This window comes from Panicum virgatum, chromosome 6N (genome assembly GCF_016808335.1).
Source record: "Panicum virgatum strain AP13 chromosome 6N, P.virgatum_v5, whole genome shotgun sequence".
In the NCBI taxonomy this organism is placed as follows: Eukaryota; Viridiplantae; Streptophyta; class Magnoliopsida; order Poales; family Poaceae; genus Panicum; species Panicum virgatum.
This window is the reverse complement of record NC_053150.1, coordinates 7,075,346-7,146,568: the sequence shown is the minus strand read 5'-3', so window position 1 is coordinate 7,146,568 and position 71,223 is coordinate 7,075,346. Positions and strand designations below refer to the sequence as shown.

General features: G+C 47.7%; 3 protein-coding genes, 1 long non-coding RNA gene and 4 pseudogenes across 6 annotated transcripts; 7 read left to right on the top strand and 1 right to left on the bottom strand.

Annotated features, from left to right (window-relative positions):
• Nucleotides 1-11,297: 11,297 nt before the first annotated feature.
• Nucleotides 11,298-14,374, top strand: LOC120679531 (zinc finger CCCH domain-containing protein 56-like). 2 transcript variants are annotated; one of them, XM_039961137.1, is made up of 3 exons: nucleotides 11,298-11,609; nucleotides 11,932-12,886; nucleotides 13,799-14,374. In XM_039961137.1, the coding sequence occupies exons 2-3, from the start codon at nucleotides 12,079-12,081 to the stop codon at nucleotides 14,077-14,079; spliced, it is 1,089 nt and encodes a 362-aa protein (XP_039817071.1). In that variant the 5' UTR covers nucleotides 11,298-11,609; nucleotides 11,932-12,078; the 3' UTR covers nucleotides 14,080-14,374. The 2 variants fall into 2 exon arrangements, with proteins under 2 accessions (XP_039817071.1, XP_039817070.1); XM_039961136.1 differs by having other exon boundaries at nucleotides 11,299-11,609; nucleotides 12,016-12,886.
• A 17,832-nt stretch (nucleotides 14,375-32,206) lies between these two features.
• LOC120677865 lies at nucleotides 32,207-32,831 on the top strand (annotated as a pseudogene).
• Nucleotides 32,832-39,001: 6,170 nt separating this feature from the next.
• LOC120680279 (AT-hook motif nuclear-localized protein 23-like) lies at nucleotides 39,002-40,652 on the top strand. 2 transcript variants are annotated; one of them, XM_039961898.1, is made up of 2 exons: nucleotides 39,002-39,504; nucleotides 39,596-40,652. In XM_039961898.1, the coding sequence occupies exon 2, from the start codon at nucleotides 39,596-39,598 to the stop codon at nucleotides 40,457-40,459; it is 864 nt and encodes a 287-aa protein (XP_039817832.1). In that variant the 5' UTR covers nucleotides 39,002-39,504; the 3' UTR covers nucleotides 40,460-40,652. The 2 variants fall into 2 exon arrangements, with proteins under 2 accessions (XP_039817832.1, XP_039817831.1); XM_039961897.1 differs by having other exon boundaries at nucleotides 39,592-40,652.
• A 4,599-nt stretch (nucleotides 40,653-45,251) lies between these two features.
• LOC120677766 lies at nucleotides 45,252-46,273 on the top strand (annotated as a pseudogene).
• A 692-nt stretch (nucleotides 46,274-46,965) lies between these two features.
• On the top strand, nucleotides 46,966-47,925 carry LOC120677863 (annotated as a pseudogene).
• Nucleotides 47,926-48,541: 616 nt separating this feature from the next.
• Nucleotides 48,542-49,371, top strand: LOC120677290 (annotated as a pseudogene).
• A 10,837-nt stretch (nucleotides 49,372-60,208) lies between these two features.
• On the top strand, nucleotides 60,209-61,070 carry LOC120679632. Its single transcript, XR_005677276.1, has 3 exons — nucleotides 60,209-60,418; nucleotides 60,521-60,643; nucleotides 60,929-61,070. It is a non-coding gene; the product is annotated as an uncharacterized LOC120679632 (long non-coding RNA).
• Nucleotides 60,729-61,293, bottom strand: LOC120679631. The gene is made up of 2 exons (XM_039961268.1): nucleotides 61,137-61,293; nucleotides 60,729-61,046 (listed from the first exon to the last, which is right to left on the bottom strand). The coding sequence occupies exons 1-2, from the start codon at nucleotides 61,263-61,265 to the stop codon at nucleotides 60,846-60,848; spliced, it is 330 nt and encodes a 109-aa protein (XP_039817202.1). The 5' UTR covers nucleotides 61,266-61,293; the 3' UTR covers nucleotides 60,729-60,845.
• Between the last annotated feature and the right edge of the window lie 9,930 nt (nucleotides 61,294-71,223).

Below are 71,223 nucleotides of genomic sequence, written 5' to 3'. Positions count from 1 at the left end.
TAGGGTTCGAGTTGCTGATCCCCGGCAACGGCGCCAGAAAAGCTTGTTGACGTTCACTAACACCTCCGATTTGTATACCGCAAGCGCACGGTTCGTGGTAGCTTTTCCCTTAGAGTATTCCCCCAAGGTTTATCAATACGTGGATCGACAATGAACTTACTAGGGTTTTCCATCTAATCTAGCGGATCTATCCTAACATGAAGCATTAATTGCATATAAAATGTGAACCTTTGATAGATATGAGTGATGTACGAAGGTTGATCTCATCCATGAACATCGGTAAGGATAAAGCATGACCGAATGCATGACTAAACCTATCACACGCATTCTAGTTGTAGTTCTAGCTAAACGAGTAAGCTCAACATGCATCTCATCCAAAGCCTCTTTAAATCAAAACCTCCAATCCGATCCCTCGATACCCAACCTACTCTATGGAGACGGCCTGTCACGACGCCCCCCTTTTCAACGGGATACCCTGAAGCAAGTCGAACCCCCTTTGGGTAGATCCGGTATGAACTCCTAGCCACCATAGCTACAAGAACACCCCATGCAATCTATCTCGAGAATAGATCTAGGAATAAGCACACCCAAAGCAAGAACGAAATCGAAAGAGGAGAGACATGATCGCTAAATAGATCGGATGACATGAAGACATTACTCACATAATAGATTTGTTTGGATCGCCACCACCGCGTATACACCATTGACGACTCCAACTAGCTCATGAACTCCACCATGACACAACCACGCAGGGAGGCCATGGCGGCTAGGGATGGCCTAAGCCATCTCCTAAACAACTTCGAAGACTTGCGGCGGCCGTCGTCTCCCTCCGGTCTTGGCCCTAGGTTTTCGTCGAGTTCTGGTTGGATGGATGCTTCGAGTTGAATAAGGTGCGAGCTATTTATAAGCCGAGGAAGCCACCGGTCGAAGGGGAAAGCAAACCGCCTCAGAAAAGGGCTGGGCCGGCCGGCCCCATGGGCCTAGGCCAGCCGGCCTACCCCTTTTCGGTCTCGCCTCAGTCTCATTTTTGGCGTGTGGACTCCTCGCATCTTCTAGAGTTTTTGTCCTTCACGATTGCACCCCTTTGGACATTGTTATCTTGGAGATATCTTCGAGGAAAGGATAGGATAGGGAATCCTTCCTTAAATCTTCATTTGCTTTGCTTAATCCCGAAGTATCTTGATCTCATCTTCGTGGGTTCGGTCCTTTGGGCTCTCTTGGAGGATGGATGTGCATGAATGTGCTTCGAATCAACATGGGCTTTGGTCCTTCCTTTGGGCTTTGGCCTTCGTCTTTCTCCGTGTTAGCGCTCGATCACGGGCCTCGTCATTTCATGCTCTAAAATAGGCCAAAAACCTACAAAAATGAAGTTCCTCCAAAATATATGTGCAAACGTGAAAATGACCAATAATTAGGCCGGGGTTAGGACGGTTAGTGATTTTGATATTGAATTCATGCCATTATCAAGGATAAACAAGGGATAAAACGGGTACTTAAGGAGCGCCAACACACGTGTTCTGTTTCGGGTACCCTCAAACACCTTCTTAATTGAGAGACATGGAACACTGGGTTTATGTCTGACATTCCTTCTGGTAGTTGGAGTCGGTAGTCTACTTTTCCGACTTTCTTTAGCACTTGGTACGGTCCAATGTACCGAGGGGCTAACTTTCCGTGTACTTGAAACCTTCGGGTCCCTCGAATAGGTGAAACCTTAAGATAGACGAAGTCTCCTGGATTGAAACTTATTTCTCGTCTCTTCTTATCCGCGTAGCTCTTTTGTCTGGACTGGGCTGCTTTCAACTTTTCGCGGATTTCTGCTACTCTTTCTTCTGCTTCCTTTATGAGGGCTGGTCCGACTACTGAACGCTCTCCTACTTCTGACCACATCAGAGAGGTTCTGCACTTTCTCCCATAGAGAGCCTCAAACGGTGACATACCTAAACTTTCTTGATAACTGTTGTTGTATGATAACTCCGCATAGGGCAAACTCTGCTCCCAATTTTTACCATAGGTAAGGACACATGCCCTTAATATATCCTCCATAAGTTGGTTTACCCTTTCAGTCTGACCATCAGTCTGCGGGTGATAGGCCGAACTAAAATCCAATTTAGTCCCTATGGCCTTATGCAAACTTTTCCAAAACTTGGAGGTGAACTGGGTCCCTCGATCTGAAACGATTCTACTAGGTACACCGTGCAGCTTTACTATATTATCCACATAGAGATGGGCTAGCTTTTCTCCTCCATAGTTGGTCCGTATGGGTAGGAAGTGAGCGACCTTGGTGAGCCGGTCCACTATTACCCAAATGAAGTCATACCCTTTCTGGGTCTTGGGCAATCCTACCACAAAATCCATTCCTATCTCATCCCATTTCCAAACTGGGATAGGCAGGGGTTGTAGTAATCTTGCTGGATTTTGGTGCTTAGCCTTGATCCTTTGGCATGTATCGTAATGGGCAACGAACTGGGCAATGTCCGACTTCATTCCATTCCACCAATACTTTTGTTTTAAATCCAAATATATTTTGGTGGACACTGGGTGAATGGAATATGCCGAGTTATGAGCCTCGTCCATGATCATTCGCCGGAAGTCCCCTTCTTTGGGCACACAAATCCTATCTTCATACCACAAGGTTCCCTTATCGTCCACTCGAAAATCCGGTGCTTTGTTTTCTCCAGTATGTTTGCGAATTTTCATTAAATCCTTATCCGAATCTTGGGCCTTTCTGATTCTGTCCTCTAGTGTGGGTTGGACATCCAGCGTGTGACCGGAGCCTCGAGGGACAATGTGCACATTCAACCGTGCCATCTCCTCATGCAGATGGGCATCCTTGGGTCCATAAGATTTCTGGCTTAAGGCATCGGCTACCACATTAGCTTTGTCAGGGTGGTAGTGAATTTCCACATTATAATCCTTGACTAACTCTAACCATCTCCTTTGCCTGAGGTTTAGATCCAGTTGGGTAAAGATATACTTCAGGCTCTTATGATCCGTGTATATCTCACATTTGTTTCCAATCAGGTAGTGCCTCCAAATCTTGAGGGCATGCACCACAGCTGCAAACTCCAAATCATGTGTTGGATAATTCTGCTCATGAGGCCTGAGCTGTCGGAAAGCATATGCAACTACTCTCCCATCTTGCATAAGGACACACCCTAAACCTTGTTGGGATGCATCACAATAGATGACAAAGTCCCGATGAATATCCGTAGGGTCAGCACTGGGGCTGTCGTCAATCTACACTTCAATTCTTGAAAACTTCTTTCACATGACTCTGCCCAGGAGAATTTCTTATCCTTCTTGAGCAGTTTTGTCATGGGCCGGGCTATCTTGGAAAATCCCTCAAAAAATCTTTGATAATACCCGGCTAACCTAAGAAAGCTTCTGATTTCACTAACATTGGTCGGTTGCTGCCAGTTGTAGACTATTTCGACCTTCTCAGGGTCCACTACTACTCCTTCTGCGGTCAGAATATGACCAAAGAAAGCTACTTTCTCAAGCCAGAATTCACACTTGCTAAATTTGACATATAGCTTATGTGCTCTCAGCTATTCCAACACTACCCGCAGATGTTGCTCGTGTTCCTGGACACTCTTGGAGTAAATAAGTATGTCGTCGATAAAGACTACGACAAACTTATCTAACTCGTCCATAAACACCTTGTTCATGAGGTTCATGAAATAAGCAGGTGCATTAGTGAGTCCAAAAGACATCACAGTGAACTCAAACTGTCCGTAACGGGTGACAAAAGCTATCTTTGGGATGTCACTTTCCTTAATCTTGAGCTGATAATATCCTGACCTCAGATCAATCTTGGAGAAGTACTTGTCTCCTTTTAGCTGATCAAAAAGATCATCAATCCTGGGGAGGGGGTACTTATTCTTGATGGTAACCTCATTCAGTGCACGGTAATCTACACACAACCTCATACTCCCATCCTTCTTTTTGACAAATAGGACTGGGGCTCCCCAAGGCGATGAGCTTGGTCTAATGAAGCCACTCTGTTGTAACTCTTCCAGTTGCTTCTTCAATTCCGCCAATTCGGAGGCTGCCGTCCTATAGGGTCTCTTAGCTATAGGAGAGGTTTCAGGGACAAGGTCGATGACAAACTCTATATCCCTATCTGGTGGCATTCCAGGAAGTTCTTCAGGGAAAACATCTGGGTACTCATTTACTACTGGAACTTCTTCCAAGGACTTAGCTTCCATGCTAAAAACCATTGGGTTTGGTCCACTTCCCCGGGTATGGCAAGTCACTCGTACTCCTTCTGGGTTCGTTAGGTGTAGCACCTTGTCAGTACAACCTATGAGACCATTGTGTAGGCTTAACCAGTCTATTCCAAGGATCACGTCTATTCCCTTAGACTTAAGTACTATTAGGTCTGCTAGGAATTCTACCCCACTTAAATTGATCCTTACCCGTAAACAACCCAGTTGACACTTGATGTCACCTCCAGGCATCCGGGTTAATAGGGGTGTTTTTAGTAGTACCATAGGTATTTTATTCTTATCCACGAAGCTTGACGATATGAATGAGTGTGATGCTCCAGAATCAAATAATACTATTGCCAGAGTTGAGCTGACTAGGAACTCACCAAGTACCACTCCTTGTGCACCTTGGGCCTCCTGCGCGTTGATGTAGTTGACGCGGGCTCGTCCATAAGGCTGCTGGCTGTTGTTGTTGCCCTTATTGTTGTTGCCGACGGGGACACGGTTGGCGCCGGATACCGGTGGCCTATGTCCATTCACCGAGTTGGAGAAGGCTGATGCAGCAGGCTTGTTTTTGGCATATGGGCAGTTGGCAATGTAATGCCCTGTCTCACGGCAGTTGAAACAGGACCTAGCATTGTTGTTGTTGGTGGTGATTTGGCTGGCGTTGCTCTGCGGGGCTTTCATGGTGTTCTGGCTCCTGAACTGTGTGTTAGGGGCCTGGGAGCCTGTCACTTGTGACTGGGTCCTATACTGCATTGGGGCCTGAGATCTTGGTGTAGTATAGCAGGAGCTCCATGGTTTCTGGAAGCGGTCCTGCTGGCGGGCCTTGCTTTCCAGGAACCTACGCTTATTTTCCCGCCTTTCTTCAGCTTTGGCCCTTTCTGTGAGGATGGCCATGTTCATCAGAGTATTGAAATCCGGGTATATCTGAGGGGTAAGCAAGGTCCGGAGTTCTGGACTCAATCCCTTCTTGAACATGTCCTGCTTCTTTTCATCCTTATCCACTTCTTCTGGTGCATAGCGGGCGAGCTCCATGAACTGGTAGGTGTACTCTTCCACAGACATGCTCCCTTGCGGCGGTCACTCGCCATGGCTGGATGTCGGGGTAGAGGTCACTTTTGGCGATGACCAGGATCACCCTGCAGTGGAGGGTACCATGGTGCTCGTACTCCCTGCTGTAGTACCTTGGGCGTTCTGTAATACCAAGGCTCTCCAGGGCATTGATCAAAAGGCTGGGGAAGCCAGGTGCAGCTTGGCAAATGCCCTGAGTCCATCCTTCCTCAGCCATCTGGAAAACAAAGATAGGGTGAACAAGCTTTGCACAAATGCTTGGGTACAAAGGGGATAGATGGTCCTAATGTGCAAAGGCTTCGAAAAAAAGGTCTCGATCCTAGGGGTCATGTCCTACGGCCAACCTACGGCTCTGATACCACCTGAAGCATCCCCTCATAAGAGAAAACTTAAATGTGATACAAATATCAGTCCCAGGAGGCTGATAACACATTTATTACATCAGATGGTACATCACCATACAACTCTGCGCGGTAATAGACAGTGAAGCGCCACTATCGCGAGGATAACAACTAAAACCCACACAACAATATTAACTATGAAGAGGTCATCAGAGTCTTGCGCCATACGGAGCTCCTGCAGGTGACCCTATCCACAGGAAAGGTTGGGTGCAGAACGGAACCTCTACTCAACGTCCTCAGGAACAAAGTTTGGATATTCCTCTGTAATAATTAGGAAAGGGGTGAGTACAAACGTACTCAGCAAGTCCAACCACACCCACGGAGGGGGTATAAACATAATATAATGCACATGATAGATCAAGGATAAGGATAGGGTTTAATTTTGCGGAATGCCAATTTTATGCATGGGTTTATTTGAAAAAGATTTTTCTTAAAGCAATTCTTTTGTAACCGAGTGGGGTTGATCCACACATGATCCAAGTTTTAAATAGCTACCGGACTCCTCATCCGCCGTAGCACACGGCACAGCTGCCGGACACTTTTCTAAAATAACTCACGCCAGCCCATCCATTCCCAGAAGAAACACTAGTTGTGTGACCAAACCATAACTCGCCAAATATTGTGGGCACGGCTATTCGAATAGATTTTATACTCTGCAGACGTGTGCAACTTTACCCACAAGCGGGGTATCACAGCACGATCACCTTAGTGTCAGTGCAGATCCCAACAAAGCCATTACACACCTTAGCTAGACCTGACTAGCCACCACGGGATCCACCAAGGGGCCATTGACCTATCACCGAGGTTTAACCGGGGAATAAGTCACACAGAGCTTATCCCTTCTTCTTGGTCACCCATTGCTCTCAGCTCTCCTGATGGCTATCAGACTAACTAGTGAGGTTTGTGCTAAGCCGTTGCCACATACAACAGTCGAGTGGTTTGCACGATAGTTGAGTTAGGCAAGATGACACATCAACTCGGTCCTTAATTGTGACAAGATGGATATCTCCCAACCCTGCTTAACCACACTAGTACGAGCACACCTTTTGGCAATTCACACAGAAGTGCCATCCATCTCGTCCTTCTTTTGGTTTCCAAAAATTTCCACATTTTCCCTTCCCACACACTCACACATTTTCCTTTTATAAAACAAGTTGTACCACGTTCAAGGGTCCTAAGCGTTCTAGTAGCGATTAACATCCAAATAGAACATATCATATTTAGACATTAATATAGGTGGTCAAGGAATGGTCGTAACAAATAAAGGGGTGACTATCCAACCGGGTTTTAGCAGCAAAACAACATGCAGTTTTGAAAATAGGCCAATAGGTTGTGTTTATAAAACTGGAGCAAAACATGCATCAAAGGATGGGATTGAACTTGCCGTTCTCAAAGCCTTCTGGGAAGTCCTGATCGAGGTACTGTCCTTCGGGTTCGGGGTCGCGGTACTGGTCCTCGCACACTTGCTCGCGGTACTGCTCGTCGACGGGTTCTCCCTCGTTCACACCGTGATCTACGACGCACACAAACAAGCACACAATGAAGAAAAAAGAAATAAAGGTTTTATCGTTGAGCTCGAATCGGAAACAATTAAGATATGGAGATAGGAGTAATATTTTTGGGTAGTTTTCTAATGGCATGGCCGAAATTATGTTAGAAGTGGCGTGGTAAAGTTTCAGGCCAATTCGGGGAATGTTTGACGCATGAAATGATAGGTTAAAGAGAGGTTTAGGGGCTGAACGGGGGTTCAAGGGCCTTTTTGTAAATATTGTCGAGAGTGAAAGGACTTGAATAGAATTTTGGAAAATATTTGGGCTACTCTGGAAAGAGGCAGGGATATATTTATAAATATGTTTATATGGTGGAAGGGTTGGTTTTGGAAAAAGAATAACAAAAGGGGTTTCTTTTGGAAATAAACATAGAGAGGAGGGGCTCTTAATGGAAAAGGGAAAAAGGCAGGGGGGTATGGGCAAAATTGCCCTCTCTTCTTCCTCCTCCCGACCGAAAAATAGGGGGGCGCAGGGCGCCGGCGGCGCTTGGGCCGGCGGCCCTGGGCACGACGGCGGCCGAAGGGAGGGGGAAAAGGGAGAGGGGAGCCCGGGGGTTCAATTCCCACATCTAATTTGGGCGGAGGCGGCCTGTGGAGGCGTGGCCACGGTAGCGGGCTGCGGCGGCGGCCGTGGTGGCGGCGCTGCAAGGTTCGGCGGCGGCTGGGGCTAGGGGAAAAAGGGAGAGGGAGGCAGGCGGCAATGGTGGTGGCGGCAGCGCTAGGGAGCTGGAGAGGGGGCTAGCGGCGGCGGTGAGGTTTGTGGTGGTGGAGAGCTCGGAGGAGGGGGTTAGTTATAGGCCTAGAGAGGCGTTGGAGCGGTGGTGGACGGTGAGCTCGGCCGGACGGCTTTAATGGCGCTCGGTGTCGTGGCGCGGCAGCGCAGGCGGCAAGGCCGGCACAGGACGGCAAGATGGCTCGGGCAGCGGCGAGCGGTGCGCCGGGCACTGCAGGCGCGTGGAGCGCGTGGGTGCAGACTTGCAGTGCGCGCGTGCAGCGCGTGCGAGCACAGGAGCGGCCGGCGTCGGAGGCGGGGTGCCATACTTGGCTCTGTTCCTGGCGGCGCGAGTGCACGAGCATCGAGGAGGGCAAGAGGGGCACGGCGGTGCCGGCGGGATGGGACGGGGCGAGTAGAGAGCGGCCGCGAGCGGGGGAGGTGCGCCCAGGGGAGGCTCGGAGCTAGCGCCGAGCTGCTCTGCGAACGGCCGAGCGCGGCAGTGAGGGAGAGGGAGGAAGAAAGGAGAAGGAGGGAAAAAAGAAAAGGGAAAAGGAAAAAGAAAGAGAGAGAGAGGGAGGGAGATCGCGCCGGCGGAATTCGCGGCGGCGATCGCAGGGCTGGACGAGCACGCGCGCTGGTCGGGCGACATGCAGCGTGTTGTGTGGAACGAGGAAGAACAGGGAGACGGGATGATAATTGGTACTGGTGTCGGGATGGTGGATCGCCGGGAAAGGTTTCTGGGGATTCGGGACAATTTGAGCTAAGCGACGAAACAAACTTTACAATAATTTTGAAATTCATTTTTAGCGAGTAATTTCTTTGGGTGAATTTTCGGGATGTTACAGGATTCGGGGTCGCGGTACTGGTCCTCGCACACCTGCTCGCTGTACTGCTCGTTGACGGGTTCTTCCTCGTTCACTCCGTGATCTACGGCACACACAAACAAGCACACAGTAAAGAAAAATAAATAAAGGTTTTATTGTTGAGCTCGAATCAGGGAAAATTAGGATATGGACATGGGAAGAATATTTTCGGGAGATTCTCTAATGGCACGACCGAAATTATATTAGAAATGGCGTGGTAAAAGTTTCGGGGCAAATAGAGGATTTTTGGCGCACGAAATGATGAGTTAAAGAGGGGTTTAGGGGCTAAATATGGATATAGGGGCTTCTTTGTAATTATTTTTAGGATGGCAAGGGCTCGATTATAATTTCCGAGAATATTAGGTTCACTTTAAGAAATAGGCAGGGGTCCATTCATAAATATTTTGTATAGTGGAGCGGTCTATTTGGAAGAATTAAAGATGGAGGGGGTTTCTTCTAAAAGGAACTAGAGAGAGTGGGAGGGCTCTTAAATAAAAAGGAAAGAGGGGAGGGGGTTCCGGGCAAAGTTGCCATCTTCTTCTTCCTCCCGTCGGCAGAACAGGGGAGGGGCGCAGGGGGGCGCCGGCGGCCTTGGGGTCGGCGGCCCTGGGCGCGATGACTGCCGTGGGGAGGGGGAAAAGGGAGAGGAGGCCGCGGTGGATCGATTCCCCCACTTACTTTGGGCGGAGGTGGCCTGTGGAGGGAGGCCCACGGTGACGGGCGGCGGCGGGCAGAGAAGCTTGGGATGGCGGCGTTGTGGGCAAGGGGGGCGGCTAGTGCTGGCGAGGGCGGTCGTGGTGATGGTGAGCGGCACAGGGGCCTATTTATAGGCCGGGCCGAGGTGGGAGGAGGGGGCCGCGATGGCCGGCCGGCCGGCAAGCTTGCCGCTCGCCTTCAATGGCGTGGGGCCGGAGCGGCGTCATGGAGGGGCGCGGAGGTGATGGCGAGGTGACCGCGGCGCAAAGGAAGGACGCGCAAGTGGGGGCGGCGCAAGGGGGTACGATGGCGTTGGAGCTCGGCTCGGCGTGCTCCGAGCTCGCGTGGCCGGTGGTGCTGTGCTGCTCGTGTGCCGAGGCGAGCAGGGGGGCGGTGGCGCGTAGCGGCGGTAGCAGTGGCCGGTGGGGGTGGGGCAGCACAAATGGGAGGTGGGGGGCCGGCGTCGAGCTCTGCTTGGCGTCGTGCTGCGCGTGGGAAGGAGAGAGGGAGTGAGAAGGAAGAAAGGAGCAGGGGAAAAAAGAGAAAAAGGAAAAGAGAAAAAGAGGAAAGGGAAGAGAAAAAATGGAGGAAGAGGGAAAGAGAAAGAGAGAGGGCGCCAGCGAAATTCGCAGCATCGACTGCAGGGCCAGTCGAGCATGCGCGGCGGCTTTGGTGGTAAGCGAAGCACACGGAACAAGGAAAAGAGAGAGGCGTCGGCGGGATTCCTGGCGACGGTCGCGAGCGGCTCCGGCTGGGAGTGATGCGTACACATGATGAGGAAAAGGAAAACAAGGACGAGGATTGAATTCGAGTGTCGAAACGGCGGATCGCCAGAAAAGATTTCGGGGGATCGAGAGCTCGGGCAGGAAAAGGATTTGAAATAGTTCGAGCTCAGCGACGAAAAGATTTTGAAATAATTTTTAGCGCGTGGTTTAATTGGATGAATTTTTACGGATGTTACAGGCGGCGTCTACCTCTAGCCGACGCCGTCGTCCTCAGGCCGCTCTCCTCGACGAGACCACGAGCGGCAGGAAGAGTTTGCGAGCCGCGGAGGAAGGCGGGGTGCGGCAGTGCGCGAACACGGGGACTCGGGGGGTAGGGTTTCACCCGGCGCGGATGGACGATGGAGGCGGATGGCGGAACCTGGAGCTCGCTAGTTAGAGGCGGAGGGCGGACGCCGTCGCGGCGCTGCTCCGTTTCCTTCCCGTCGCGGCGCTGCTCCGTTTCCTTCCCGTCGCGGCGCTCGCGGGGAAGCCGCGCCCGGAGCCGGGAGGTGGGGAACGACGATCCCGGGGAAAATGGTGGGGTTGGGTCGGGCTGCCCCCGCGGGTGGGCTTCCAAACACTGGGGAAAGTTGGCCCGGGAGTGATTTCCCCGTGGGCTGCCAACCCAGGAAAAGACCGGAAAAACGCCGGGATTTGCTACTTCCAAACTAGCCCTTACAGTGCCAGCAACTGCAATCCTGAGGATGTGACCGGGCCCATCATTCATAGCCCGGGCTGCTGGCAGCGGAAATGGGCTGATTTCTTCGGCTGTGAGCAACCAAACCCAAACCGCCACACGGGAGGGTTCGGGTTACTTGCAAGCCGCGGCTTAGGAAATCCATGATGAAATTGGAACTACCCCAAAATTTGGCTAAAAAAGTTTGGAATTCCAAAAAGTTTTTAGTACATAGAATAGAATTTGTAGCCCAAGTGGAAGAAGTGGCCCAACAAGCGAACCCTAGGCCCAGTTCCGGCTCCTAGGAGATCTCGCCTGCCCCCCACGGCCACCCCCTCCGGCGACCGACCCTGACGGCAGCGCCTGGCTCCTGCCCGCCTCTCCCCGACGGCCGCACGGCTCCGCCCTCCGCCCGTCGCCCGCGCTCGCCGCCGCCTTGCGCACCGCTCCCCCCCCCCCCCCCCCCCGCCGGCCGCCGCCCTGCCGCCCCTTCGCGCAGCGTGCCTGCGCCTTGCGCGGCCGGCAGCTCCACCCGCAGCGCGGCTACGGTTTGCGGCCTCCGGGCGCGTCTGTTCGCTTGGCCCAGCCTGCGCCTTGCTGCGGCCGCCCGTCACCTCCCGCCGTCGTCGCCCACTGCAGCCCTCCGCCCATCGCTACTGATCGGTACTGCTACTCTTTCTCTTTGCTCCAACTGCAATCAGCAGACTAGGGAATTAGTAATCATTTGGTGAGTTGTTGTGTGCTACGTGAAAATTTAGTTATGAGCGTTTCCGGAATCATGAAGCCAAGGCAAAGAAGACCTTTTTAGTTATTTTATTTATTGAATTGAACTCTGTTTTAATAATTTTAATCATGAAGAACGGAAACATTCCTCTGTTACCAAACTAATAATATGTTGAATTGGACATATTGTGAGACCTTTTCAATCATCTTATTGCAAATTTGATTATTATGTACTTGATTGTGCTTTTAAATTTTTGGCTAGGCCTACCCTAGTTTCAACTCCTGGGTCCGCCATCCTCCATTGATCTGTGGTCCGACTAAGTTCTTCTTTGCCCTCTCCGAGCAGGCGTGCACGAGTTGAAGGGTAGGCTTTGGGCCCCCAAAGTTTGGAGGGACGACAACTGCTGGGATGGACTACACCAACGCCATCCACATCATCCCGGACGCTGCCGGCCCCGACGCCTGGGCCAACGCGGCACCGTCGGTTGGCGGAGACTCCGCCATCTGGGCCACCGAGGACGACTACCGCCAATGGAGCAATGACCCCGGCTACGGCGACCGGAACCCCTCCTCGCGGGCAGGGAGCGAGCAGCCGCCGCCGGGCAAGAAGTCGCGTGGTGGGGCTGGGGGCGGTGACGGAGGAGGAGGCGGCGGCGATGGTGGGGGCAGCAACAGCACGAGCAAGTCCCGCGCCATCGGCAAGATGTTCTTCAAGACCAAGCTCTGCTGCAAGTTCCGGGCCGGGACCTGCCCCTACATCACCAACTGCAACTTCGCGCACGGCATGGAGGAGCTGCGCAAGCCGCCACCCAACTGGCAGGAGATAGTAGCCGCGCATGAGGAGGCCACGGAGCAGCGGGAGGAGCACCAGATCCCCATCATGACCTCCAGCAGCGTCGTGGCTGGGGACGGTGGTGGAGGTGGCTCACAGGGGGGCAGGGCGTACAAGGGCCGCCACTGCAAGAAGTTCTACACCGAGGAGGGCTGCCCCTACGGCGACGCTTGCACATTCGTGCATGATGAGCAGTCCAAGGCGCGGGAGAGTGTGGCCATCAGTCTCTCGCCCACAGTTGGCAGTGGGGGATACAATGCTACCTCGGCCACCGGGGCAATGGTGCAGAAGCCATCCAATTGGAAGACGAGGATCTGTAACAAGTGGGAGATGACTGGATACTGCCCGTTCGGGAGCAAGTGCCACTTTGCTCATGGAGCAGCTGGTGAGTCTCGTGTTTCATATGCGCCTTTAATAGTTTGTTACACTTCCTGCTTCATCCATATAGAGTCTAATGTATTCAGTTATGATTCAACCTGTGCCAAAACTGAATATGCCCACTCTTTGTATCTTTCAAGCAGTTTGTGAATGATGCATCGTTATATACTTATATTATTACTTCTAGTTGGAATTTGAAACATTGGAGTCTATAATGTTAGCCATCTCCATTTCATCCATAACCCTGTTTAGGATCCTAGGTTTGATAGGTTGCAATATTGATGGTGTTTCATGATTAGCAACAATATACAGTAGCACAACTTTGAAATTTGTTTTATCGGAATATTTTTCTGTCTTGTGTAATGTGTCATGGGAAGTTCATGGTTTGGTTTTCAATACAATTGTAAATTACTAGAAGAAATCTTTTGGTGTTATAAGATGTTTATAGTTTATGAAGTAAACGATGCTGGCACATGTGTTTTTTATAGATCATACTCTGATTTGAACTGTTTTTCAGCCATTTATGATTGGAACATGGAAATGTAGCTACGCTTTTCATATGCCAGTGTTGTTCAGAGAATGTCACGTGCCCGCATACCTCTGTTTTTGATGGTTTGTGTTTGTGCTGCCTGAGGAACAGCTACAGACATCTGAATTTCTGTTGCAGTCTTTATCTTGCACTACCTTATGATCAGCTATGGATATCTGATATTTCTGTTGCAGTCATTATCTTGCATAACATTTCGATTTAATGTATATGGCTGAGGTGACCATTTGTTAGAAAGAGACTATTGTTTATTGCAATACTGAAATTACAGTCAGGTGCCTGACTGGTGCTTGGATCATGTGCTTACTCTTATTTGTATACCCCAAGTTCTTGATGTAATTTTCTTTTAACATGTTGCGTCTATAATTGCAGAACTTCACAAGTATGGTGGGGGAATTGTCGACATAGACAGCAGGGATGCCGCGTCCACTCCCGACTCAAAGCAAGCTGGTGCTTCTGCAAAAGCTCCTGCAGATTCTGCTGCTGCATCCACCGCGATGCCTCACGCAGACATGTACCATCTAGGCATCCAGTCGCAGCGTTCCACCATCGTCAGCCAGAGGTCTGGGCACGTGCAAAGGCCCATTCAGAAGTGGAAGGGTCCTGACAAGATCAGCAGGATCTATGGTGATTGGATAGATGAGAATGAGTAGGAAGGCAAGCCCTCGCTTGGTACCTGGCTGCCTTCACCTCGGCTGGTGCAAGCCGCTTACAAGTTGTAGATGCCTAGATGTCACTGCAAAACCTGGTCCCAGAAGGATGTGCGGTGTTGGTATGAATGTTATGTTGCTGCAGGTCCTGTTGTCTGTTGTATGCATGCTTAAGAGAAGATCAACTCTAAGACCGATATTGGGAAGGAAAACTGCAAGAACATAGCGTGGTTACTGGTTGTGTTGTTTTCTTAGTTGAACTCAGAAGTCATATGCTTGTGCAATCTGTGTGCTGGAAGTCATAGACTCATGGATGGTGCATCCTGGAAGCTATGGGGGCTCCTATATGTCTACCGGAAGATAGATAAACAATTTATCTATAAAGCCCACTAAAGTCCAATTGATGATCCATTTAACATTTTACTGAAAAAAAATTTTGAATCAACATCTCAAAAATGTTGAACCCGCATCTCAAAAATGTTGAACTAGCATCTCAAAAATGTTGAACCAATTTTTAAAATGTTGAACAAATATTCTTTCTTCCCTCTTCTTCTCCGGTGCCGGGGGTGCGGGCGGCGCGCGTGGTCGGCGGGGGCGCGTGGCCCACGGCGGCGCGCGTGGCCTGCAGGGTGCGTGGCACACCCAGCGGCTTGCGGGGGTGTGTGAAGCACGCGGCGGCCGGTGGGGGCGTGCGATAGCGCGCGGGGCCTACGTGGCGGCAGGATACGGCAGCCGGCGGGGGGCGTCAGCGCGCGGGGGCGGGCGGTGCGCGAGGCCCGCGTGGCGGCAGGGCGTGGATGCCGGCGGTGCGCGGGAGGAGATAGGGAGAGAGGAAGGAGGGAGAGAGAGGAAGTTAGAATTTGGTTGGATCCAAAGGCTATACTCCCTCCTTCCTCATTTATAAGGCACACATGCATATCAAGATTCAAACATTTCTATCTTTGACTAATAATTTGACTATCAATTTTTTATTTTTATAATGTAAATTTTATATGATTGGATTCGTAATCAAATATAGTTTATAGTGATTATAAATTTATAATTATAAGTGATATACTATATGATAAATAAATGGTCAAAGTATCGTTTTGAAGACTGTCATGTTCCACTATGCCTTATAAACGAGGAAGGAGAGAGTAGTTGTTTGCACGAATCTCGAACACTGGAAGGTGGATATGAAAAAATCTTGTGGAAGATGTATAGGATTCATGGGAAGCTATTGGTTCATATTATTGGGCTGCCAAATAGCCCAGCCTAACTCTTTGGGCTATTGGGCTGAGTTTCAAGATCCAGCAGCACATCCAGGTTTTGCTGCAAGATGACTTGGATGCTGGCTGATGCTTCATGATAAACCCAAGATACTTTCCTAAAAAGATGTATCATAAACTAGAGATAATCTTTTTGTACGTATGTCGTCTTACTTAAGTGTTGCCCATATCTACAAAACATAATCGATGATCTGTTCGGTCGGAGGAATCTTGCTAATATTTTTCCTTTGCATATTGGAATCTTTGGCGTGCTTGCATCAGTAAGCACTATGCGCCTGCTGATTAATAGAGCTTGAAACGAACTTTTTAACAACCTGCTTGGAACTAGAGAAACAAATGTATCAAACATGTACCAGTAGATAGACTGCTTCGAATCATCTTATCGGATAAACAAAGGTGCACGCCAGTTTGTGACATTGCACTAAAGAAATGGCGAAAAGAGCGCATTTGTCCCGGACACTCTCCATTGGAGAAAACAGAAAACAATCCAAAGTGCCGGATTGAAAGATTGTTAAGTACTAGTCCATGTACCCTGTGTTCCCAATGAGATAGAATATTACATGCAAATAAAGATAATAAAAACTGCATCTTGCTCAGGAATAATAAAAAAAGCCATAAGCCAATCATAGGATTGCATTTTATTCTATCATGTCGAGTAAACTACAAGACAAAATCTACTGAGAAGAGAAAGTAACTGATTTTTTCTCGAGGATAAAGAATGACCAGGAGAGGAGAAAAAGCTGTCTAACCAAACTAAACCAGGTCCTAGGATTTCATTAGCTACTGGGAGCAGGATAGAAATTAAGTAAATGAATTTTTTACGCGGGTAAAGATCGATCGACTGACCAGGAGATGAGAGGTGAGGAAAGTACGTACTCTGATGATGCATGCGAGGAATTAACCAAACCAAACCACCCAGGTCCTGAAAAGGGTAAATTCGATGAGCCGGTTCCTTTCCTTTTTTTTCCATCATCTTTTGCTTGCAGAGAGAGCGACCCGTTTCGTAGGCGCCACGTAGGAGTCGATCGTGAAATGTGCAGAACAGGAACAGTATTGTATGTGGACGATGGCGTCGTCTGAATGGACTATTATTTGATTATTTGCGATGATGGAATGGAGCAAGCTGGGTGACGAGACCACCACCGCTGCTGCGATCCGACGTGGCGAGTGATGACCTCGAGGAAATTCAGACGCTTCTGGGCACCTAGCTGCATCCGTTCCCGTGAAGCATGCAGCTGATGGTTCAGCAACCTCAGCTATCCCGTCGTCGATGCTAACTACGCTGACCACCGCTGGTGCCAGCATACATGCATCGATCTAAACCTTTCCCTTTGGTCAGTCAAAGCCGCCCTCTGACCGTTGGATGAGATTCATTAAATCAATAGAGAACGCCATTTCTCAAACTGCTAATCGCTCTGTTCAACTGACTCGTTAGCCAGCCAACTAGTAGTATTTTTCTCTCACACCAAATCAGCATCAGCCAGACAACAGTATTTTTCTCTTACAATAAATCAGCACCAGCTACCAGCAGCACAGCCAGCCGAACAGAGCGAATGATCCCGTCATCATATATACTCCCTCTATTCTGTAGTATTATTAGTTGTTTTAGTTTTTCTAGAATCATAAATTTTACTACTTATTTACTACATATGATGTATTATAAATAAAATGACCTCAGTCCAGCTCCAATATTAATCTGCAGCCTCCCGCTCGGATGCTCTCCGAAATTTCAATTCCATCGTCGTCGAGTTTCTAGCCTCTGTGTGTATAGAACCTAAACGAGAGAGCCTCGTGCACAGCGTGAGCAACACGCAGAGCGAGCGGCTCGGTGGCCGGCGACGAGCATCTCATCAGCTGCTACTGCTAGCTAGCCCAGCAACCGACGGCGGCGGTGAGACACGAGAGCTTGCTGGGCGGAGTGGTCCGGTCAAACAGGGGGACGGACAGCCCACGTGGGCTCCGCGGCGACGTGGCACGCGATGGTTGGCCGCCGGGGCAGGACAGATCGGATCTTGGGAGACGCGCCAGAGCCGGGATTAACTAAGTTAATCATCATTAGCTTTAACTAATCTTTGATTACCATCGCATACATGAATATGCATGTGCGGCACGCTTAATTGTTGTCAGCAACACTAGTGAAGGACCGCGAGCACTCTCCCAAGTTCTTCCCTTCTTTTTTTTCGCCTTTTTTTCTCTTGGAGTTTCTCAGCATTTTTTTGGAGGGGAAAGTTTCTCATCAGCATTTTGATCTGCTCACGGTCTGTTCTTTTGTCCAGTCGTCTCAATCTTTTATTATTTTTGTACAAAGTTAAAATACCAATGGTTATTATTTTTGTACAATAAAACTAGAACCGGAGAATTCAGTAGGCGCGCGCTTCTCCATAAAAAAGAAAGAAAAACTTCTCCAAATAGATAAGCTGGCCAGATAGGATAAATATAAACAAAAAACGTCCCGGAATAATGCAATCTTGCTCGGAGCATATATGGATTCTTATGCAAGCACTAATGCTTGCCTTGTTGTCATGTCCAGTAGTGGCGCATATCTAGGTCGTATTCCACACCGCCTTTCCCCGCAAAGTGCATGCATGCATGCATGCAGAGTTCTTTCCAGGTTTTGATTTGAGGTTGAAGTGCGTGATCTAAAAATCTACTCGTATTCTACTACTCACTCAATCACAATTCACAAGCAAGCAATAAACGATCGTTGCACACCCGTTCCATTCCGGAAAAAAAGAAAAAGGCATGGCTGCTCGATTTGGTATGGAGGAGATTGACGGCGACTGCAAGGTGAGCAAGCAGCTGCTGCAGACTGGAACAGTAGAAAGCAAGCATGACTGCCGGTCGGCCCAGGTGGCAAGAGGCCGGAGTGCGGCGTGTGCGTCGGAGACGACGACGGCGCGCGGCGGAGGAAAGGGTTGAGTTGAAGGGGAGCGCACGCACATGGGCCCGCGCGGCGCGCGCACGAAGCACGACGGCATGGCGGCCGTGGGTGGTGCCTGCATGGTTAGCCTACCTGCCGCATTCGGCTTGACCGCACCGCCGCACATGCATGTCCGCACGGCATCGGCATGGGCGACGGAGCTGCCCGCGAATACAGGCAGGCGCACGCACGCACGCGCGCGCGGCCATGCCGTTGCCGGCCACGGCCAGCGGAGCCTGCTTGACCGGTGGCGATTGAACGGGTGGGCCTGGGTGGCGCCCGGGATCTGCGGGGGGCTTGCGAGATCATTGCAGGAGGCGGCCTGGCCTGCTGCGCTAGCTGCACAGCCACAGGGAGCTGAGCTGAGAGAGAGGCGAGTCCCGAGGAGGAGAGGAGAGTGATGGGCACCCTCGTGGCCGACACCCTGCAGGCCTACGTGCCCCCGATCTCCCGCGCGCACGCACGCACACCCACATGCACAGGTGCATGCCACACGTATATGCCGGCCGGATTGCAGAAGCGCCCACCCGCACGCCCGCCCGCCCGGCCCGGGACTGCCTGTCAGCCTGTCTTAATCATGCATGCGTCCCAAAAGTTTACAGAAAATCATTCCTATAATATTTTGATTATTATGAGGAAACTAATAATACTATTCTGAATCATTATTGGATAGTGCATGCTTAGATATGGACGGATGATAGATAAACTGTGAAGCCTCTGCACATGCAGATGACAGTGTCATCAGCAGGAACCGTTGAAATAAAAGGCGTCCGCAATGCACTCACACTTGGCCTAAACAATGCAATCTTGCACCTCCATGTACACATACATGCCTAATTGGGTGAGGCACGACACAGAGCCATCAACAAAGATGCAGGAACCGTTGACACAACAACAATAATGTATACATAGTTTTGCTTGTGCAATAATTAATAAATAACTTAGAGGACACATACGCCTGGCATGGCAATTCAGAAACTTTTCTATCTGTCACCGGCCTCCAATGCAAAACACGCCTGACCAGTTCCCATGATTTTGTTGATCGTCTATATATATATATATATATATATATATATATATATATATATATATATATATATATATATATATATATATATATATATATATATATATAGGAAAAAAACTTAATTTTATTCTTTCAAACTTATCTTAATTTTAAATTTGTCATCTACTTCACTACGGGAGACCCCCCCTTTGCCGTGTGCCAGGGGCACACGGTAAAGCCCCTAAAGCCCACGGCAAACCCTTTGCCGTGTGCTGCACACAGCAAAGCGCACACGGATCGGCAAAGCCGGCCTTTGCCGTGTGCTATATATCGGGCACACGGCAAAGGGTTTGCCGTGTGCAACTATCGACCCACGGCAAAAAAAAATCGCCACCCAGGAACGATGACGTGGCCAGGCCTTTGCCGTGTGCCTGTAGACGTGGCACACGGCAAAGTTCAAATGTTTGTCGTGTGCCTTGGCTTTGGCACACGGTAAACATTGGTTTCTTTGCCGTGTGCCATGGTTTTTGCACACGGCAAAGGTCCCTGATCCTGTATTTTCTTTTTTTTATTACGTATATGGTACCCCAGATAATACAAACAGTTGACATATATCATAATAATCATCGCATGCAATCCAAATAAGCATCGGATGCATTAAATATTATCCATAAATGCACAAATACAAATAAACTCTAGTATCGTTCATCGGCAACCACAAGTTTAAGTCAAATCCATACAAGTCCATACAAGTTCAAGTGCAAAGCTTGTCTCTAGAAATGAAGTCCATACACTTCACGGGGCCGACGGCGGCGGCGGCGGTGGCGGGTGCTGCGGCCACGGCGGGGGCGGCCATGTAGGCGTTTGCGACCAACCTGGCTGCTGCTGCTGCTGAATCCAAGCCACCCATTGAGGCGGTGGCCACACAAACTGCTGAGGCTGCTGAGTCTGCTGCACCGGAGGCGAGAAGTCAGGATTCACTGGCCCATCATTGGATGCCGCCGACTAATTCTGCACATAAGCGAATATATATTGAGTTACATAAGAATGAAACTACAAGCATTAGCCTAAGTTCTAAGTCATTGTAGATGTATCATAAGATATTATTTTTAAGTAAATCTAGGTTAATGCTAAGTCACTAAGACATTCCGAAACTCGATAGGAGTCAAAACCACTTACGGTAGGAGGAGTTTCTGCACGACGAACAAGTGGGGCCGGAGGGAATTATGGAGGCGAAACACCCATCGCCGAGCCCAGGCTTTGCATAAATGTTAGAGCTTGATCCAATTTTTGCTGGATGTCGTCCCGCTCGGCCCTCCACCTCTCCTCTGCCGCCTCCTGCCGTGCTTGGAAGGCTGCTTCCATCTGGGCCTAAAGGATTTGATCCCAGGGTTAGAATTCAAAGCGAACAATGTAAAAACGGAGGAACGACGGATGAAACAGAAATAACCTTGATAGCCTCAATCTGAGTCTGTGTAGTGTCTGGCCGTGGGCGTATGGCAGGGCTTGAGCTGGTACTCCTGGCTCGAATCTGCGAGAGAGTGGGAGTAGTCGCCGTGTCGACTAAGCTGTCACCAAACCAGTACCGTCCATGCTTCTTGCCTCCTCCCACCCTCATGACGACTTCTCCATCAATGGGCTCATTGATCGCATCAAACTCTGGCCCATGAACTTCTTGTGCCATCGAGGTGTACCCACTGAGGCGGCTGTGGACGCTTGCGTTGCTGTACACTTCAGGCGGATCCTGCGGGTTGAAGGTGACATCGGACGTCGCTTTTCCTTTGTGGGCCAAATAGTATGCCTGGACTTGGGTGCAAGGCACACCACCATGTGACTCCAACTGCGAAAAAAAGAATATGATTAGAAATTATGCAGAATTGAGCGTTAGAATAAAGAAATTAATTAACATACATATCTAGCCGCGTACGCCTTGAGGTTACGGTTGCCCTGATGGTGCGATGCACCTGGCATCAGCAAACGCCGCTGCCTGGCAGCCTCGTGCATCTCCACTGATGAGGACATGACCAATACGCATATGACCAAGGCCCAAGCGAAAATAGAGTTCAAAGCCCAATCCACATTGAAGTCCGATTTATTCGCGAGTCCGGTTCGGACTGCAGGAGCAGGCCTCACGAAAACGGACGCCCAGGCCACATACGGGCTCCGTTTTGGGTGTTCTATATATCGTTGGAAAGCTAAGGAGATAAGCTTTCCAACCCAACTGATCCCATATCAAAATACGCTCGGAGTTGATGGGAATCGTCGAAACAACATGACGACCAGAATCTGCCTGGATGCAGCGACGCCAGTTTTTGGGCCCGAAGGCCTTGTACTCCCTAGGGTTGCCCGGCCACCCCCTTGGCCGCCCCCTAGCCTCTCTCTTCTATATACACAGCAGCCGTCATTAGGTTACTTGAGTTTTGCTTAGATTCAATCTGTCAAGAACAGTTGTCGCCGTTCATCGGTTTGTGAAACCCCAACTTGTGAGATTAATCATTCATCTGCAGAGTCACTTTATTAGAGCTGCGTTTCTTTCGAGTTCTTGCTTGTGTTCTTCGTTGCGCTTGCAGGGATTAGCCTTCTTGGCGAGGTCAACCGGGTTGTGACACGGTTGATAACCAGAGGAGTTGTGGTGCTAAGATTGCTGGATTCGGGTCTTAGGATCTGAAGCCGGATCGGTGTGTCTCGCTCCGCCTACAACGAGAGTTATCCAGAACCTGACGGAAGATCGGGAACCCACATCCCCATTATTTGGTATTCAGAGACTCAGGTTTATTGTCAAGTTTCACATCTATCTTTAGTTTCATCAATTTCGCCATTGTCCCACAGTCGACCAAAAAGCCCTAGAAAATTTTGTGTTGGTGATGTTTTCGCATCCCATTAGCCCTTTTAAGCTATCATATTTTGATATCGGAGTCCGCATCATTGAGTTTGTGTCCATAGTCGTGGTCTTGTTGCTGGTTTAGATCGAGTTCTTAAATTGGTTTGAGTTTTGCATCGTGTCACCGTGTCCTTTTCCATCCCGTCATCACGTCCGGTTCGGACTTGTCTCTGTCCAGTTCGGTATTTTTTTGATATCTCTCGCATACGAACTCGGTTTTTTGTGTTCTAGTACTTTATGGAAAGCTTGTGAAATTATCTACAACTTTATCAATTGTGAGAATTCCAGAAAACGTAGTTATCTGCGCCTAATCTGTATTGGAAGTCAATCTGTTGGTGACCCAGAAATTTCTGAGTAGTCTGTATTTTGGGGTCAATATCTTCTACTTCCTTTATCCAAAAGAGACTTTCCATATATTGAAAAGAAAGAGAAAAGGAGGATCTACAACTTTCGTGTTGTAAGTTTTCGTGTTTGGGGTCTCTAAATTTGTCAAACAGCCTGTATAAGTTTGTGTAGCAAATCTGTAATTTACAGATAATAATTTTGTGATAGTGTGGAGTTGTCTCTTGCTCTTGTGGCACTTTTGAATAGAAAAAGAAAGAAAGAAAAAGGCAAGTGCATAAAAAAGAGCCGCACAAAAAAAAAGAAAAAAAAATCAGAAGTGCTTGCATCCTTTTGTGTCCTTTGTGCTTGGTATATGTCGCTTGCTTGCTTGAACTAGTTCTAGGAACACGTTTAGGCCAGCAACATTGATAAGTACTTTGGATATTTATTCAATTTTTGCTATCTGATTTTCAATTGTGCTAATCCTTGCTACTAAATAATGCCCCCCGAAGCTCCACATATTACTTCAGATCAGTACACCCAGAGGATCTTGCAATCTTGGTACCACTTCCTCACAGGTATCACGAACCAGCCACCGGTTGTACCATCCTCTGCTTTGCATTGGTAAGAACACTTGTAAAAGCTTGGTAAGACGTGCGAGATTGTGTTTCCACCATCCACATCCACATATAGTAGTTGATAGGGATAACCTTTTGTGTTTTCTCTTGTCTACTTACTAACAATGTCAGGAAACACTGAGATTGCTCAACGAGTGTTGAGTTCTCAAATGGAGAAAGTGGAGCAAAATCAATTCAACAATTTGTTCCAGACTTTCTTTGCCGTGATGGAACGACGTTGCCGAGTCATCATTGATGGTGAGACTTGCAACAACCTTGCAAGCTTAGAGCTGGTCGAGAAGCTTGGTCTGACCACAAAACCACATCCACATCCATACTACATGCAATGGGTAAATTCTTACGATAAGATTAAGGTAACTGAAATTGCACATATTGAATTTAGCATTGGTTTTTACAAGAGTAGTGCTGATTTTGATATAGTACCCATGCAAGCATGTCAATTATTGCTAGGAACGCCATGGATTAATATAAATGATGTGGTACATAAAAAGGTTGCTAATAGATATTCTTTCAACTACAATGGAAGAAAAATTACACTTAAATCTATGACCGCAACTGAAATTTTAGAAGCCGATCTTGAAAGAGCAGAGAGAAGAAAGAATGAGCCTTTTAGAAAAGAATGGATTATTTCAGATGTTACAGTGCCTTCCTTTAAATCTGATTTTGTACAAATTAAAGATATCGCTTTGTCTTCTGTTGGACCTAATATTTTGCAGCATGTATCTAAAACAGAAGACAAGGTGATAGAGAAGGAACATGTAATTGTCTCAGGTAAGAGCTCTCTTGATGTGCTGAAATTGTCCACCACTCATGCTATAATAGAGCAACATTTAGTGGACACCAAATATGAATTGACTTTGTCACATGATAAATATTCTACTAAATTTTGTGATAAAGAAGAGTTGTGTGATAGTTCTATGTTTATCCCTGTGCCACAACTTGTGAAGGAAACTGATCCTTTTATTTTGGAACCAAAGACTTATGCTAAAAATAAACATTTGATTCCAATTGCTACAGAAAAGGATGAAAGGACATTGTTGTCTTCTTTAAATACTTTGGGTTATATAGAGTTTGATACTTTGTGTGCACTTAGTAGGTTGGAGGAGAAATTTAAATGTGTTGGATTGCCATGGTTATCTCGATGTACATATCACTTTATTGGCAATTATAATTGTAAAGGAGAGTACATGGTGCATCGTGTTTATATATGTTCAAATCTGAAATCTCCTTTTGCTGTGCAACAATTTGATGAAAAAGTGGGCTATTTTAAGATTAATCCTATCACGCAGAGTTCCTCTTGTTCTTCTTTGTTTATTTTGTCACAACAGGTTCAATTTCAAGAAGGGGAGCAACGCAGGATCATGTCAAGAATGGGAACAACTACTTCCGCAAGCATCAACGACTTTGAGTCGAGGACGACTCAAAACCAAGAAGGGGAGAATGATGAGGACATGACCAATACGCATATGACCAAGGCCCAAGCGAAAATAGAGTTCAAAGCCCAATCCACATTGAAGTCCGATTTATTCGCGAGTCCGGTTCGGACTGCAGGAGCAGGCCTCACGAAAACGGACGCCCAGGTCACATACGGGCTCCGTTTTGGGTGTTCTATATATCGTTGGAAAGCTAAGGAGATAAGCTTTCCAACCCAACTGATCCCATATCAAAATACGCTCGGAGTTGATGGGAATCGTCGAAACAACATGACGACCAGAATCTGCCTGGATGCAGCGACGCCAGTTTTTAGGCCCGAAGGCCTTGTACTCCCTAGGGTTGCCCGGCCACCCCCTTGGCCGCCCCCTAGCCTCTCTCTTCTATATACACAGCAGCCGTCATTAGGTTACTTGGGTTTTGCTTAGATTCAATCTGTCAAGAACAGTTGTCGCCGTTCATCGGTTTGTGAAACCCTAACTTGTGAGATTAATCATTCATCTGCAGAGTCACTTTATTAGAGCTGCGTTTCTTTCGAGTTCTTGCTTGTGTTCTTCGTTGCGCTTGCAGGGATTAGCCTTCTTGGCGAGGTCAACCGGGTTGTGACACGGTTGATAACCAGAGGAGTTGTGGTGCTAAGATTGCTGGATTCGGGTCTTAGGATCTGAAGCCGGATCGGTGTGTCTCGCTCCGCCTACAACGAGAGTTATCCAGAACCTGACGGAAGATCAGGAACCCACATCCCCATTATCCACCCACTCTTGCGAGCACCACCGGTCCACTATCATTTCCCAGCACGGATAATCATTGGCAATCTACCACGGAGGCACCTGCACATCATCAATATCTAATACATTTAGGAAGAACAAATGGAGCATAGTTGATAACTCCTTAAGATTGAATCTTTACCCGCAAGTATTGTTCCCGGGTAAGTCTGATGTCTCTCGCAGGTCCTTTGTAGATCCTCACTTTTTCGATCCTGGCCTTGTAGTCGATGACGGCATGGATGCGCGCCTCGTAAAGCATATCCGCCACCAGCTTGTAACAAGCTCTGCTAGCCACCTGCATCGCCCTGGGCATCATTCCCTCCTCGCATCTGTAGAAATCCTGCACAAAAACATGAACAAAGTCATTATTACCAAACCCGGTGCAATGAATATGATGTATTCGTAAATGTAGTTCCATGAAGACTTACCCATAATTCGTTCAACACCCGGTGCGCCTTGTTGTCAAATGCCCTGCCTTCCTCATCTGGTCCATCCGGTGCGGCGATGTAGTGCTCCCACGAACAGGCTGGCTAACGTACCCCAGCAATATCCATGGTGCCTGGGTAGTGTCACTTGCAGAGGAGGCCCAGGATGCCATTGGCCATGCGGTTGTGAGCAACACTTGGAACAACTATGTCAAAGTTCCTGCTCAAGTTATTGAGAGATAGTATTAGTGTCAATTGTGATTTTGAATATATCAAAAAGAAACGTATTGAAATCTTATAAACTTACTTACCTTTTCCCATCAGGTCGGAGGACCGGTCGGTGCTCTAGAGGTATCGGACGATCCGGGAGCCTCGAGGGGCCTCGCTGCCAGACGGCAGGTACGCCCAAGTTCTCCTCCTCCTCGTCCGCTCCATCCTCCTCCTCCTCCTCCTTGTCCCTCCTCCTCCTCCTCCTCCTCCTCCTCCTCCTCCTCCTCCTCCTCGTGCTCGTGCTCGTGCTCGTGCTCCTCAGCACCGGGATCCTCCTCCTCCTCCTCCTCCTCCTCCTCCTCCTCCTCCTCCTCCTCCTCCTCCTCCATAAGAGGAGCACCTCTCCTGCGCCTGCTCCTCCTCCCAGCCCTCCCTCCTGAAGCCGTGCCGGAGCCCTCAGCGGCGTCGCGCATCGACGAACCAGCTCCACTCCTCCGACTTCTCCTGCCTGTCCGTCGAGTCCCCTGGGAGGACTCACCTGCCTGGGTAGATCTGCCGCCTAATAGGTATGTGAGTGACCTGATCAGGCCTCTGCCGCGCCCCGCCATCGCTGAACAATCTCCTGAAATTAAAATGAGTTAATCAATCAGTAGATGTCATTAAAAATAGTACAATTAGTATATAAAGTAAGTACAATGACTAAAATAAACAAAAATAGTACAGAAAATTAAGTAGTACGGTTCTTACATGTATTAAAAATAGTCATCATGATCCGGATTAGCCGGATCATATGTCTCATCATCGCTATCACGTGTGTCGATATAATCACCATCGATCTCCATAGGAGGAACACTGTCATCATCACTGTCATTGTCTAAGCGTAATCGCTCTAGTAATTCTAAGTCCTTGACATTGTGAACCTCATCCCCTCATCATCGTTATCAATTCTTTCATTGTCCTGTTCCATTCCCATCGCTTCGGTTAAGTCTATCTGAAAAGTCCCATCTAGCCCATCTTCTTGAAAGAACTCACCGGCATATGTGTTTGGGCCTATGTTGTAATCTTCATTGTTCGGGACAGGTAATTTACCATGTGGCGATACCTTGTACACAACATCCCAACCCTTGAGATGATTGTCGGTTTGGCACGGATATGAGAGATAATAAACTTGCGTGGCTTGTTGAGCCACAATATAGACATCATCTCCTGGATACACGGACGCTTATTGAACTTCAACTAGCCCAAGATTAGGAGTCCGTCTCACAGCATGAGGACCAAACCAATGGCATTTGAATATGACAGGTTTCAGAGGTTTCGACCCATGAAACGTGAGTTCGTATATTTCTTCGATTCTTCCATAGTACTCGAGCCCATCGTCTCCTGGCGTAAACACTCCGGAATTTGTGGTCCTTCTATTCGGCCGACTCTGCTCGTGACTTGTTGTGTGGAAACGATATCCATTCACATCAAAAGCTCCAAATGACTTGACTCTATAGGCACAACCATTGGCAACCTGACGCAACTCGGCATTCACTGAGGCATCAGTTTGGGTCTGCAAGTTCAAGCAGGCCAAATTATGTACGCGTCCGAGCAACTTGTAAAATCATACTACGAAAGAGCCACGACGTAGACATTACCTTTTGTTTGAACCAAGAAATAAAATCAGGCTTTCCATTTCCCGCACCCTGTCTAAGAAGGGTCTCAGCTTCTTCCTGGAGGGTAGGTATCCTTGATCGATGCCAGAATTGCACATGAAATTCCCTGGTCGAAAGAGAAACAAACGGGTTGGATGGCGAAAAAGAAGTACTTGAGAACTAAATGAGTGCAGATAACTTACTGTATGTACGGCTGCACTTCGGATAGGTTGGTCAACACATATAGCATGACACTGCGCCACTCTTCAAAATTTAAGGTCTTGATGCTCGCAACACTTGCACTTCCGAGTTGCCCTTTGAAAAGGCTGAGGTTCGAGTCAGCTTCCCCAGCATTGTAACGTGAGGGTGGATTATGCACGCTTGGAAGATTCTCAGTATAATATTTCGATGTGAAGTTTGACACCTCCTCTAGAATGTATGCATCTGCGATGGAAGCTTCAATTTTGCATTTATTTTTACATTTAGTTCGAAGGACTTTTTGACATCTCTCAATTGAGTAGCACCAACGATCTTGCACTGGCCCCCACCCATTCGTGCCTCGTACGGTAGGTGCAAAATCATATGCTGCATCAGGTTGAAGAAGCCTGGTGGAAATATCTTCTCCAACTTACAGAGCAACACAGGCGCCATTCTTTCAATTTCTTCAATCACGGTCAGAGATAACTCCTTAGCACAAAGCTGGCGGAAGAAAAAGCTCAACTCTGCCAGCACTTGCCAGACTTGATCAGGGAGGTATCCTCGAACCATCACCGGAAGAAGCCTCTCTAACCATATGTGATAGTCATGACTCTTGAGCCCGTTGATTCGCATAGTAGACAAGTTGACTCCCCTCCTCAGATTCGTTGCATACCCATCAGGGAACATTAAGGTTTCAAACCACTCTAGCACTTCCCTCCTCTGGGGCCTCGTCGGGACAAAATCGGCCTTAGGCTTTTTCCATGCCTTGCCTGACGCAGGAGGCCTCATGTCTAGCTTCGGTCTATCGCATAATGTTGCTTGATCCACTCTGACCCTAACGTTGTCCCTTGTCTTCTCTACAATGTCCATGATAGTTCCGAACAGTGCCTCGGCGACATTCTTTTCAGAGTGCATCATATCAATGTTATGTGGAAGGAGGAGATCTTGCATGTAGGGAAGCCTCCACAAGCCCGACTTCTGCGCCCATGCATGTTGCTGACCATATCCCTCAAAACCACCATCTGCATTAGCCACAAGACTATCTAACTGAGCACAAACACCAGCACCTGTCATAATATGAGGGGGAAGGTCCAGAACTTCGACACCTTTCGTGAAGTTCTTCTTATCGCGTCTGAATGGATGGTCAAGAGGGAGGAATTGTCGATGTTTGTCGAACGAAGAATATTTCCCACCCTTCCGCAACCATATGAACATCAGAGCTGCCTTGCATACTCGGCAAGGGAACTTTCTGTGAACACACTAGCCGCAGAATATTCCATACACCGGCAAGTCATGCAGGGGATAATGGTACCAAACATACATCCTAAAGTTTCTCTTTGTAGCTCGATCGTATGTCCAAACCCCTTCCTCCCAAGCACTGAGCAAATCATCAATCAGGGGCTCCATGTAGACACTCATATTATTTCCCGGATGTCCAGGAATTATCAGCGACAAGAATATGTTCTGTCGTTGGAAAATCACACCGGGAGGGAGATTGAGGGGTATAACGAAGATAGGCCAACAAGTGTAAGGTGCAGCCGACATTCCATATGGATTGAAGCCATCTGTTGCTAGGGCAACACACACATTACGAGCTTCATCTGCTTTGACTCGATGAATCCTGTCAAAGTGGGTCCATGATTCAGCATCGGATGGATGTACAAGCTTATCAGGATTGTATCGAGTTCCCATTTTGTGCCATGACATCTGTTTCGCGGACTCCTCGGTCATGAATAGCCGTTGGATCCTCGGTATGGGCGGAAGGTATCGTAGGACTTTCACGGGGACCGCGAGCTGCCTCTTCTGACCATCACTAGTATCTACCTCTACGAACCTAGAAGATTCACACTTTGGACAGTACTTTGCTTCCGCATGTTCTTTCCTAAACAAAATGCATCCCTTCGGACATGCATGTATCTATTCATACGGCATCTTCAATGCACGAAGGAGTTTCTGTGCCTCATACATGCTTTTTGGAAGAATGTGACCTTCCGGAAGCAAAGTGCCAATAACTGTCAACATAACATCAAAAGCATCTCGACTCAGGGTAAACTGGGACTTCACGGCCATCAGGCGCGCAATGGCATCCAGTTGTGAAACCTTAGTATGCCCATGAAGGGGTTCTTGTGCTGCACCCAACATGTCATAGTACACCTTCGCGGTTGGCTCTGGCTCCTCCTCGCTACGTTCTTCCTCGAAGTGTGCTTCATGAAAGTCATCTAACATATCTCCTACCCCCGCATCAGCATCATGATCTTCAATGCGTTGCCTAACGACCTCATTTCTCATACGATTGCCTTCACCATGGTAGGTCCACTGGGTACAGTCTCTCGTAAATCCATAATTGCAAAGATGTTGTGTCATGACTTCCCGTGTCTGTCGACGCGTGTTTCCACATTTGGTGCAGGGACACCAAGTGCATGAGCCTCCTTTAAACTTTGCAAATGCTCGATCCAAGAAAGTCTCGGTCTTCTGAATCCATTCCAAGGTCAACTCCCCCCCTTGTTTCCAACCGGAGTACATCCACGCACAGTCGTCCATACTCTATCATATCAACGAGTAATATAATATACAAGAGAATGTTTGCATCTACACGATGTCCAAACATTCTACTAGGTTAAGATAGGTCCTAATCCCACCCGAAGATGCATAGCTTGAGTCGATTTCCATGCTCTACTCCGATCCGGGACCGAATTTCGGCAGCATTTCGCCGCTGTTCTCCAAATACACGTCCCGGAAGAGAGATTGTGTATCCGGAGAACAACGGGGAAATGATGCCGATACTCTGTCTTGAATGCGAGTAGAACATGGAAACTAACTCCATCTACGCATCCTCGGGCTGTCCAAAAAACATGGACAATTCGAAATAGATACGGTCGTACATATGCAAAGTTTTGCATATTTTCATCCGTATCTATTTTGAACGGGAGACGCCTAACTAGGTTACGTGATATACAAACATGCGGTACGAAAAGCGGACTACTCTTGTATGCCTCACCTTGCTATATGGTCCGGTGACGGAGGCCGGCGACGGGAACAAGGTGGCGGTGCTCGGTCCTGAAGAAAAGAATAATATGTGTGAAATTATAATCAATAATTTGTTACTATTGGTCATCTCAATAAAAAAAGTATTGAACTACTGTTCACTACTAGAAAACAAGCCTTAGGTCCACCCCAAAAGTATCGGTATGGAGATGAACCGGTACCTATGCTAGCATAGGTACCGGTTCATCTCCATACCGGTACTTTTGGGGTGAATGGAATTTATGAATGAGCCTTAGGTACCGGTTGGTATTATCAACCGGTACCTAAAGCTCTCCATAGGTACCGGGTGGTAATTTTTATATTAGTACCGGGTGGTACCACCAACCGGTACCTATAGACGAGCCTTAGGCTCATCCATTGGTTACTTTAAAAGAAAAATATCTCCTTCTCGATCAGAACAACTGTGTAGTTGAGATGGTAAAGGAGCGACGCGCGAGGCTAGAGGTCGCGAGTTCAAGTCCCAACCAAAGATAAACTTTTGCGTGAATTTTGAAGGCTTAGGCACCGGTTGTTTTACCTGGTACCAAAGGCTCTTTGGTACCACTTTGGGGGTACCGGTTCAAAAAACCGGTACCAAAGGCTCCTACCAACCGGTGCCTTAAGCCATTTTTCTAGTAGTGGTTGTATGCCTCAGATATGTTTCGTTTCATTTGATCTTGAACTTGCAGCATAAGAAATCATCTAAAAAAAGTTCATGATATACATGGAACCATGTGACACATCCAGCCCAACCATCATATCAACACAAATATCAGCACAAACGAGAGTTTGCTTTGGGCATGGATGTGTCACATGGTTTGATGACAATCATGAGAAATATAACCACAAGCTCAAGATCATCATACGCTACCCAGACCAAATCTAGGAAAGAATTTATATCATCACGTGCAACGAGGTTATGTAATGTACTACGAACATTAGACGGAGGCAGGGTCTTTTGCACGTGCTCACCTAGGGCTCGACGGCGGGCAAGACGATCAGCCGTGAAGTAGTGGACGTCGGCGGTGCGTCAAGCGTGGGCGCGGGGAGCGGGGAGCGTCGGCACGGCGAACGTGGGCGCGGCGAGCGTGGCGGCGGCGAGCAGGGGCGCGACGTGCGTGGCCACGGCTAGTGTTAATATTATCAGTACTGTTATGTAGCCATTATTTTTACTTGAGCTTATTTGCTACTATACTAATGACTGACTTATAATTAGCTCTTCTCCTACCCTAGAAAGATGGAAGGCCTGGATTTGGGCACCAGCTCCTACCTGAACCACAACCAGCAGCCCCTCCATCTTCACCACGATGACCCAGCGCTGCGGGCTCCGACGACGGCCAGGACTTGCTGTTGCCAGTATCGGGGGGTGGAGGCGGCCCGCCGAGCACGGCTGGAGGCGCCGGCATGGGCCGCCCGCCGGGGTCCAAGAACAAGCCCATGCTGCACGTGATCACCACCAGGGAGAGCCCCAACGTGCTTCGGGCGCATATCCTCGAGGTCGCCACCGGGTGCAATGTCTTCGAGGCGCTCACCGCCTACGCGCGCCACCGGCAGCACGGCGTCTGCGTGCATTCGGCGCACGAGACCATCGCCAATGTCACGCTGCGCCAGCCATAGTCATCCCAGACCGGGCCGGCCTCACCGGTGGTGGCCACACTCCACGGCATTTTCGAGATAGTCTCCCTCGCGGGCTCCTTCCTCCCCCCCAACCCGCGCGCCGCTGGGGGCCACAATCGTCGCGGCATTCCTGGCCGGCGGCCAGGGGCAGGTCGTCGGTGGTAGCATGGCCGACGCGCTCATCGCCGCGGGACCCGTGGTCATCGTGGCCACGTCGTTCAGCAACTTCGCCTACCTGAGGATGCCGCTCGAGGAAGGCGACGACGTGCCCCCTCCAGCACCGCCGGGGAGCGACCAACCTGGCGTGCCATTCAGGGGTGACCCCGCAGCAGTGGCAGCAGCCGGTGGGCTTCCGTTCTTCAACCTGCCGATGGGGATGCCGCCAATGCCAATGGATGGGAATAGCGGCTAGCCTGGCGGCCCCTGAGGTGGTGTCGGGAGGCCGCCCTTCTCTTGACAGATCCAATCCGGCCGGCGGTGTTGGCAAGCGCACGCCCACAAGGACTTCATGGAAATGTACAACAACCAAGTAGCATCTCTTTACCTTTCTCCATCGTTCACTCCCTTTGTGTTCCAGCATCCTTCCTCCCCCCACCTCTCTCTCTCTCTCTCTCGCCCCCAATGGGTTCCAGCATCCATCTTCGCCTTGCCTCCGTCCTATAGCTTCATTGCCCCCATCTCTTTCTTGCCCTTTTCTTCCCCAGACTCTCCTAGCTTTCCCCTCCCAAAATATATGCCCACAAATATATGACCGCGGCGAGCGCCGAGCCTGGGCGCAGCCAGCCTGGGCGCGGCCACCAGCAACCGGCGGCGAGGGCGTCGGCGTCCGGGTGCGAGCCGGCGAGGCCGAGCCCGGCGCGAGCATGGCGGGCCCAGCTCGAGCACCAGTGAGGAGGTGGCGTAGCAGCCCCCCGCCGGCCAGCCACCCTTTCGCGAGAGGGCGAGGGCGTCGACGTGGTCTCGCGAGCGTGTCGAGGCCGTGCGGCGGGGGTGGCGGACGGGGAGTGGCGGGGCCGGCGTGGGGGGAGTGGGCGGCGGGCGGAGTGGGCCGAGTGGGTGGGGGGAGAGGTGCAGGCGGAGGCGGGAGGCGTGAGGCGCGGCAGGAGGGAGGAGAGAGGGGAGGGGCGAGTGGAGGGAGGAGGGGAGGAGGAGGCGCGGGAGGGAGGGGGGGAAGGGCGGCGGGGGGGGCGGGGGAGGGGAGGTGCGGTGGGGGGAGGGGAGGGAGGCGCGGGCGGGGCGGAGGAGGAGGGGCGGCGGGGCGGCGGCGGGGGGGAGCGGGGCGGAGGTGGGGGGCGGCGGGGTGCGGCGGTGGCGGGGGGCCGTGCAGGGGGAGGGAGGCGGGCGAGCTGCGGCGGGATGCGGGAGGGCGGAGGCGACGGTGAGGCTCGTGAGCGGCTGGTGGGGAGGGGGCTACTAGTGAAGGGGCTGCAGCGTCGCCGTATGGCGAGCGCGGCGGCGTGCCGTGGTGGCGTACGTGGGAGGCGCGGCGGCGCGACACAGAGTGTGAGTGTGTATGGCATGGTGGTGTGTTAGCCAGCCGGCCGTGTGAAGGGGATAAGAGGAGGCCTTTGCGTGTGCGCCGATCTGGCCCACGGCAAAGATACCACCTGTGCCGTGTGCCCCCGATCCGGCACACACGGCCCAAAAAGGCATGTCTTTGGCGTGTTCCTGAAGGCAGGGCACCCGGCAGAACCTCTTTTTTTTGCTTCAAAATTATTGTTTTAATTAGTGTTTCCACTATTGTTTATTACTGTTTGAACTGCTGTGGGGAATAAATACTTATTCAAAAATGTATCGTTCATTTTGTGCAAGAATAAATACTTCTTACTTCATTATCACGTGCGGATTAAATGTACTATTTCATACTATTTGAATCCGATATGTACCAACTGAATCACCATTACGTGTTTAACTAAAATTTGTTCAAAACACTCTAAATATCAAAAAAAATCGCTCAACCTTTTTTGTTCTATGATTGCACTGACTAAATCATTATTTCATGCAGTTACACCTCCATTTCAATGTATATCACATGTTACTATTTATTGGGGACAAATTATAAAGAATAACAAATACATCTAAAAAATTATGAAATTTTGGCATGATAGATTCTAAGATGTGTATTGCATGTACAAAAATTTTTGAAGTCAACACCCAATTCGACTATCACTTTCACTTGAAATATCAACAACTTCTTCTCAACTCTATAGATCTTCTTTGAAGATCCTTCGGTTTATAAGGAGTACATGTGATAACTTGTGCTAAATATTTTCAAATTTTTTTCCATAGCCTTCACTTATAAAATCATGATAGCATAACAAATCTTATATTTTTAAAAGTAAGTTTCATTTTTATAGAATTTTAAAATTATTGGGTCACATGGTTCATTGCATGGCTCATGAGCAAGATCTTCAAATTTTGCATCCATTTTTTAGATTAGAGCTAAAATGGGAAAAATGATGTGAACAACATTTTTTTGCTTCATTATCACTCTATTTAGAATTAGTGCATTTCAAAGTTGACTTATTCTCTAATATTCCTTTTCACGAAATAGAAATGTTAAATATAGCAAAATGACCGAGAAATTTACCAAAACCTAATGTAGAGTCCCACATATAATATAGAGATAAGCAAAAAGTTTCAAACACAGAATTAATTTTTTTAAGTCAAATTTGCCGTGTGCTTAACAAAAACACACGGCAAAGAAGCCTCTTTTGCCGTGTGTATGTGTTTCCCATGTGCTGTATTGATCGGCACACGGCAAAGATGGGGCTATGCCGTGTGTCCATCTGTTTGCCGTGTACTAAACATTTGGCACACGGTAAAGATCCTATTTGCCGTGTGCCTGAATGTTTGCCGTGTGTTACTTTATAGGCACACGGCAAATAGCATGTTTGCCGTGTGCCCGACATAGTGCACACAGTAAAAGTTGAAGCACACGGTAAACAACGGATTTCCGGTAGTGCTTATTCAACTCAGGTGGCCGCACGACAACCTGTATGCGTACGTGTTTCCCTCTTTTCTTCCGCTGATGTTTGCGCACCAAATTAAGTTACAGCGAAATTGCCTTAGCTTGGTTGTCTCATGACGGCCCTCGAGCTGGCCTTTGGACATGTACAAAAAGAAATATTATCCATCTTGTCATCATCTACAACTTGATCAATAAGGCGAAAACGACGCATTGGGTATAAAAACTATGACCAACTACCATCATTTCCCTTTCTTTTTTGCGATTAGGTAGCTACTATAGGGCGGTTGCATTGGTCAACTTGGACAGCCAATAATTAATCAACCATGCATTGCACACAAACTTAATCAATTCAATCAACAAGTACGTCCCTGTCTCTCTCGTTCGGATGGCTTTAATTTGGTTTCCGTTAGTAACAATAGACTTAATAAAGGTGATTGTAGGTTTTTGGTTTCATTGTGGGGGAGTAAATTAAAGATGTAGAGAATCTTAGTATGATCTAGGCCACTTTACCTTTTCTTTTCTTTTACCACATAATCATTTCCAGTGTTATTAGCTAGATTGGGTTATATCAAGCAAAAGAATCTTTGTAATTATTATACATAATATGTCAATTGTTAAGGGTGTGTTTGGCAAAGCTCCCAGAACTGATTCTCTGCTGAATCCAGCAGGAGATCTGCCAGACAGTTTTTCAGATAGAAGTGATTCTCTCTACTAATTATGTGAAATGGACTAAGAGGCTGAGAGCTGAAAAAAGTAGCTTCTCCTAATTCTGTAAAGTGATTCTCCATCCTATTTTAAGAGTTTATGCTAGAGAATCAAAGAGAATCATTTTTAGCCATAGAATCACTTCTCTCAAAGAATCAGCTCACATAGAGAATTAGAATTAGATGGAACCCTACCAAACAGACCTTGAATTAGAATTTGAATTCAGTGACATGTTTTTGGAAGATGATGATCTAGAATCTTATTACCAAAGCTATATATAAGACACTAGCAGAGGGGAAAAGAGACGCTTTGTAGTAAAACCAATCGACAGAGCTCACATATTATGTTGACGTGTTGGATATTGTGATACCGATGATTTGTCTATAGATCAATTGAACATTTGAGTAATTCTAAATGACCGAGTGTTTTTTATTTGTAGCATATATCTGAAGAAACTTTTGTATTTATATGTACCACTTCTCATATATGAATTGTAACATGATCTCCATCCATCATATAAAGAGAAAGACAAACGTACAATTGTAAAGAAAGAAATGTACAGGAGAACTGATGAATCTCTATGCTAGAATTTAAATTTTCCCTATGACCCTGGAACATTAACAAAAAATACAAAATTTTGCACTGTCTTAATTAATAATGCTTATGGAAAAAGTAAAATATTAGCATAGAAATCATGATGTGTAAGAATTACTCGAACCAATCTGGAACTTTGCATCGCGCAGTTTCGGCCATAATCCGTTCAAAATTTATTTGCACAGTTGAGATCATAATTCAATTGTCCATGAAACCGATATAAGCTAGCTAATTAAGGTAGCACAATTTAGCAAGGTAGATTGAATATTGCGATTCTAACAATAATAGAGGATTAGCCACAGCACGAGCTAGCACGACCGAAGCACTACCCTCTACTGTGGATTTGCTTTATCAAAAGCAGCCTTCTTTGACAAAAAAAAGAAGGCAACGTATCTGGTGGAAACCATAATTTCGTGAAAACCCGTGCAAACCATGACAAAAAAATCATTTAAATTCACAAAAAAAATAACATATATAGATGATATATATGATGATACATAACCTTGTAAAATATCTTGTATAAACTCGACTTCGTTTGTGAGATATAAAAATAACAAATTTCTTTTATATCTCACAAAGAAAGTCAAGTTTGGACAAGATATTTTGCAAAGTTGTGTATCATCATATCATCTACATGTATGATTTTTTGGGTAAATTTAGATGATTTTTTTATCATGGTTTGCACGAGTTTTCATGAAGGTTGTGGTTTCCACTAGATATGTTGCCAAAAAGGCAACGTAGAAGGTAGTTCAGCAGTAGTTCTCCATAGACAGGTATAAAATATTTTTGATGTTAACAAAGACCTGACTGAAAAAACTGAGTTTCCCTGTAGATGTCCTATCATTGATTTGAACGTTAGGTAGGATACAAGTAACATGACTTAACAAAGGATGCAGGGAAGTTGTTGAATATTTATCACCCATCAAGTGCCGTAAGCATATATTTGCCTAGTAGAACTCCATTTTTAATGTATCTTTGGGTATTAATAAAGACTGCTTTAATTTGTAAACAACTCTTTATCTATGCTGATATACATATTCCCTTTTCTAGATTAATTAGTTAGCAGGATCCATCTCTGCTTTGAAAAAAAAACTGATGATGTTTTCTCACGAATTAACATGCCCTCATATATCTTTCATTCTAGTAACTACCCATACGTGCCCATCAACTGGTTGACCAAACTAAAATTAGTTTTGAAGAATCAGAGATCATTGGACTAAAATCATGATAAGTTAGTTAAAGATTCTTGGTGTTTTTCTTCTCATTCTGGCAACTTGCATTGACTTCTTGTCGATCATGTTGAATGTGTCCATCATGTCAGTTAATACTAATAGTCCATTACTCCATTAGACCATTAGCTATGTATGCATTCAGTTTTAAACATGGTGTGGGTTTTTAATCGGGCAGCAACGTGCTCCATTTAATACACTGCCTGCCTGCCTGCCCGAGTTACTTGCTAGGCGAGACATTGTAAATACCATATTTGCATACACATATATTAACAGTTTTAGTAGCTTCATTTCAACAGAACTTAGATTATTAATGTCATTTTAGTAATTAGCAAACTAATGCTGTGCAGAAACTGCTGCTAAATCAAAGAGGAGGGCAGATATAGACTTCATTCTAGCTAACTTCTGTTCCGCCACTACTGCATGGCAAAAAATAATTGATGAGAACCAGCAACTAACAGTGGTGGTCAAAATGCATGAATGACCCATCCTCCACTAACCAGCAAGAAAACAACAATGTATCTGACCTAGCTAGTTATGAAACCCTACACCTAACCTAACCTCTCCTAATTGGCAAGAAATCATGGAGGGTAGCAGCCCAAGACAACCATATTCCAAGCTGGACTAGCTAGACAGGAGTGGCACTTTGGAATCGTTCATTCAAGCCACCCATGCAGCTGTGCTCAAGGCATTGAGTAGTCCCACATGCCCCCCACTTAAACCGAAAATTGTCTCAATGTGCACACACTCAAATGCATGCCTCAGCTCACCACTTTGATCTAGGGCTAATATAATATGCTCAACTTGCACCATTAAACTAATCACCCCACTTGCGTGCATAAGCATCAACGTTAGCTTGTATCATCCTTCTCTCTCAAGAAAATTAAAGCTGATGAGCACGCTCCTACACACGCCACTTCCATGCACGCGCGGCCAGTGAGTCACAGACACGCAGCCCCAGGAGGAGCTAGACCCCACATGTCACTGTCTCTCGCTAGCCGGGGCACCTTGCGTCCTTGCCCATCCTCCTCTCTCTAGCCCCTGTATTATATTTCCTCCTCCCATCAACTCCAAAGACCAGCACTAACCTATCCCTTTCTCATCTTCCTTTGCCATCCTTCCTCTCTCCTTTGTTCCCCTCTCTCTCTTGCCCCCATTGGGTTCCAGCATCCATCTTCCCCTTGCCTCCGTCCTGCACCTCCATTGCCCCATCTCTTTCTTGCCCTTTTCTCCCCCGGCCGGCCTCTCCTAGCTTTCCCCTCCCAAAATATATGCCCACAAATCCACATGAACAAGCACCATCAGCAAGCAGGATGATTTAACAAAGGAGAAATCAAAAGAAACACCAAGCAGCAGCGCTGCAGCTTCAGCTAGCTCCTTTTTCTTCTCTCCCCACATCCCCAAAACCATTCTTTACTCTCCTCCAAGAAAACAAGCACCACACAAATCCTAAAGAAACACACCCGAGCAGCGTTGGCCTCTCATCTCCCCCTCGCCTTCTTCCCCATCGTCTCTACTATTCTCATAATCATCATCACGACCAGCACCCACATCTTCTACAGCATCGCCAATTATTAATATTATCGGTACTGTTATGTAGCCATTATTTTTACTTGAGCTTATTTGCTACTATACTCCTTACTGACTTATAATTAGCTCTTCTCCTATCCTAGAAAGATGGCAGGCCTGGATTTGGGCACCAGCTCCTACTTGAACCACCACCACCAGCCCCTCCATCTTCACCACGATCACGGCGGCGCAGCAGGCTCCGACGACGGCCAAGACTCGCTGTCCCCAGGATCGGGGGGTGGGGGTCCGTCGAGCACGGCTGGAGGCGCCGGCATCGGGGGCGGGGAGGTTGTCGCCCGGCGCCCGCGCGGTCGCCCGCCGGGGTCCAAGAACAAGCCCAAGCCGCCCGTGATCATCACCAGGGAGAGCGCCAACGCGCTTCGGGCGCACATTCTCGAGGTCGCCACCGGGTGCGACGTCTTCGAGGCGCTCACCGCCTACGCACGCCGCCGGCAGCGCGGCGTTTGTGTGCTCTCGGCGGCCGGGACGGTCGCCAACGTCACGCTGCGCCAGCCGCAGTCGTCCCAAACTGGGCCGGCCTCGCCGGCGGTGGCCACGCTCCACGGCAGGTTTGAGATACTCTCCCTCGTGGGCTCCTTCCTCCCGCCCCCCGCGCCGCCGGGGGCCACCAGCCTCGCGGCGTTCCTGGCCGGCGGCCAGGGCCAGGTCGTCGGTGGCAGCGTGGCCGGCGCGCTCATCGCTGCGGGGCCCGTGGTCATCGTGGCCGCGTCGTTCAGCAACGTCGCCTACGAGAGGCTGCCGCTCGAGGAAGGCGACGACATGCCCCCTCCAGCACCTCCGGGGAGCGACCAGCCCGGCGTGCCGTTCGGGGGTGACCCCGCGGCAGTGGCAGCAGCCGGTGGGCTTCCGTTCTTCAACCTGCCGATGGGGATGCCACCAATGCCGATGGATGGGAACGGCGGCTGGCCTGGCGCCCCCGGCGGCGGTGTCGGGAGGCCGCCCTTCTCTTGACGGATCCAATCCGGCCGGCGGTGTCGGCAAGCGCACGCGCACAAGGACTTCAAGTAGCATCTCTTTACCTCTCTCCATCATTCACTCCCTTTGTGTTCTTCTCTCTTGTGCCATTGTTCGTTGTGATCTCTGTCCGATATGTTTTTGGTGTTAACCTGTTGTATGGGAAAGGATAATATGTTTTTGGTGTTAACCTGTTATATACAATTACCAAGGCCGGAGTGCGGCGTGTGCGCCGGAGACGACGACGGCGCGCGGCGGAGGAAGGAAGGGTTGAGAGTAGAAGGGGAGCGCACCTGGGCCCTCGCGCGCGCGCACGAAGCACGACGGCATGGCGGCCGTGGTTGGTGCCTGCCTAGTCTACCTGCCGCCCTCGGCTTGACCACACCGCCGCACATGTCCCCACGACATCGGCATGGGTGGCGGGCCGGCGCGGCCGGGGGAGAGTGCTAGCTGCATGCCCGCGAATACAGGCAGGCGCACGCACGCACGCGCGCGCGCCCATGCGGTTGCCGGGCTGGTGACTGACGCGCGCGCGCGCGCTCGCCGGCCACGGCCGGCGGAGCCTGCTTGACCGGTGGCGATTGGACGGGTGGGCCTGGGTGGCGCCCGGGATCTGCGGGGGCTCTCGGTCTCCAGTCTTGCTTGCGAGATCATTGCAGGAGGCCTGGCCTGCTGCGCTAGCTGCACAGCACAGGGAGCTGAGCTGAGAGAGAGAGGCGAGTCCCGAGGAGGAGAGGAGAGTGATGGCCACCCTCGTGGCCGACACCCTTCAGGAGTCCCGCGCGCGCGCACGCACACCCACATGCACAGGTGCCACACGTATGCAGGAATGCAGAAGCGCCCGCCCGCCCGCCCGCCCCGGGACTGCCTGTCAGCCTGTCATAATCATGCATGCATGCATCCCAAAAGTTTACAGAAATCATTCCTATAATATTTTGAAGCATTATTGGATAGTGCATGCTTAGATATGGACGGATGATAAACTGTGAGGTCTCCGCACATGCACATGACAATGTCATCAGCAGAGCCGTTGAAATAAAAGGCGTCCTCAATGCATGCACTCACACTTGGCCTAAACAATGCAATCTTGCACCTCCATGTACACATACATGCCTAATTGGGTGAGGTAAGACACAGAGCCATCAACAAAGATGCAGGAACCGTTATACGTATACATAGTTTTGTTTGTGCACTAATTAATAAAGAACTTAGAGGACACACCTGGCATGGCAATTCAGGAACTTCTCTATCTGTCACCCACTAGTGGAGCCAGAAATTTGCGGCTGGGTATGCCATATGGAAAAAAAATTCGAGACAAATACATAATATAATGAATGCTAACTTATAATGGCCATAACAAAACCATAACATAATTAAAGTATGAGTTCTAAACACAAATAATTAAAAAATATTATAAAATAGCAAGGCTACTGCAATATAATCCTATGATCCCTCGTGTTGGAAGAGACTGATGATATACTCATCTTTCACTTTACTGAAGAATTCTCTCTCAATAAATGTAATAGCCGAGCGAAAGTAACCACCATCTAGCAATGGCCGATGGGGGCGAGGGCGCAAGGTGTTGGTTCTCCCCTCCGGTTGCTAGAGTGATCGAGTGGGGGAGCCGCCGAGCTAGGGATGTGCCGATGCGGCGCCAAGGCGAGCAGGGAAATGGGCCACACGATGCGACTCACCACTCGCGAGTCGCGACTACACGTGTCTGGGTCTGTTTGGTTACTTGAAGCTTATTATAAGCCCATAAACCTCTCACATGGAGAGGCTTATACTAAGCCCAAATTGATGTTTGGTTGTATGGGCTTATAATAAGCATTTTAGTAGCTAATGGTCTTTATGCCCCTCATTATTGTACTCTGTAGTGGCTGAATGGATAGGGGTTGTGGAGGGGTAGAAGTTGAAAAGTGTTGTTTTCTGGTGGCGCCCATAAGAAATAAACCTCATAAGCACCTCTTGAAGGGGCTTATGGGCTTATGTAAGTCTCACCTATAAACCTAGATGTTTGGATGGAATGTGACTTATTTAGAGCTTATTATAAACCTCAAGTAACCAAACACTCCTCTACGGATTGAAGGAAATTTCTTTCTTGCTAAGCTAGTGGACTTTATTCTTTCATAAGCTGAATGTACATGATACATATACTTATTAAATTTTTGTCTCAAATCATGGGTATCCAAACTTATCTTAATTTTAAATTTGTCGTCTACTTATTCAACTCAGGTGGCTGCACTAAGTGACAACCTGTATGTGTACGTGTTTCCCTCTTTTCTTCCGCTGATGTTTGCGCACCAAATTAAGTTACCACGAAATTGCCATAGCTTCTTGGTCGAGCTGGCCTTTGGACATGTACAAAAAAAAAGTTATCCATCTTGTCACCATCCACAACTTGATGAATAAGGCGAAAACGACGCATGGGTACAACAACTATGACCAACTACCATTATTTCCCTTTCTTTTTTGCGATTAGGTAGCTACTATAGGGCGGTTGCATTGGTCAACTTGGACAGCCAGTAATTAATCAACCCTGCGTTGCACACAAACTTAATCAATTCAATCAACAAGTACATGATAATGCACTATTTGTAAAAGAAGTGCGTCCATGTCTCTCTCGTTCGGATGGCTTTAATTTGGTTTCCGTTAGTAACAATAGACTTAATAAAGGTGATTGTAGGTTTTGGTTTCATTGTGGAGGAGTAAATTAAAGATGTAGAGAATCTTAGTATGATCAAGGCCACTTTACCTTTTCTTTTCATTTACCATATAACCATTTCCAGTGTGATTAGCTAGATTGGGTTATATCAAGCAAAAGAATCTTTGTAGTTATTATACACGTAATAAGTCAATTGTTAAGGGTGTGAAATGGACTAAGAGGGCGGGAGCTGAAAAAGTAGCTTCTCATGATTATGTAAAGTGACTCTCCATCCTGATTTTAAGAGTTTATGCTGGAGAATTAAAGAGAATCACTTTTAGCTATAGAATCACTTCTCTCAGAGAATCAGCTCCCATAGAGAAGTAGAATTAGATGGAGCGCTACCAAACATGCCCTGAATTAGAATTAGAATTCAGTGATATATGCACTACAAGAAAATGTCACATTAGTATCAGGCGTCTGCCGCCGTTAGTACCAGCTGCCCCAGCCGGTACCGACTGGCCGGTACTAAATGTACTAAATGGACAGTTCATTTAGTATTGGCCACAACGTCCGGTACTAAAGGTACTATCCCATCGAAAAAATACATCAGGATAAATGCGCGTGTGTCGGAGTTCGAACTCGTGACGACCTATGGCCTCGCGCGTACGCACCTCAACCATCCCATCCACACAGCACATGTGAGTGCATTGAAGCCCAACTTGGTTAGTTGATAATTAATCTTGCGCTGAAATCTTGTTAGCTGATAATTAATCTAGGGCTGAAATCAAGCCCAACTTGGTGGCCCACTCTGAATTGGGCCCATCCACTCAAGGGCTATGCTACTGATGTCACTCGCCACGTCATCTGCCATTTTGATTGTCACATCACCTGCCATGTCAGCACTGCTTACCACATCATTGCCATGTTAGCAGCCATATCATTGATCATATCAATTTACACATCATCATTACTATCCACGTCATCGCCAAGACAACAGCCATGCCATCCTCCATGTCATCAATGTGTGACATGGCAACTGAATCTGTGATGAAAATTATACTGTTTGTGATGTTTATTTTTTCATAGAAAATGGGTTTGGGTTGGGCTTTGGGGGCCCCGGGGACATTCTATGACGGTTTCAAAACGTCATGGATCAAGCAATCTATGACGAAATTTTAAGGAACGTCACGAGGTGTGATCTGTGACGCTCAATACATGACGCAATTTGAGATCGTCATAGATACTGTTTTATGATGGTTTTTTAGTGATCTGTAACGAAATTTAATCGTCACGGATCAACAGATTTTTTGCAGCAGCCAGGGGTAGGTTGTCGGTGGCAGCGTGGCCGGCGCGCTCATCGCCGCGGGGCTTGTGGTTGTCATGGCCGCGTCGTTCAGCAACGTCGCCTATGAGAGGCTGTCGCTCGAGGAAGGCGACGATGTGCCCCCTCCAGCACCGCCGAGGAGCGACCAGCCCGGTGTGCCATTCGGGGGTGACCTCGCGGCAGTGGCAGCAGGGTGGGCTTCCGTTCTTCAATCTGCCAATCGGGATGCCGCTAATGCTGATGGATGGGAACGGCGGCTGGCCTGGCACCCCGGCGGCGGTGTCGGGAGGCCGCCCTTCTCTTGACAGATCCAATCCGACCGGCGGTGTCGGCAAGCGCACGCCCACAAGGACTTCATGGATATGTACAACAACAACAACCAAGTAGCATCTCTTTACCTCTCTCCATCGTTCACTCCCTTTGTGTTCCAGCGTCATTCCTTTCTCCCCCCTCTCTCTCTCTCTCTCTCTCTTGCCCCCAATAGGTTCCAGCATCCATCTTCGCCTTGCCTCCGTCCTGCAGCTTCATTGCCCCATCTCTTTCTTGCCCTTTTCTCCCCCAGCATCTCCTAGCTTTCCCCTCCCAAAATATATGCCCACAAATCAACATGAACAAGCACCATCAGCAAGCAAGATGAATTAACAAAGGGGAAATCAAAAGAAACACCAAGCAGCAGCAGCAGCTTCAGCTAGCTCCTTTTTCTTCTCTCCCCACATCCCAAAAACCTTTCTTTACTCGCCTCCAAGAAAACAAGAACCACACAAACCCCAAAGAAACACACCCGAGTAGCGTTGGCCTCTCATCCCCCTCACCTTCTTCCCCGTCGTCTCTACTATTCTCATAATCATCATCACCACCAGCACCCACAGCTTCTACTGCATCGCCAATTATTAATATTATCGGTTCTGTTATGTAGCCATTATTTTTACTTGAGCTTATTTGCTACTATACTCATTACTGACTTATAATTAGCTCTTCTCCTACCCTAGAAAGATGGCAGGCCTGGATTTGGGCACCAGCTCCTACCTGAACCACCACCACCAGCCCCTCCATCTTCACCACGATGACCCAGCGCGGCGGGCTCCGACGACGGCCAGGACTCGCTGTCGCTGGGATCGGGGGGTGGAGGCAGCCCGCCGAGCACCGCTGGAGGCGCCGGTATGGGCCGCCCGTCGGGCTCCAAGAACAAGCCCATGCTGCACGTGATCACCACCAGGGAGAGCGCCAATGCACTCCGGGCGCACATCCTCGAGGTCGCCACCGGGTGCAATGTCTTCGAGGCACTCACTGCCTATGTGCGCCGCCAGCAGCCCGACGTCTGCGTGCTTTCGGCGGCCGGAACCATCGCCAATGTCACGCTGCGCCAGCCGCAGTCGTCCCAGATCAGGCCGGCCTCAACGGCGGTGGCCACACTCCACGGCATTTTCGAGATAGTCTCCCTCGCGGCGCGGGCTCCTTCCTCCCCCACCCCCCACCCCCGCGCGCCACCGGGGGCCACCAGCCTCGCGGCATTCCTGGCCGGCAGCCAGGGGCAGGTCATCGTTGGCAGCATGGCCGGCGCCTCATCGCCGTGGGGCCCGTGGTCGTCGTGGCCACGTCATTCAGCAACGTCGCCTACCTGAGGCTGCCGCTCGAGGAAGGCGACGACGTGCCCCCTCCAACACCGCTGGGGAGCGACCAACCTGGCGTGCCGTTCGGGGGTGACCCCGCAGCAGTGGCAGCAGCTGGTGGGCTTCCGTTCTTCAACGTGCCGATGGGGATGCCGCCAATGCTGATGGATGGGAATAGCGGCTGGCCTGGCGCCCCCGGAGGTTGTGTCCGGAGACCGCCCTTCTCTTGACGGATCCAATCTGGCCGGCGGTGTTGGCAAGCGCACGGCCACAAGGACTTCATGGAAATGTACAACAACAACAACAACAACAACAAGCAAGTAACATCTCTTTACCTATCTCCATCATTCACTCCCTTTGTGTTCCAGCATCCTTCCGCCTCTCTCTCTCTCTCTCTCTCTCGCCCCCAATGGGTTCCAGCATCCATCTTCGCCTTGCCTCTGTCCTGTAGCTTCATTGCCCCATCTCTTTCTTGCCCTTTTCTCCGCCAGCCTCTCCTAGCTTTCCCCTCCCAAAATATATGCCCACAAATCAACATGAACAAGCACCATCAACAAGCAGGATGAATTAACAAAGGGGAAATCAAAAGAAACACCAAGCAGCAGCTGCAGCTTCAGCTAGCTCCTTTTTCTTCTCTCCCCACATCCCAAAAACCTTTCTTTACTCTCCTCCAAGAAAACAAGAACCACACAAACCCCAAAGAAACACACCCGAGTAGCGTTAGCCTCTCATCCGCCTCACCTTCTTCCCCGTCGTCTCTACTATTCTCATAATCATCATCACCACCAGCACCCACATCTTCTACTCCATCGCCAATTATTAATATTATCGGTTCTGTTATGTAGCCATTATTTTTACTTGAGCTTATTTGCTACTATACTCCTTACTGACTTATATTTAGCTTTTCTCCTACCCTAGAAAGATGGCAGGCCTGGAGTTGGGCACCAGCTCCTACCTGAACCACCACCACCAGCCCCTCCATCTTCACCACGATGATGATGGCGCAGCGGGCTCCGATGACGGCCAGGACTTGCTATCGCCGAGATCGGGGGGCGGGGGGGGGGGGAGGGGGAGTTGGAGGCGGCCCGCCGAGCACAACTGGAGGCGCCGGCATTGGGGGCGAGGTGGTTGTCGCGTGGCCGCCTGTCGGGGCTCCAAGAAGAAGCTCAATCTACCCATGATCGTCACTAGGGGGAGCGCCAACGCGCTCTGGGCACACATCCTCGAGGTTGCCACCAGGTGCGACGTCATCGAGGCATTCACCACCTACGTCCGCGGCCGGCAGCACGGCGTCTGCGTGCTCTCGGCGACCGGGAGCGTCGCCAACGTCACGCTGCGCCAGCTGTAGTCATCCCAGACCAGGCCAGCCTCACTGGCGGTGGCCACGCTCCACGGCAGGTTCAAGATACTCCTCTTCGCGGGCTCCTTCCTCCTGCCCCCCACGTCACCTGGGGCCACCAGCCTCGCGACATTCCAGGCTGGCGGCCAGGTGCAGGTCGTCGGTGGCAGCGTGGCCGGTGCACTCATCGCCACGGGACCTGTGGTCGTCGTGGCCGCGTCGTTCAGCAACGTCACCTACGAGAGGCTGTAGCTCGAGGAAGGCGACGATGTGCCCCCTCCAGCACCGCCGGGGAGCGACCAGCCCCGCGTGCTATTCGGGGGTGACCCTGCGGTAGTGGCAGCAGCCGGTGGGCTTTCGTTCTTCAACCTGCCGATGGGGATGCCACCAATGTCATTGGATGGGAACGGCGGCTGGCCAGGCGGGGTGGTGGCGTTGTCAGGAGGCTGCCCTTCTCTTGACAGATCCAATCCGACTGGCGGTGTCAGCAAGCGCATGCGCACAAGGACTTCATGGATATGTACAACAACAACAACCAAGTAGCATCTCTTTACCTCTCTCCATCGTTCACTCCCTTTGTTTTCCAGCATCCTTCCTCTCACCTTCCTCTCTCTCTCTCTCTCTCTCTCTCTCTCTCTCGCCCCCATTGTGTTCCAGCATCCATCTTCCCCTTGCCTCCGTCCTGCAGCTCCATTGCCCCATCTCTTTCTTGCCCTTCTCTCCCCCAGCCTCTCCTAGCTTTCCCCTACCAAAATATATGCCCACAAATCCACATGAACAAGCACCATCAGCAAGCAGGATGAATTAACAAAGGTGAAATCTGAAGAAACACCAAGCAGCAGCTACAGCTTCAGCTAGCTCCTTTTTCTTCTCTCCCCACATCCCAAAAACCTTTCTTTACTCTCCTCCAAGAAAACAAGAACCCAACAAACCCCAAAGAAACACACCCGAGTAGCGTTGGCCTCTCATCCCCCTCACCTTCTTCCCCGTCGTCTCTACTATTCTCATAATCATCATCACCACCAGCACCCACATCTTCTACTGCATCGCCAATTATTAATATTGTCAGTACTGTTATGTAGCCATTATTTTTACTTGAGCTTATTTGCTACTATACTCATGACTGACTTATAATTAGCTCTTCTCCTACCCTAGAAAGATGGAAGGCCTGGATTTGGGCACCAGCTCCTACCTGAACCACCACCAGCAGCCCCTCCATCTTCACCACGATGACCCAGCGCGGCGGGCTACGACGACGGCCAGGACTCGCTGTCGCCGGGATCAGGGGGTGGAGGCGGCCCGCCGAGCACGGCTGGAGGCGCCGGCATGGGCCGCCCGCCGGGGTCCAAGAACAAGCCCATGCTGCACGTGATCACCACCAGGGAGAGCGCCAATGCGCTCCGGGCGCACATCCTCGAGGTCGCCACCGGGTGCAATGTCTTCGAGGCGCTCACCGCCTACGCATGCCGCCGGCAGCATGGCGTCTGCATGCTTTCGGCAGCCGGGACCATCGCCAATGTCATGCTGCGCCAGCCGCAGTCGTCCCAGACCGGGCCGGCCTCACCGGCGGTGGCCACACTCCACGGCATTTTCGAGATAGTCTCCCTCGCGGGCTCCTTCCTCCCCCCCGCGCCGCCGGGGGCCACCATCCTCGCGGCATTCCTGGCCGGCGGCCAGGGGCAGGTCGTCGGTGGCAGCATGGCCGGCGCGCTCATCGCTGCGGGTCCCGTGGTCGTCGTGGCCACGTCGTTCAGCAACATCGCCTACCTGAGGCTGCCGCTCAAGGAAGGCGACGACGTGCCCCCTCCAGCACCGCCGGGGAGCGACCAACCTGGCGTGCTGTTCGGGGGTGACCCCGCAGCAGTGGTAGCAGCCGGTGGGCTTCCGTTCTTCAACCTGCCGATGAAGATGCCGCCAATGCCGATGGATGGGAATAGCGGCTGGCCTGGCACCCCCGGAGGTGGTGTCAGGAGGCCGCCCTTCTCTTGACGGATCCAATCCGGCCGGCGCGCTCATCGCCGCGGGGCCCGTGGTCGTCGTGGCCGCATTGTTTAGCAACGTCGCCTACGAGAGGCTGCCGCTCGAGGAAGGCGACGTCGTGCCATTCCTGTGAATTTGCAGACAACATCATATACTTTGCAGATCTCCTTTGAGCATTTGAATGACATTATTCTTGGTGCAATCTCAACATACGGGGATTGCAGAGCCGCAGCCATTTTGAATGCTCTTCTTGGGGCAACTTTGTGCTCAGGTGTGATGGAAGAATCAGCCTCTAGTGATGCACCAATGGATATCCCTTTTGCCTGAGGAGTAGGCTCTGCATTGATGGTCACTATTTTTGACAAATGAAAGACTTGTGTCTTGCTACTTGATGCTTCATTATCATTCTTGCTTGCATGAAGACCTATAGTTGGTGTGGTTGATGTTGAACCAACTTGCAGCTTTGCCTTCGCTTGTTGATACTTCTGAATAGCTTCAGCTTCCCACCTTTCATACACCTCAGCGGGTAGGCCATCCAGAGACCATGCAGAACCTTGATCTGTGTGTGAAAATTCTGTAATGTCAGATAAAAACTACATTAACTGTAAAAAAAACTCTATTGCATCATTGTTTCTTGTTGACATGAGTTAGTTTGTCTGATAATGTCAATTAGTTTGCCTATTGAATGCAACATTAGTACCTAACATGACAAAAAAAGATGTATGTAAACAAATGAAATGATAAGGTAAAATAGCACATACCAGGTGGGTCGAGGTGAATTGTGGGTGGTGTTGTCTCTGCTGCTTGCTTTGGCAATGTTCTACATGTTATTTGTACTGGTGGCGTGAGCTCTTCAATTGACTCCATTATATCAAATGTGGGGGGAGGAAAATCCCAAGAGGACACTTTGGCACCGCTTGCTGACTGTAGCTCAACATTTGTGTTTGCTGGAGCACTCTCCCTAATGCTGCAGTTTCTGTTGCCATTGGTCTTGTCAACTTCAGGTACACTGATTGGGAGCTCTGGCAGCTTTAACCTTGCATGTCTATTTTCAGCATTGCCTAATTTCTTCATTGTTGGGGTTTGTTGTGCTGGTATGTGTGGGGCTACAGCTTCTAATGGAGCAAAATCTTTATATTCACCTGATTGTATCTTTTTCAGCCTGCTGCTAAGTGGAACAAAATCTTCAATGTCATCCATAGATGGTTCCTGACCAGTGGTGTCTCTGTGGTTAGGGGCATCCTCAGGGCCTGGGCTTAAGCTCTCATTGTCGCTACTCACATCTGGCTCATCCTCAAAGTCCATTCCAAGACTTCCATCGTCGCTGCTCGTATCTGGTTCTTCATCATCTCCATTGTCGAGCTCGTCTTCTTCATAATCAGGATCTTGCTCGGTATCTTCTTCATCTTCATGATGATGAACTGTCCTGTTTCGCTTGGACCTTCTCAAACATGGTCTAGCTGATTCTTCTTCATGATTCGCTGCCATTTTTCGCTTAGATCTTCTCGAGCTTGTTGTGGCTGAATCATCTGCTGCAGCCATTTCTTGAATGAATGTGCCTAGTGCCTCTGTGACACTGTTGGAAACTTTACTTACAGCTGCACAAATTTTCCTTTTATTCTGCAAAAAAAAGTAAACAAGAAATATGGTAAAACTAGCTCGAAAAAATGCTTAATGCATATAGCTAAAATGGTTTTGCACATGCATTAATTTGCTTGGTGGAAAAACATTAGAATTGCTTTAGGGTGGGGGGGGCGTGCTGCATATACCTCTAGGGGCAACTGCCTTGGTGCTTTTGATGTTACAAATCTACTGATATCATCCATCTGCAGCACGAATCCTGCCCCCACTGAGTGACATGATTGTTTCAGCTAAAAATAAATAAAAAACAGTTATCGTGTGTTACTTGAGTTAGTGGGGGGAAAACGGACAGAAAAAATAGATGTAAGTGAGAATCCATAAGAATGTTAGATTTTTTTCGTACCTTCAATCTGCCAAAACTTCCATCCCGATTTGTGTCCAACTTAATGATCTGGTCCAGAAGATTCCTGGTCCATGCAGCGATCCTTGGTCTACAAGTGGGGATTTGTAAATTCTGAACATCTAGTGAGTCTGCATACAAAATCTGCAAAAGGAAAAAGTGAACAAGAAAAAAATTATCACTTATCAAACTGCGCAAAAAATAAAAAAATGGCTCTAATGAATTAAAAAACCCCTTCACAGAATTAAAACATACCACAAGCAGAAGGACGCAACTCTTCACATAATTTTTCTTGTTGATTTTCATAGCTGCAACCTTTAGTTGGTCAACCACAAACTGACACAAGTTTAGCCCCTTCACAGCTGAAAGATCAACTAAGGCTGGGTAGCATCTGGGGCTGATTCCCAAGCCGGTGGGTGGGCATAGGAACATTGAAATTGCGATCATGAGGAAGCACCTTAAGAAATCTTCATCTGCATTCTTGTTTTGTTTCACCATTTCTAGTACTTGTTCGATCTTGAGTGCTGACCCTTGGATGATGCTAAACTTGCTCTGCATAAAATTTATTGCGTCGACATCAAGCTCGTATCTCGCTTTCCCACCCTTGTTTGGCAACCTAAAAATGTTAGCCACTGAATCTGTTGTGACTGGAATTCTGCCACGTCATGGGAGAACTAGCTCTGAAGTTTCAGGATCAAAACAATGCACCAGCAGCCAATTGGTAAATCTTGCTGGGATTGTTGAGCACTGAATCTGCAGCAGCCCATCAAAATTGATATCACGAATCATCTTGCGCTGAGGTCCAGTCAACTCTTCATATAACTTGAAAAGTCTAGCAGGGGACGCCCTATTTCTTCGAGACTGCACACATTTAACATGAAAAAACATTTATAAAAAATGAGAAAAGTTGCCTAATCTGATGGGTGAATTTGGCTAAATCAGAAGTAGTATTGCCTAGACCAGAAAAATATTATTGCCTACATCTAAAAACATTAGTGTAGCAATATTTGAATGAAAAGTAACCTACTCTGATGAATAAAATTGCCTAATCAGAATAGTATTATTACCTATATCACAATAAATTATTGTTGCCTATATCTGAAAACATTTAATATAGCAATATTTGAGTAAAATGTTGCCTAATCTAATGAATGAATTTGCCTAGATCAGAATAGTAGTATTGCCTAAACAAAAATGTGAAGCATAACATATTAGTATGAAAAAATGACGAGGTGTGAAGCATATATGTGACATACATCTTTGGATGCTGTCTCCCGGCCTTGTTGCTCCTTCTGTGCTCTAGGCATTGTAATTTATGGTTGCAAAATGTTCAGGACTGGTTGTTGGGGTGTAAAAAAATATTTCAAGGGGTCAAATTAGTGTCTTGGGTATGCTACTGATTTGCATATTGTGAAGAACTGAATAAGAAAATTGATTTGCATTATTCAATTGCCCTGGCAGAAAAAATAATTTAATGATTGTATGCTACTGTCCATTTTTCATATGCTAAAAAGCATGGCAGAAAAATAACATCCGATTGCATGTTTGTGCCATAGCAAAAACCTAAAAAAATAACCTAATATCTCCTACCTCTCTACACATCCCCAACAGAACCACTACCAAAATTTAAGCCAAACACACTGACAAAAGAACCCACTTAACCACCTAATATTTCGAGTGATCTCTGTACTGACAAGTAGAACCTCTAGTATCCAAAAAAATGTAGCAATACTAGCATTAGAGGAGGGGCAGTTATACTCACTTTTGCTAGCTTAACAAAAACCTATAGCAGAGATCCTTTTACTGTATCCGAGGGGATGAGGGGAAACCTATAGCAGAGATCCTTCCAACCTAAAAAAATGAGGAAAACCACATGAGCATGTGGTCGTGAGATGGGTGTGTGTGTGTGAATATGAGGGGATGATGCACAGAAACTAGCAGAATACCAAAATCAAAACCAAAACAGACCTGAACTTACCTGATTACTACTCCTACGCTTTTTGACGCACGCGGGCCTAAGCGTGAAGCAGAGCCTGGCAGAGATGTTTCCCTTGCAACCCAAAACCACGCGGGGGATCAGGGATGCTCAGAAAAAAAAGGAGAGGGGGGATTTTAGGTGAAACAGGATGTGGGGGCGCTAACCTGGTCCTGCACCACTGATTTCAATCCTACGAGATGCGGCTGCAGGAAAAAATCCCCCAAAATCAACAAAAATCAGACAAATTTTTGGAGATAGCTGTTGGTACTAGAGGAAATGCTTACCTAGAATCAGCGATTCCAACACACCTCCTCCGGATCCGGATTTCAGATGCTCGGTATGGTTAACTTCGAAGAACAAAGGGGGCAAAAAAATGAAGAAAACTTGGTCAAAAACGTCATGGGGATTTCCATCGAAATGATGCAAGCGCGCTGGATGAAACGCTCACCTAGGTGCGATCCCCCGCCGATTCAATTGCTGGACCTCCCTCGCCGATGGTGCGATGAGGCCAAAATCCCCCGATACGGTGCGAGAGCGGGTGAGATATATAGAGAGGGAGAGAGCTAACCCTAGAGAGAGTAAGAGAGAGGAAATGAACAGGCACGTGGCCCGATGTTTTGAATAAAAATGCCCTCTGAGTTCTGGAAGGTGGGACCACTCTGACGGGGGCTCACCGCACGCGACTGCGCGCTCGTTGGATGGCCGATGGGCGGTGGATCTAATCGGCCGTTCCGTTAGGCAAAAAAAACAGCCGGCTAGTATAGAATCTTTACCTTAATATATACTTAATATATAGTGTGTAGATGATAATTTTATTAGTGGATTCACGTGTGCACGCCGATCGATCTGTACATCGATCATCTCATTTCATGCAAAGTACAAATACATGATGATGCATGGTTATTAGAGGCGTCGATAGAAGTCTCTGACTGATTCTTTTGAAGCCATGAAATGACCGTTTTGGAATCTTGCCCTATCCCAAGATGGGGTACATGACCAGTTGACCACTGTGCACCCCCCCCCCCCTCTCTCTCTCTCCATCACTTCATCACTTCACTGGCGTTGTTTCATGACGGACATTTGTCCTTCATTCCTTCGCCGTTCTTTTTGTGCCTGTCTGATCAAGTTTGTTATGGAGCTGGCCTTTAATTTTTCTGTGCCCTTTGGAAACAGCATGCTAGCTATTCTATTCTGATGAGTTTATTTATATATGCTAGCTGTGATAAAAAAAATCGCCTCGAATTCGATCGAATAATTATATAGGTTCATGCTATACTCACTCTGTCGTGTTGGTAAAGAAAGTCATTTTGAGTTTCTAAATCAAACATTTTAAACTTTGACTATAAATATATTTTTTTGGGTTGCGTTTGAAAATATTAAAGCAATGTAAGAAGATTCATCTTAAAATGTAATAGTTTCGTAAAAATATATATTGACTATATTTTATAAATTTTTTATAGCAAAAATATAGTGGTGATAGTTGCATTGTTTTTGGAGACCGTATTGATGTTCAAAATGACTTCTTTTACCAACCTGGAGGGAGTATATTGTTTTCCATGCATCGTATCAATTCTCAACACCATGTTTGCATTGCAATGTGATTGCGAGTGATATCTGTCCTATGGCTTGTCATTTCATGCACATTTACTTCGCCTTTATCTAGCTTCTAGCATCTGCTGCATAATAGCTAGATTAGTACTAGCTAGTCGTTAATTACACGCAATATTCATAGATTCAGTTAAACTCATCTTGTCAGAAAGATTATGCAAACAACTGTTATCTGATTCTAGCTAGGTACAGTGTACCGAAAGGTAACAGTAAGATCGACGACATAAAAAATTGACCAAAATTGTCCCATCAGTTTCTCGCTTTGGGAACTAACCGAGATCAGCCCGTTGTTCCATCTATGTGCGCATGCACAGCGGCCGATGCCCACGAATTAGAGCAAGTATTATGGCTGCCGAGAAGCCGGCGAAATCCTATCTGGCAGAGTGAGAAGAGAGGAGAGAGAACGGAGCAGGTGATTTGTAAAACGCCGGTTTGAAGCGGGCGACTACCGATTTGGCTGCTCCTATTGGTCCATGATGCTCGTGAGCATTGAATGATGCTATTGTCGATGAATAAAAAAGAGAAAAGTTACTCCGGCGCTGGTGCCCATGGATGACATGGCTTCCTTTCCGCCCGCTGCTCGGCGCAACCATAAACCATGCTCTTAGTGGACAAGCAATGCTGTGCTTGATTAGTGAAAGTAAGTGCTTTTTTTGGGAGTGAAAGTAAGTGCTTATAGTGCGCTACACATGTGCCTACAATTGGGTAGACAGCGACACTTACTGCTAATTTGATTGCAGGTCTCCTGTTCATCCAGTAAGCATATTTAAATTTGTATCCTTTCCCTGCAAGCTAAGGCGGTTGCTATGGCTATATATTTCAATCAATTTGGGTTCATTCAAAAATGAACCCCAATATCTCACAACATATTCAGTTAGTTCTTGTGTATACTCCCTTTGTCCTACAAAGACTGTTCGTTTAGAAAATTTCAGATATATTATTAGGAGCGAAAAATCATCATGTTACTCCTAATTAACTATAGCAGCTGGATTGAAGGTCGTGTTGTTTATTTGGTTCCCTATATCCTCAATAAATGCAAATGCATTGAAATCAGAAAAATAACATCTACTTAAGCATTTGATTGGCTCCACAACCTTCTCTATGCAATTATTTCTTGATATTTAATGTTTCTTTAATTAGATAGACTTTACTATAATATAAACGAAGAATTTTTATGGGGACAAAATTTAGTCTTCATGGAATGGTGGGAGTAGTCGTTAATACACGACATCCATGACTTAAAATAAAAAATATATATGCAGACGTTGCGAATTTCAGCAACCAGAGTTGACTTTATGTCCTTCATTGTTCTATCCTATCAATTTGATTACAGAGTTAGGCAACTTAAAATTAATTGAATGGCATGTGTGTCAAGGGCGTCCCGGCCAAACCGAAGGCCCAATGCGAAATATTAAGACGGGCCCTAGCCGTAGCGATGTCTAGGCTGCTAAGTGTCGTGGCAGTGGCCGTCTCACGACTCACGTCTGGCGACCGGCATCGGCGAGTCGACACCGAGACCGCGAGACCGCCAGGTGCGAGTCCACTCCGCTTCTGTGAGGCATGAGTGTAAATGCGCGACAGGAGATGAAGTGATGTCAGTCTTGCTCATTTTTTTAAAGAATGTCGGTCTTGCCTTCGGTGTCGGTGATCGACTCAAGCGCTGCGGTGGCCGCCGAGCCGAAGGATGAGCAACGGGTGATCGACAATCGGGAGGTATGTGACTTCTGGGCCAAGGACGCCCCTGTGTGCATATCGCGCCAATTTATGGTTTCCTAAACTTGTTGTGTTTATATCCTGTAGAAATTAATTATGTCATATACAAGCTATACCACACCCTGGTAATTGTTTGTGCGTCTCAACCGGAACGTGTCGAGAAAGTTTGCGCATGCCACACGCGAAACCCAAGTGGCATAATATGAAAAAAAAACAAACATTTGGTGTGGGGAACATAAAAGTAAAACCTTTTTCGCCAAGGCCTGCCTACTGCCCATGGAGTAGATGCTGCTGCTGTCGTTGAAATCCTTTGCAAATTGATCGAGCATGGAGATATGGGCACACATGCTTGCTTGCTCCATTTTGTTCCTCCTCCTTTTGTAACTATTTGGAAAGCTAGCTTCCTAGGAAAATAATTAAAATAAATGGTAATTTAAAATCAAGCAGTGGATCTAGACGACAACAGCAACAAAAAAAAGTTGGTTCCAAAGTCCAAACACGCCCTAACTAATGTCTGGCGGGCGATTCTATTCCATCTCTTTCGATTTTGGGTTGGGTAACTCCGATTCTTCTCCTTTGTTCTCCCTTTCAAGAAGAAACTTGATTCTTCTTGACCTCAGCCGTTTTAGATTCTTTGGCCATTCGGCTTTGCTTGTTCCTGATTTGATCTTACGTTCGATGCTGGACAGTCCTAGATATATAGTGGTGTGGTTTTCCTCTCTCTCCAGTCGGTGGGCCGCTGTAAAGCTACATCAATGGGCCCATAAATTGGGCTAAATATATATGGGCCGTAGAGCATCCGTATTGTTTTTCCAGCAGAGCGTTTGTTGAACTGGATAAGCCCAAAATTAGAGCCCGGTCCGAATTGAACTGAACTGAATTTTTTCTCTTTGTGTGTGTGTGTGGGAGAGAGAGAGAGAGAGAGAGAGAGAGAGAGAGAGAGAGAGAGAGAGAGAGAGAGAGAGAGAGAGAGAGTAGCGCACAGAGACAGAAGAGTCCGAGCATTTCAGTTTCAGTGGATGTGGTCCATGGGCCACGGCCATGGCATCTCGTATATATGTGGTCATGTGGAGTGAGACAGACGTAGTAGGCGAAGGGCCTTTTTGTTTGGGCGCGAGCTCGGCCTGGATTGGATATGGCACTGGCCGTATCCTTCAATTTGCAAAGGAAAAATGGAATGGTCCCTCACGCCCTATTTTGGTGCCTAACCGATTCATCCAGAACCATCACGTGTGCTTGCAAATGCCCCTCCTCCTCCTCCTCACTGTCTTTTTTTTCAGAAAAAAAAAGATCATAACAGTACAAGTAAGATCTACACTGCATAGTTAACTAGCTTGTGTATGCAAGAAACAAGCATCAACCCAGTGATTTATATGAATGCTTGATCAGGGAATGCTGCCAGCAGTGAGAGCCTAGAGCTAGTTTTAGCTGTAACTAAGCTGTTTTTCTACAGCTTACCGTGATCGATCCTGAAGCATTTCTACCTAGCCTTCTGAACCATATGTTCAGATTACCCGGCAGAGGGGAGCAGGGCGCGGCAGAGTGTAGCTTTCAGAGGGTCAGCATCGTCCTTTCTCACTCAAGGATTTGGAGAGGCCCCAAGTTGATAGAATTAAGCAGCTCTCATACTCAGTCCTTGAGAAAAATCTCAAGTGAAGACAATTTGGACCTAAAGCCCGTCTTATGAGCATCCAGCTGGACTGATGCAATATTCAAAAGATTTTCAGAGCATAAACCATGTCTTATATCATACCCCTTAACTGTAAAAAAAAAGTAGAAACCTGCTACCTGTGCTGTAGCAGTTTAAGACTCTCAGTGCACATCTTGTGGTTAACACTAGTGTACCGCATGTCTTCTGAACTTGCAATAACCGTCCCAATGCCAGGTGCATCGATCTTCTCTGATCTGCTTATAACAATTCAGCAGCAAAATTTGTGCTGCTTCTTCGATTTGCTTATAACAGTTCAGCGGCAAAATCTGAAGGACACTGTCAAACTGGAGGCGAAGAAGATGAAACCAAGCTACTGGCACGGCAGGTCAGCAGCACCAAATTGGTGGCCTCTGTTTCATAGTGCTCCTAGCTGCCCCGGCTCCCTGACTCAAAAATCTTGGACACGTCTAGCACAGGGCAGAGTCACCAGTGGCCACTGGCCAGGCATGGAGTCACTCGCTCTACCTCGCCCTTGTGTCCCTGACATGGACTCCGCTCCATCCTCTTCCGGTCTTCCCTACCAAACACTGCCAGAGTGCCAGTGTAACAGCACACAAACCTCTCGCCTCCACACGGCCCCGCCTATGGCGATGGATCGTGTGGCTGTCGATCGTCGTCGCTGGGGACCGGAAGGCGACACGGCCAGGAATTCGGACGGAGGGGGAGTGTGCCGGCCACAGCATGGTCCCTCCCTACCCCTGCACGGCCATCTGAACAAGAACAATGCTGCATGAAACGTAGTTTTTTTTTCGTGTGTGTGTGTGTGTGTGTTCGTCACGTATGTATGTAGCGTTTTCTCTCAATTGTGTTCATTCATCTCGAGCATCAAAGGTTCAATGTATATGACAAGTGCTGGGGTTTTGATCTCTGACACTCCAATTGCATCGGGGCAACAGTGGAGGGTTTCAGGCTGATTGGGGAGGGTACTGAAAGGGAATTTTTTTCTAGAATACGCGTGCAGCGTATCATTGTATTAAGACGAAGTAGAAATTGGTTCGGTTACAACCCAAATGGAACAGACTCCAGATGGACACAAAGCCGGCAAGCCAGCTGAACACAACCCGAAAGATAAACTCCCACGTGAACTACTCACATCCTGCACAACCTAAACGACTGCTTTCAAGCGTAGCCCTTAGTCAACGCTCCATCCCATAAAGGGAGAGCTCGGGCTCTTGTTCTTCAACATCGGAAACATGTCCTGCAATGCTTCCACGTGGTGCGGCGGAGGATCGTGGAAGAAATTGTCCACCACTTGCTCCGCTGAAGCCGCCAAGGGCAGAGGTGCACCAACCTCACCGAGTCGGCGCATCAGGAGCACTGCCCCTCGCTGTGCCGGCTTAACGGCCGAGAGAGGGTCCAAAGCTTGGCGATGGCTTCGCCTGGGACCAGGTGCCTCAGACGAAGGCAGCTAAGGAGGCGCTTCGACGAGGACAGAGTCAACTCGACGGCGACGAGGCGGCTTGTCCACAAGAGGCGGTGGAATACTCTTCGTAACTTTGCTGATGAAATCCTCCAAGGCCGCGGAATTATCGTCATCCGACGGCCAGACCACGCCGGTTGCCTCCTTAGAAGCCGGCACCACCTCCTGCATGGCTGGCTCCTCCTGCATGGCTTGCTGCTCCTGTTCCAGCATTTCGGTTGGTGGGAGCGCCACCGCCGGCGTCTCCGACGTGCCCGTGTGACACAGGGTCCGCGCCATCACCAGGACAGCTGGCTCCAGACTGCACGCCCCCGGCTGAAGCTTGTGTGTCTCCCTCGCGTGTCCCCTTCGGTGTCTCCAGACACGTGTCCAAGTTGTATTGGATCCCCTCTCAAGACAGCCCCCCTCACGTATTCTCTCCGTCCGCGCCGTGCGGTGCCGTCCGTCTGGTCTGTCTCTCTCTGTTTTCGCATCTCAACCTCTCCTCTCACAGCCTTGAGCCACCCGTCTCCCTCCGCTTTCCCCTCTTCCTCTCAGCTCGAAGCTTGTCCGCTCTCCTCTCAAATCTCATATGCTAAACTCGATTCGTTTCAAATCTCATATGCTAAACTCGATTTGGGCAGGAACGACCTCAAGCTCATAGCAGTGAGTTGATTATATTTACTGGAACCTAGATTCAAGCTCCGATTTTGGTTTTGATTGCTACGATTTTGATTTTGGATTGGGGATCTGGATTTGACTTTGCAGATTTCGATTTGTGCTATGAGAATGTGTACTCTACCTTTCCTCTTCAGGTCCATCGAACTGACATCACACCATGGTGGATTCAAGATATTTGGCAGCAGCTCGTAGATGCTGTTCAGCATGAAGGTGACGTTGCTTTCATGACCTCTCTAGCATTATTTTGCAAGTTTATTTTTCTAGTGCTAGTCCCTATTTTTTCATGACACAGTAATAAAGATGCAATCTTCCGCATTCAGTCTGATGCTATCAAATCAAATATACCAGTTAGCAAAAAAAACAAGTAGAGTTTAGCACATGACTCATCGGTTCTCCTAATGGGATAGGACCTTCACTTAAAATTGGCAAACACATTATAGGGATTTGGATTGAATGACTGAGTGACATTTCCTTGTGTATCTTGACCATGGTTAGGGGTCCCAAAGAATGAACTGAAAGGCGGAGGCACAAAAGCATTTCCATGTGGATAGTAGCCCGGATAGTAACCTGCCATCTGAATTTGATTTTGGTACGTGCTAGTCCCTAAATGCCCCTGTACCAAAGAAAAAGGAATACGAATATCAGTAATGAAAATATGACTAGTCTTGATAGTATTAAATTAAATATAACTGAAATCTCGTACCAGGTCAGTGTAGTGTGGCTGCCCATATGTTACATTGTCTACTTCCACTATAGGACCACAATCCTTTGGGTCATTCTTGCCTTTCTTTTTCCGTTGTGTGTTTGCCTCTTTTGCAGAACCAGAAACCATTGGGTCTTTTTTGGTCTTCTTTTTCTGCCGTGTTGCCTTCTCAAAACCACCAATAGGTCTCGCAGATCCATGAATTTCCTTCTCCTTAACCTTCAGGCCTTTTGGTTTTATAGTTTGTTCTTCTTCTTCTGTACCTACAAAATATATAATAATTAGTTTGGTGTCATATGTATGGTGTTCACACAATTATTACTCAGGCTATACTGGAGTGAGAACCTTCGGGGTGCGAACCTTCGGGATGAGATGAGGTACCAACATCTGAATCAGGTCTTATTTTTAGGCTTTTCTCCACATCTTCTGCTAATTTTTGCGCATTATTCACAGCCATTAAGTACGTTTCATCAGATTCTGTAGCTCGATTAGCTAAATGAATGTACATCCTGCATAACTCATGTCTGCGTTTTGATAACTTTGTTTTGGGATCTTCATGTGTCTCAGAATTGCTCTTTATATGAACTACTTTTGCATCAATTGTCCATCTATTTAGTATGTAATGTTCATGAATTTTTTTGATATTGTTGATATCAAGTATCTTCAACGCATGACAGCATAAGATTCCAACAAATTCATACTTTTTGCAGCTACACTTTACTTCAACTTCCAATGCAGAAAACTTCACGACATGTTCATTCCTCCTACCATAAACCTTTACTTTGTACTCCTTTTCAGCATTACTTTCACCACAATAGAACAGATCACAATTCAGTGTTTGCATCACTTGCTCTTGGAATACCTTAAATATGGTTGGAGTATAAATTCTTGCTGCATGCCTTAGTATTCTCAACTCAGATTTCAACTTAGGTGTACTTTGTGTTGCCTTGAAATCACATTTTACCTCCTCATTTCTTTTATCTGCCACCAACCTTTCAAAGTGCTCGAAAAAGGTAAGTATGTCATATTTGACACTAATGTACCCCTTCAACTCATTGTTCATGCTTTCACTTCTTTGAGTGCTAACCATATCAGCAGAAAAGGTATTTCTTCCATACGCTAAGGCCCATTTCTCCCTTTTATCAAATAATCTTTGCAGCCATTCATTGTTTTGTAGCTTATACTTGTCTAGCAAATTGTTCCATGTATTTATAAATTCCTCCTCCTCCTCTTGATCATAAATACAGTTTTGAAAATCTTTATTGAACTTCTTATAGTCCTCCACAACTCCAGCAAGATGCTTGCAAGCATTCTGGTTCATATGCCAAACACAAATTCTGTGATGAGTCTCTGGTAGTACTATCTTGATTGCTTTTGCCATGGCTGCATCTTCATCGGTTAAAATAGTTTTTGGCTTTTTCCCTGACATAACAGTTAAAAATGTGTTGAAAAGCCAAACAAAACTCTCTGCAGTTTCATCATACAAAAGTGCAGCACCAAAAATTGTTGTCTTCTTGTGATTATTCACTCCAACTAGCAAACCAAATGGACGTCCATCATTTAATTTTCTGTATGTTGTGTCAAAGCAAACAACATCACCAAAAAGTTCATAGTCTGCAACCATTTTAGAATCTGTCCAAAAAATATTTGTTATCAAGTCATCCTCATCAACCTGAATGGAATAGAAAAACTTCCCATCCTCTGATGTTTTTTTCTCTAGATATTCCAATACTCCTCCTGTGTCCCCATAGTTTGTCTGTAGTGACCTCTTTGAATACAATTTATTCTTCATATCTTCACGAGTAAATCCTAGATTCTCAACTCCACCTGCTTCTTTTGCCATGAGATCAAAGGTAGCTTTATTTGAAATGCCGACTGCTTTAGCATTTTCTACACTCGCGAGTTGTGCTTCTGTTATTTTTCTTTGAGATCTTAAATGATGAACTTGACTGCTACTAGCAAGAATATGATTATGTTCAGGCTCAAACTCATAGATGCAGTACAATCCATCTGTGAGACTTATCTTCATGCGAGCTTGACACATACATCGTGTCTCTGGTCTACTATAGCTGGAAGATTCTTCTCTTTTATCAGGACGCCGAACACCTATTGATAAATAAATAAATAATTGATCAAATTGATGTTATATCCCTAATGATGAAGAAAGGGCACAATAACAAAGTGATTTAATACCTTCACGAGAACAACAGAAGGTTCTATTCTTTATGGTGGTGCTGTTTTTCACATTATGTGAACTGCTCCTTCGAATACTAAAACCCTTGTCTCGAGCATAGGCATTGTAAAATTGGTATGCCTCTTCTTCAGTGCAGAATTTCATACCAACTTTAGGTATCCTGTCTTCTGTACAATTTTCTACTTGAGTAGGTTCGGTCTGGAGCATACGCATTTCAAATATATTTGTATAGACAAAACAAGTATAGACAGATTATGAATGGTAATCCATTATGACTTGCACTTTCTAACTTTGTTCTTATTGTGCCAGATGAGGGAATGTTTATCTAGAGAAGTTTTCTGAGGATGTGATAGTACCAAGAGGTGGTATCAAGATTTGGGTACCTGTGGAGAATCGGACTCCATGTAGTTAGGCTCGTCAGCCATTGGCGGGATCGCCTGAGATGCCCCCATGTAGTCGGCACTGATCTCGTCAGGCATGGAGAGAATTGGCTGAGATGTAATTGTTGTGTAGATTGAGATACAATTGGCTGAGATGCAATTGTTATGTAGATTGAGACAAACGAGAAGAATACTAATCTAGTTACCCTTCCGTATTAGATGCTAATCTGATAGAACCACCTATCGAAATTGGCGCCATTTTCCTGTGTCTAATGCCTTTTGCCGCCTCCATTTCATTCAGTTGGCGGGAAATTAATGTGGGGCCATGTGATTATTTGGGGAGACGGACCAGACGGACGGCTCAGTTCCGTTTCTTGCATGCGGTGCGGACGGAGATAACAAAAAAAGGCCCACATTTTCTAAAGAGGCACGGATGTCGTTGATGCATGGGAGACACGGATCGAGACACGCAAAGGGGACACACAAGCTCCAGCCCACGCCCCCCCCCCCCCCCCCCGTTGCGAAATGATTTGAACACGGGCAGGTTCCGAAAACCGCCGTTGCCGGGGAAACCCTCATCAGCCTTGGCAGCCGAGCTGCAAGCAGCGATTCAAACAACACCGGGTCGTGGTCCCGTGCTGGCAACGGTACACAAGTCCTCCCTCCACCAATCACTTGTAGCTCCAAGTTTGTCTGATCCTCCCAGGCAGATAGCTCAACGGTGCTCGTGAACACCGAGCCCCTACCTCCACTGCAACCACCGCCGACAGCCAGCACAGGCGATGGTGCAGCCTTTGCCAGAGGTGGCATCCTCTTTTGACCACCAAGATTCCCTCGCCCAGAAGAACCGTTGCCACGCCTCGTCTCCGGCCCCGGCGGCTGCAGGCGGTGGCCGCTGTCCAGAACTCCTTGCTGACAAGGAAAACACGTCAACTTCGGCCCCCTCTCAGCCTGTGACGTCGGCGGAGTGGTGCGACCCTCTCCCGCCAGCGCCGGAGCACCACCAGTCGGAGGGTTGCGTGGCCTCTTGCAGTTCCTGGCCAGGTGGCCAAAACCGTGGCAGCGGAGACATCTCCTCGGCAACCGTCACGTCGCCACCCGGTGGCTGCAGGAGAGGCAGTTCAAGCACCGCCCGCTCAGCTCCTTGGGGATGCGACTGCCCTGCAGTGTCGCCGCCGGGGCAGACGACGACTCCACAGCCGCCCGCGACGCGTGCCGTTTGGAGGCTCTGGATAGCACCATCTGGAACCCCTCCGCGTCGACCCGCGGACGGGGAGGCGGGGGAACCTGCATGCCCACCGGGAATTAAGCCGAGAAACAACTAGATCATGTGCTTTGCCAATTACATCCCTTCAATGGCAACATTTCATAGGCACAAATGGTTCTACAGTGTCATTCACTGGGAGTGGCAAAATCACGAGTGGTCAATGTTTGCAATTCTAATATTGCAATTGCAACTGTTCATTTCAGTACCAGCTTTGAGTTGCTTCAAGACGCAATGTTCAGAATTCAGAAAGAGGTTATCTTTAAAAAAAGACACTGAGAGGCTGTTTTTTTAAACTTCTCATTTGGGTACAGCTATAGTATCTGTTTGTACATGTACCCACACCCACCCTATACACACGCTAACTGGCCTAGCATACTGATCATCACTTTGTGTAACTGTGTATAGCGGTGACCGGTGAGCCGAATTTAGTCGCGACATCACAACCCATCCAGGTTCGAGTCTCATATTCCTTCCCCATGTCTGTCCGGGTGACAATTAGCCACGATACGCTTGATCCATTTTTTACTACGTCTTTTCTAAGCGTCATTTCAATCATGCAATGACCAAACTAAATGGTTGATGAATTTTCCTGCAGTGAGACCCTGACTGAATCTACCCTTTTCTTTTTCATTCGTTCTTGCGTCCTGCGACAACATTGTGATGCAACCCGAGTTTTAGCCGGACGCCATTCATGGCGAATATTCACGCGCTGGCTCGATCTCATCCAGTCCAACGGGTGCCTTTCGCCGGCCGTTTTGACCACACAACGGAAAGAGCCCTGGCCGATATTTTCGCCGGCGTCCAGCAAAACCTGGAATTAGTGGTCCAGATTACAGCGACTAACCTCTCGTTTATCCGCCTCTCCCGGCCCTTCTGCATTTCATCACCTCTGAAAAAGTGGAACAGCTTCACATTCTGCGTGCGCCGCCCTCTGATTTGGGCGTGATTTGACATGACAGCACCCGAATCATCTCTTCAGTTTGCTGAAACTAGGACAGTGGCCTCCACGTGTTTGGTTCATGGGTTCATCAGTCATGAAGCACTCAAATCTACGCCGAATCCTTCAGCAATCAGCAGTCAGTGTCAAACTTTTGAGAAAACTCATCTCCTTTGATCCGAAAGCTTATCTGACAAAACTATATCTACCCATATGAACGAGTGGTTTAATGAACGAGTGTATCACTATCTAAAACCGTGAGAGAGAGGGGAGAAGAAAGTAATTTTCCGGAGCTTGATTGACCTGTAAAAAGAAACGGTAAACGGATGAGCTCTGCATCTGCTGCTTTCAGTTTTCACTGTCGGGTCTCTGGGTGCTAACAGGGACCTGAGCTGGAGGCTGTAGCACCCACGAGCCACAGCTAGCCAGCCTACCAAAAGCGTCGCAACAGGTGTCTGCATCCGCCATTAACCAGCTCGTACAGCACCTATGGCTGGCTTGGTAGACGATGAGGATGACGAAGGCAATGACGACAATTATCACATGGTTGAGCACCCACAGACCCTTTCAAAGAAATGAGGCAATAGAAAGAAAAAAATTTCATAGAAGGAAGAAGAAAATATTGTTGACACAGAATTGCGCCAACGCACTCGAGTGCGCTAGAACGCGCGAGCGATCGTCAAAACGATCAACACCTGCGAAACCCTGGGCGGACCGGTCTGACCGGTTGCGCCGACCGGTCTGACCGGTGCAGGCAAGGGCTCACTGGAAACCTAGAACAGCGAGCTCGGGAGGGACCCCGTCGGAGCTCGTGATCGTAGGGTTGCTCTGAGGTCGGCAGGCCACTCAGAACGTCTTCAAACGCCGCCGGGACGAAGGAAGAAAGCAATCTAGGGTTGGAAAAGTTTAGGATTTGAGAGATAAAAGTAATGCGATTTTTTGTATTGATTCGATTGGGAATCACCTCAATCGGCCTTAACCTTTATATTTATAGGCCGGAGAAGACGTACCCATTCACGAGTAGGATTACATGAGAACTCTTTACAAAAACCCTAATTCTACTCGTACTGTATAGACCAGACCGGTCAGACTGGTCGACCTCAGTAGGTGCCAAATTTGGCTGTCAACATATGCCCCCCCTGCTTTTTGGTGAGTTTCACAAGCCAAAAAACAAGAAATATCTTGATGTACATGTTTTACACAGAGCATACAACTCTAAAAATAAAACTAAGGGCGATATCCAATACCGGCCGTCTTCATCTTCACGCACTTTGCCAAACGCTAGGATAGAATTTCTTCAAGTATCTCCCATTGATAGCCCTGGGTAGACGTTCACCTTGCACCGTCTCCACCATATATGAATTTCCGGAGATAACTTTGACAATCTTGTATGGACCCTCCCAACTTGGCGATCATTTGCCAAACTTGTTGCTTTTCATCCCAAGAGGCAAAATTGTCTTCCAAACCAGATCCCCAACTTGAAAAGATTTAAGTTTTACCTTTTTGTTGTAAGCTCTGGCCACCCGAAGCTTGTCTTTCTCAATCTCCTTCAAAGACTTCAAACGCTTGTCGGTCACCTCATCAATATTATCCATCATCAAATCATGGTAATCAACAGCGGAGAGGTCATTTTGCTTTGCCAACCTATATGCGTCCAGATTTACCTCAACGGGCAAAACGGCCTCTTGACCATACACAAGCTCAAAAAGAGTAACCTTAGTAGAACCATGTCTAGATATACGATGAGCCCACAATGCTTCGGATAACACCTCATGCCACCTCTTAGGATTTTCTTCTATCTTCTTCTTGACAAGTTTGATCAAAATCTTATTACTAGACCCGGCCTGCCTATTGGCCTGAGCATAGTATGGAGATGAATTGAGCAACTTAATCTTATAAGATTCGGCAAAGGCACGCACCTCTTTTGATATAAATAGGGACCTTGATCCGTTGTCAAAGTTTGTGGAATGCCGAATATATGAATAATCTGCTCAGTAACAAACTCAATTACCTCCCTATGTGTCATATTTTTCAAAGGAACTGTTTCGGTCCACTTAGTAAAATAATCCGTAGCAACTAACACGAAGGAACTGCTTCGGTCCACTTAGTAAAATAATCCGTAGCAACTAACACGAAGAGATGCCCATTTGAAGATGGAGGATTAATTTGTCTAATAAAATCCAACCCCAACCTCGGACCGGCCATGGTTTAATAATAGGATGCATCAACGCAGCAGGCACCAATTGCAAATCACCAAATCGCTGACATTCTTCACACCCTTTATAGTATCTAAAACAATCGGACAGCATGGTGGGCCAATAGAAACCTGCTCTTCTGAGTAACCACTTCATCTTGGGAGCCGATTGATGAGTACCACAAATACCTTCATGAACCTCACCCATAGCAACCCGAGCCTGATCCGAGTCTAAACATTTGAGGAGCAAATCTTCGGCAGTTCGACAATAAAGTTAATCGTCAATTAAAACATACTTGAAAGCCAAACGCCGAATATTTCTCTCTGCGCCACGACCAGGATCTGTCAAATATGACATAAGAGGAACCCTCCAATCCTGGGCTTCGGCCGAGACGATTGAATCATCCTTTTTGGCCAAATCAGAACTAACAGCTGCATCACCGGTCAGACCGGTCTCTGGACTGGTTTGACCGGTCTGGGCGGTCAGACCGGTTGCGCTGACCGGTCGGAACGGTGTGTCCAGAACCAGACACTCGGCTTTCGTTTGCATCGGCTTGCGAATGTTGAAATATTTTTTCGTAACATTATAGCCAGATGCTTGTTGCGCCAGAGTATTTGCCTTTTCATTCTCCTCCCTCGGAATATGTTTGATAATAAATTCATCGAAAGAGGGAATAATATCGAGGCATTTATCAAGATATGCATTTAGAGAACCATTATAACACTGGCATACCTTAGATACTTGCTGCACCACCAGAAGAGAATCTCCAAAGGCTTCAACATGCTTCACGCCCATGGATTGTAAGAATTCCAAGCCAAATAGAAGAGCCTCATATTCAACTTGGTTATTTGTGCACTCTTCTTCCAATCGGTTTGAAAATTCAAAGACAGCACCATTCGGAGAAATAAGAACAACAACAATCTCTTGACCATCATCACAAACCGATCCATCAAAGTACAACTTCCATGGTGTGCAAGTAATATAGCCGACTTCTAAATCATGCTTGTCATTAATCCGATGCTCAACAATAAAATCTGCTACAATTTGGCCTCTCATAGATTTTAAAGGTTCACAAGCCAAATCATACTCAACCAAAGCATAAGCCCACTTACCGATTCTACCACTCAAAATCGGTTTCTGTAACATATGTTTGATCACATCGGTTTGACATACTACTATGCAAGTACTAGATAACAGATAATGTCTCAATTTGGTACAAGCATAATAAAGAGACAAACATAACTTCTCAATAAATGTATACCTCGTCTCCGCATCAATAAGTCGTCGGCTTAAATATGTAATAATATATTCCTTCCCTTCGGTCTCTTGAGTCAAAACAGCCCCAATAATCTTGTCTTCAGCAGCCACATAAAGTCTGAAAGTGTTATCGCCATAAATTAACATGATTAATTTATGGACCGAAAGCAAGATGGGCTTAAAGCAGAAGATTGAAGAAGGCTTGTAAACCGGCTCCTGCGTGAGCATTTGGGCCACATAGGCCATGTATCTTAGATTTAGTTCAAGATTAGAGATAGAGTCCAATCAGGACAAGATTAGGTTAGATTGTTTCCCAAGTCTCCGGACTATAAATATGTACCCTATGTTATTCATAAAGGGGAGAGCGTCATCACGTCTCGCAAACAACAACTCTCGGCGCATCGCCACCCCTAATCCTAGGGTTTCATCCAAGTAAGTGCCATGCTGCCGTGATTGCTTCTCGCGATCAGGGCAGCGTTGTTCTTGCTTTTACCTTGGTATTACTCGTACTGAAGCGTTTTTGATGGCGAGTAATGCTAGTTATCCTGATGTTCGTAGCATGGCTTTTAGTAGATTCGTTGTGCTTCGTTACTTATCATCTACGAATATCACGTTGTCTCTGTGCAGTCACGTTTCAATCTTATGCTAGTTCTTGTCGCATAGAATTAGTCGCACAGAGACAACACCCTGCTTTTTTTATGTCTAGTAGATCTAATCTAGTATGGTTTGCTCTTATCTCTAAGAGTTGGCGTAATATCTGCTAGGTTAGGCCTTGCAAACGGGTTGGATGATCCGGTGGCGTACTAGATGCTTTATCTTAGCCTTAATAGGGATTGTTCCGGGAATCGGCTCTTGCTAGTTCTTAGGCCTCTGTTTTGGGTTTTGGTTTAGTTATCTATTACGTTCATTAGGCCCAGTCACGTGTAGGATGTTCCGATCTAACAGTGAAGCTTTTACCATCGTGGATTGGATTGACTAGATTCAATTGTAGCAGCTTCACAGTTATTTGCTTATTTTATCATATCTGGATACAATCAGATCCAATCTGACACCGGGACTCGATCGGCTCTTTAAAGCCGATGCAAGAGTCGTCCCGGGGAGCCGATCACGGCTCGGACTTATGTTTACACGTGTCTTTGTACGCAGAAAACTGTTTGGAGCACGTTCGCACCCTCCTGATCAGGTATAGGTCAGGTGGCACGCCCGGTTTTCCACGGAACCTCCGGGCGCGTGACGGAATTGCGGGCCGTCGACGAGGGAGCAGTGCCTGCCAGCGCCCCGGCGACCTCCCGGCTCTTCGTGTTGCCTGTCGCTGCTCACCAGTGGGTTTCGACCGACAACAGAAAGTTACTCCTCTCCTAGGTGCTTTGAGTACGGGTGGTGAAGACAAATAAATCTTGATCTTCTCAAATGCTTCTTGTTGTTTTGCCCCCCAAGTAAATTCGGTTTCATCTTTTAACCGAAGAATAGGAGTAAAAGCATCGATCTTCCCGGACAAGTTAGATATAAATCTTCTCAAGAAATTTACCTTGCCCAAGAACTTTTGTAAATCCTTCTTGCATGTCGGGGCTTCAACCTTCTTCATGGCTTCAACTCTCTTACGATCAATCTCTATTCCCTTCTCATGAATAATGAAGCCAAGAAACTTTCCGGCCGATGCACCAAAAGCACATTTGAGCGGATTCATCTTTAAACCATACCGGTGCATCCTCTCAAGAGCAAGTCTCAAATCGGCTAAATGATGATCTAAACCGGCCGATTTAATGACAATATCATCAATGTACACTTCCAAGATGACACCAATCAAATCATGAAAGATTAAATTCATAGCTCTTTGATAAGTAGCACCAGCATTTT

Coding starts and splice junctions, on each gene's coding strand:
- LOC120679531 (XM_039961137.1), top strand. CDS start 12,079: ATGGACTACACCAACGCCATCCACATCATCCCGGACGCTGCCGGCCCC. Junction 12,887..13,798: donor CTTTGCTCATGGAGCAGCTG/GTGAGTCTCGTG, acceptor CTATAATTGCAG/AACTTCACAAGTATGGTGGG.
- LOC120680279 (XM_039961898.1), top strand. CDS start 39,596: ATGGCAGGCCTGGATTTGGGCACCAGCTCCTACTTGAACCACCACCAC.
- LOC120679631 (XM_039961268.1), bottom strand. CDS start 61,265: ATGGTTTCTGGTTCTGCAAAAGAGGCAAACACACAACGGAAAAAGAAA. Junction 61,047..61,136: donor AGCCACACTACACTGACCTG/GTACGAGATTTC, acceptor TCTTTGGTACAG/GGGCATTTAGGGACTAGCAC.